This window comes from Molossus molossus, unplaced genomic scaffold (genome assembly GCF_014108415.1).
Source record: "Molossus molossus isolate mMolMol1 unplaced genomic scaffold, mMolMol1.p scaffold_m16_p_22, whole genome shotgun sequence".
Taxonomy (NCBI): Eukaryota; Metazoa; Chordata; class Mammalia; order Chiroptera; family Molossidae; genus Molossus; species Molossus molossus.
The window spans coordinates 23,079,649-23,150,309 of record NW_023425358.1 but is presented as its reverse complement, the minus strand read 5'-3'; the positions used below and the strand labels follow the sequence as shown (position 1 = coordinate 23,150,309).

Genomic DNA, 70,661 nt, shown 5'->3' with positions numbered 1-70,661 from the left:
TCAGCATCAACAGCACCAGCATCACCATCACCGCCACCATCATCATCATCACCATCACACCATCAGCAGCAGCACCATCATCATCATTACCACCATATCTTTACTTTAATCATCACCATTACCACCATCAGCACCACCAGTACTACTATGACCAGCATTATTACAATTATCACCCTCATCACCATTATCATTAACAGCACCAGCACCACCACCATCATCATTGTCATCATTACTATCATCCTCACTATCACCACTTCCACCATCGTCATCAGCACCACTATTAAGCAAAACCTAGTTGTTAGGCCAACACTGATATCTCCGCCCCATAGCCACTGTGCTCCCCCAGGTCACCATCATCTTTATCCCAGAGCACTGGCAGAATCTCTTACCTACCTACCTGACTCCAGTCTCACTCTCTCCAAACCCTTGTTTCTGCTCAAAATCCTCTCATGATGCCCATCACCCATAGAATAAGTCCCAAGCTCTTTCGTATGGCCCTGGGGTCCTTCTGCCTCAGACCCGTTCCCACTTTGTCACCCACACCCCACAGTCTCTGTCACACCAAATGGTTCCCCACTCTCCCAAATACACCATACTTCCCCAGGCCTCCAGGACCATGTGCCCGCTGTTCTCTCCACCCAGAATGCCCTTCCCTGTTCCTTGGCAAACCCCAGTGCCCTCCAGGGCTCAGCTCCAGTGGCTCCTTCTTGACAGAACTCCCGGCGCATTCTGGTGGACAGCACACCCTGTGGAAGACCTGAGCTCCTCTGGGTAAGAGGGCGACGAGCAAGAGCTGGGAGCGGTGCGAGGGACATGTGGGCACACAGGAGGCTTCCTCTGATGTCACGAGAGGAACTGGGAGGAAGCAGCTGTCTCAGTGCGGAATCCAAAACGACACCCCACCATTTAAGACGCACAGAGCCAGCCCTACGCTTTTCAGGGGGGCTGCCTTTTTTATGGCTGAAGTTACATCATGTATCCTTCTCTGAAGCCAGCATTCCTAGTTCAAATCCCAACCCCACCCTTTCCCGTCTGTTTGAAGGACTCTGTTTCCTCAACTATACAATGGTTGGTTGTACTAAGACCTCAGAGAACCCTTCCTTTCCGAAGCAGGGACTGCAGCCTGTGAGTCTGGCAGACCTGTATTCCATCCGGCAGAGCCGCGCACCCTTAAGTTGAGAATAGGAGCTACCCTGCAATTTTGCTGGAAGCTTTGCGTCCGCTCGCTGCGAGTGTGCTTTGAGGCCGTGGAAACAATGGCCTCCCCTTGCACGGGGCTCTGGTGGACCCTGAATGGTGCTTTCTGAACGGAGTCTGGCACAAGGGAAGCCTCCACAAACGCTAGCTGTGCAGGATTGGTGGCTCTCATGCACTCGGCTCCACGAGTCCGGTTGCCTCGGGCAGGAGAGGGGGTTGGAAAAGGATCCCAGGAAGGCTAGCAGCCTGGAGGGGCCACACCTGATGCCCATCAGCTCCTCTGATGCTCCTTTAAAGCTGTAGCCTGCGTGACAGAACACTTGGCTGGAACCTTCAAAAAAATGATTTCAGAGAAAATGCAAATGCCACAAGAAAATGAGCTGCAGATGGTGCCTGACTCCCAAAGAGCGCCGTCCTTGCCCCATGCTGGGTCCTACATCAGCATCTCTCATGTCCCTCCAACCCAGCTGACCCACTGTGTCCCTTAGGAGGGTGTCCCAGAGAAGCCAGCCACGTGAGGAGGGCCCAGCCACTGTCCTAAGCAGAGGAAAGGAGAGGAGGGGCGGAGCCACCTGTCCCCTGCCTGCTGACCCACGACTCTGGGAATGTCATGGAGGGTTTGATCCGATCTCTCTGCCCCAGGAGGGAGGCAGAGTGAGACGGCTCTCCACCCTTTCCTTTCTCCTTCCACTCCAGTCACACTGGCCTCCTTGCTGTTCCTTGAACACATCAAGCTTTTCCTGCCTCAGGGCCTTTGCACATGCCAATTCCTCTGCCCGGAAGGCACTTTCAAATCTCACCTCTTCAAATGAACTTCTCTGATCACCTGATACATAGTAATCTCAACCTACTATTCTTTATTAGAATGCTCAATTCATGTCCTCCAAAACTGTTTTCACAGCTAGTAACAATGTATTGGTTTGTATTTGCTTGTTCATTGGCAGAACCAGTTTAGTTTATTCATCAGTGTTTCTCCAGGACCACGTCTGGAATACAGAAGTTCTCAAATATTGGTGGGGTGGAGAGCTAGAAGGTTGTTTGCTTGGAAGTTTGAAGAACCAAAGAAAGGGCCATTCAATCAGTGTTCTGAAGGATGACTAGGAGTCCCCAAGAGGTAATGGAGGCAGAAAGAACAGGGAGATATGAGCATGTAGGCCTGTAGCATATGGCCTGGGAGTTCAGGGCCCACAAGTGAGATTCAAATGACCTGGACCTAAACTCACTTCCTCCATTCACAATGACTTTGGGGGAGTCACTTTAGTTCTCTGAGCTCAGTTTCCTCATCTCCAAGAGGATAGGGTTGGGGAGAATTTGGCGAGAAGATACACGGGCTTGACATGGTGCTGGACACACTGTCGCCTGGATAAACAAAGCAGCTGGTATGTTAGTACAGAAACTCAGTTGAGGAGCTTGGAGACCCCAGGCTGGGAAAGGGAGGGAGGGAGGGAGGGAGGGAGGGAGGGAGGGAGGGAGGAGAAGGAAGGGAAGGGGAGGGCAGGGGAGAGCAGGGCAGGAGAGGGAAGAGGAAGGAAGGAAGGAAGGAAGGAAGGAAGGAAGGAAGGAAGGAAGGAAGGAAGGAAGGAAGGAAGGAAGGAAGGGAGGGAGGGAGGGAGGGAGGGAGGGAGGGAGGGAGGGAGGGAGGGAGGGAGGGAGGGAGGGAGGGAGGGAGGAAAGAAGAGGAAAAAAAGAAAAGAGGTGAAGAGAAAGAGAACCTGACGTATCTAGGCCACGAGGCAAGACTGTCAAGGACTCCTTCAGCTTTGTGCCAAAAGCCAAGTTCCAAGGAGAAATCTTGGCCGGGGTCCTGGCTCAAGAGTTGACGAGGTGGGGGATGGGATTTGGAGTCACATGACCCCTGCGTATCTCCTCTCAGGCCTCTGGCTCCAATCTCCCTCTGCCTTCCCCTCTTGTCCTCTTGTCCCGAAGGCTGCAGGCTTCGGCAGCGTTCCAGTGAAACCTCGAACCGCTCAGCCTGTGCCCGGCTGTGCCCTCTTCCCGGAATGCCCTTTCTCTAGCTACTGACACTCTCCGCAAATCCGCAGCCTCTCCCCAATGACGCCTCAGCCAGAGGCTGTCACTTCTGTCCCCTCCTCTGGCCACTTATCAAGGGGTGATCAGAGTCATGGCGCCGGGTCTCAGGGGCCATGCATGGATTGGCACTTCCAAGACCGGCATCAGGTTAGTCTTGCCTGGCACAGTGAATAGTCAGCTAGCATTTGTTGAACGAATGAATGAGCAAGTGCTTGAACTGCAGGAGGCAGAGGAGTCATTGGCCTCTGTAAACTCAATTCACTTCCGTTCCCACCATCCCCATGAGGCAATCTGACGGCTTCTGATCCAGTCGTGAGGACGCTGTGGTCCAGGGACGTCCTAGTTTGGCCATCTATGACCTCGTCGGGGACCCCGCCCTCTCTGGGCTTCAGTTTCCCCGTCTGGAGGGGAAGCAGTACCTCTGGTATTTAAATTCCAGAACTTTCCAGCTGTGTGGTCTTGGGCCAATTACTCAACCTCTCTGAGCCTTGTTTCCACATCTTTAGACGATGAACGCCAAAGCAAGTGCACATGGCAAAGTTGCTGTGAGGGTGGTGATGGACACCGGAGGCGCCAGCTTCACGAGCATGTGACGGATTCCGTGCACAGGACCCAACACACACTTGGTTTCACGTCTTGCTGTCACGATCTTAAAATTCTTGATAGTTTCATCTTGGAACTTGGTGTTTTGTAAGTGAAGTCCCATTGGACCATGGAGTATGTATGGAAGCAAATGAGTGTCCACTGCTGTTCTGGGTTTCTGGATGCCTGGTTCCCGGTGGCTTCACAACGCCCCATGAGCACAGAACTCCACGGGTTCGGTGAGATGCAAACCTAGGTAAGCCGTCTGCACCGAAGATGAAGAGGGGGTGCTGTCAGTCCCGAGAGGCGCCCCTTTCCACCCAAACTTACTTCAAATGCACAAAGAAGACACTCTAGGAAACTTGAACAGCCAAGCAACCTTCTGGTATCCTTTCTTCGTTTTTCGATCGTATCCTTTCCGATTTGTGTTCACCGAGGCTGAAATGATGACATGGAAGGGAAGAGAGAACAAGCCATAGCTCCTCTTCCTGTCGGGAAGCGGAAGGTCGAGGGTTGGAAGAATGTATGTTTAACAAGACGTGAAATAGAAACATTTGGGTTTGTGTGGGCAGCGAGTCCACTGTTCTGGTTAAAACAAAATACATGTATGAACTATAAATATAAATCATGGGATTCCGATGATTCCGCACACAAATTAAATGCTCTTATAGTTGTGCTCAAAGCTGGTATTGTGCAACGTGCAGATGGGTGGTGAAATTCATGCTAATAATTTTAAATTGTAATTTTTCTTTACTTAGAGCCACATTAAATAGCAAATAAAGAACACCATTAAGTTGAGGGAAAGACTGCAGAAGAAAGGAAAACGCTTTATATTTTAGTGCCTTTTTTGTGGACATTTTCCTGCTTTGAGAACAAGGAGCCCAGATTTTAATTTTGTACGGGGCCCTGCAAATTGTCTAGCCAGCCTGCCCTGAGTTGGCAAGAAGGCCGGCCGAGCTGATCTGAGCTCATGGCCCACAGCTCTTGGTCCCCATCCCCATCCCCAAATGACCTGGCCACCCCCCGCCTCCCCAGTGCAAGAGGTCAGCAGTCACTGGGACAGGGCAGCTGGAGGGTTGGAGATTCTTTCAACCTGAGATTCCCATCCTGGCCCAGAAGTCAGAATTCGAGACCCCACATCAGGAGGGTCAGGTCAGAGGGTCCGGATGGGGACCTCGGCCTCTGGGGTCTTTTAACTGTCTACCACCCCCACCCCCAAGGGGTGCGGCTACTCATTGAAGGGGAAAACCCTGCCCCACCCCCAGAGAGAAAAGCTATTTTGTCTTAGAGCTTGAGCTGCCAGACGTCCTTCCACATCCTGCAGCTCAGTGATTCAGTCCTTCACCCTCCAACGGGCTCACGGAGCCCATTTCACAGCTGAGGACATTGAGGCCCCAGAGGCAACCTGGCCTGCTTACGGTCACACAGCCGGGAGGAGGTCTGACGCGATGTGACCCCAGGCTTCTCCAACACCTTCTCCAGCCCCAGGTGGACCCGGGCTCTGGGACCACAGACGACACAGGCTCCACAGGCTCCACAGGCTACAGGTGCATTTGCAAGTCACCTCATGGCCCAGGCCTGTCTCCTCCTCTTCAAGCAGGCCGTGACCATAGTGTCCACGCAGAAGCCCACCACTGAACACCCCACATCCATCTGTGACACAACACGGGGCAAAGATTCTAAGAAAACGTGATGTTAGGCATGGATCACACTGGCTTCCTCTTTTGTAAACAGTTTGACGGCACCACAAACCCTTGGGTACACACAGACGCAGGTACAGACATCACCCCACACACCCCAGTGAGAGCCCCATCGGGTTTCCCAAGCCTGAAGCAGTGTCTGGTACTGCTTCAGTAAATACTTGTTGAATGAATGAATGAATGAATGAATGAATGAATGAATGAATGAATGAATTCTATCCATAAAGGATAACATTCTGTTATATGCAGTTTGAAATCCAAAAAGACTCTAAAAGCAGAAAGTTCTTCTCAAACATGTGTGCCTGGAGATCTTTCTTTACCCCACCTAACAAAAATATTCTGATGGTTCCCAACACATGACTGCAGTCTCTTGGGAGCATCACTGAGCACATATAAGCCCTGCCTTACCTACCTTTCTAAAGTCTCCCAAATTCCAGACTTGGAAACACAGCCAGTCCCAGGGGGTTCCATGCACCACGGTGGCCCTAGGATCTATATCAACAATATTCAACCCCATACTCTATGAATATAACAGTTCCAGGCAATAGCCAGCCACTGTGGACTCGCCCTCCCCTGTTCACCCCATCTCACAGATGAGTACATCGAGGCTCCCAGAGGCAAAGGTCCTCTGAGCCGTGCAGGGTTGGTGTGGGAGGAGCAGGATTTGAACCTGGTCCCTGGATGCTCCAGCCTTGTCAACTATTGTCAGTCACTCTGCCCTACACCCTTCTCCTCCCCCTCTGCCTGGCCTTGGGGCCTCAATGAGCCCTTTGTCCTCCGAGGGGCTCAGAACTCCTGAGGGCTCCTCCTTGGGACAAAGGCCGGAGGAGCGAGGGCTGCCTGGGGCAGCTGGAGGGGGCTCCAGGCACCAAGAAGAATGTGCTCTTGCGGGTGAGATTCCCGTGGGGTCAGGCTCCTCCAACCCATGGGGAGGGGCTGTAATGGAGAGGACAAAGGCCGCAGCCACGGCTCACGGTGGCATTGATCCCGGCGGTCCCTGGGCCCCCAGCTTTCATACCACTGGCCAAACATGCCCCAGGAGGGGGGCTGGAGAAACAGGAGTTCCCACCTCCCATCATCCCCCGGCCTCAGAGGGCCGGAGGGGAGGCTGCCAGGAGCCCCTCGGGCCCAGCCCACAGCCAACCGGTGCTGGAAGGCGAGGTGGGTGGGAAAATCGAGGCCTCTCCCACCCCAGCCTCCCTTCCCTGCCTCCTTAGCCAACATCAGCCAGAAGAAGGGGAGAGGTTTGGCTGGGCTCTGCGCAGGGCAGGGGACAGAGTATCTATCCAGCAATGACTGTATGCCAGGCCCAGAACGGAGGAGAGAGAGCAAAAAAGACCTGGTTCCTTGCAACTGGAAGACCCGAATTGGTCCCGTGCTCTGCCCCTGGCAGGCGGTGTGGCCTCGGGTAGATGGCAGTGCCTCTGTGAGCCTCATCTGTGTCACTCGCTGGGAGCTGGCCCAGCTGGGCCTGTGCTTAGCACGATTGCCTCCTCGTGGTCCCAGGAGGGGCGCTGCCCCAGGTGCCCAGGTGATCTTGGCCAAGTGGCTTCACCTGTCTGTCTCAGCGTCCTTCTCTGGAGAACGGGCCTCACGGTAGGGCCTGCCTCCTCTGCCGTTAATATAACTCATCAGCGTCAAGTCCCTGCAAGAATCACACCAGTGTTTCCTATTTAATTATCGTACCTCTGTCTGCACAGGGAGAAACCGAGGTACATAATGGTTCACAGCAGCTGACAGGTACTGAATGTTTGCTCGGAGCAACCCCTGTGCGAAGCCCTCTTACCCCACTGAATCTTCACATCTCTCTGTGGCGGGTGCTAAAGTTGGTCCCATTTTGCAGATGAGGAAACTGAGGCTCGGAGAGCAGCCACCCAGCCTATCTTCTCCCTGGCACCTCCCACATCACAGAATGAGGCTGACATCCCAGCCTCACAACCGAGGGGACACTGCCAGACCCAGGTTCCAGTTCCTCCTAGGTCCCCTCTTTCCAATAAGGTGGCCAGCGCCTTGCTGGAGCTGAAGTGTATCCCTGTTTGCTCAAATCCCTACAACAGGTACAAATAGGAGAAGATGACCGCTGCCAGCCCACATGAGCTCCCCAAGTGAGCATCTGGCCCACAGACTGCATGTCTATGAACTAAGAAGGTCCGGGGCCCTGCCTCCCACTGCCTTCTGAGCACTGGACGTGCAGGGTAAGCATCTGCCCAGCGCTAAGTGATCAGTGACCCTTGGCCACACAGGTTCTGAGAACAGGCGAGGGTGTCCCCCAAACTGACACTGCAGTTCTCTGTCTTCAACCTCCCCCCTTTCCATGTTTCTCTCGGGGAAGCCTTGCTTTGGGAGGTCATTGAGGCAGGTCCTGGTTGAAGCCCATTCTTCATGTGGGAAAACAAAGGCCCAGAGAGAGGCCCCTGGGCCAGCGAGTGGGGAATTTGGCCCGGCTCCCTCACACCACCTGTTCATACCCCACCCTGGGTCCCGCCCTGGTGGCTGCATGGCAACAGGCGGAGTTTGGGATGGAGAGTCAGACAGGCCTGCGTTCAAGTTCTAGAAAATGGGGGGAGGGGCTCCTCTGGTCATGGGCTTAATGAGCGGCAGTCGGTACCATTATTCACAGTCCCCTCCCCACCCCGGAAATCGAACCAGAAACCCCAAACCTTGGCAGGCTGTGTGATTCCATTTTTATGACATCCAAGATGTTGAGAACAAAGGCAAAACTAATCAATGACGATAGAAATACAATCAGTTGTTGCTTTAGGAGTGGGCTGTTAACAGGAAAGGGCAGGAGGGTACTTTCTGGGAGCTTGTCCTGTTGTGTAATTTTGATAAAGGTTTCGGTTACACACGTGTAGACATTAGTGAAAACACATCAAATTATACACTTAAGAGCTGTGCATTCCAGCCCTGGCCAGTGTGGCTCCGCTGGATGGAGCGTCATCCCGTACACCAAAGGGTGGTGGGGTCAGGGCACATCCCCAGGTTGTGGGTTTGATCCCCGGCAGGGGTGCATTCAGGAGGCAGCCGATCGATGTTTCTCTCTCACATTGATGTTTCTCTCTCTCTCTCTCTCTCTCTCTCCCGTCCTCTCTCAAACAAACAAACAAAAAAAGCTGTGCATTTCATTGTATAAGAATTATACCTCCATTTTTAACATGTGGAAAAGGGGGGTGGGGAGCTCCTTCCAGGACATAAAGGGGTGCAGCTGCTGTGGAAAGCGGTTGGCGGGTCCTCAGAAAGTTAAACTCAGAGTCGCCACGCGGCCAGGTGATCCCGCTCCAGGTGTACAGACCCAAGGTCATGGAAAATGCGTGTTCACACAAAAACCTGGACAAAAACGTTCCACGGCAGCATTACGTAGAATAGCCAAGAGGTGGAAACAACCCTAATTTCCATCGACTGGGAGACGGGTAGACAAAAGGTGGTGTGCAGTCATTCCCACAACGGAGTGGGGTCAGCCACCAGGAGGAGCGAGCCTTGGGGGCGTCATGCTAAGTCAAAACAGTCCGACACCAAAGGCCGCGCGTTGCGTGAGTCCGTCCACACGAAATGTCCAGAACAGGCGAAGCCACGGAAAGCCGATTAGTGGTTGCCAGGGGCTAGAAGAAGGAGATAATTGGGATGAACTGAAAATGGGTACAAAGTTTCCTTTCGGGGTGATAACCGTGTTCTAGAACTGGATAGAAATCATGTCTGCATCACCTTGTGACTCTATGAAAAGCCACTGCATTATGCACACTAAAAGCATGAAAATGGACAATGTTGTGTTATTTTATTTTATATCAACAAAAATATTTCCCCAAGGCTCCTGGGCCGGCTCAACAGGACCCGAGTGTAGAACGAGGGTCTGAAGCCCATCCTATCACACTATGTGTAACCGCCGACATTGGTGCTCACCCCCCGACACTCCCAGTTCAGATCAGCCTGGTCTGGAGGCAAAGGTTGGCACCTCCTCCATGCTCTGTCTCCATGACATTCAACTGGGGTGTCCCGGGAAGGGGGGTCCTTCCTGCTGCTCCCCTTGTCAGTTAAGGAAATCCATGTTTCACTCTCATCTTGTGAACATTTCTCATCTTTGTTCAAAGAAAGTGGGATGGGGCATCCTTCTCGCACCTGACCCTAGCTCTCCAAGGGCTGAGGGTCCCCTTGACTCCTCCTCCATCCCCTCGCACGCGACAGCCCCTCAGCTCTCTGGGGTTTTGGTGCCTGAGAAGGAGGCCGCCATTCTGAGGCGGGACGTCTGGCTAAGATGGAGTTTCTCTGTCAACATGGAAAGGCCAACCTGCAAGATGTCCCAGCCTGCTGCTGGAGCCCTGCTCTGGCCCTCCCTTCCCCGTACCAATATCCAGCCCGACGTTACAGCCCCATGTCATGTGGTCCTTTTGGTTCTGGGTCCTCTGGGACATGAATTCATCCACTCACTCATCCATTCATTTCATACCAACCTCAAGTCTCCCAAATGCCCATACCCACTGCTCATCATTCTTCCACTTTTCTTCCCTTCCTTGGGTACTGAACATGATCATATACCACTGTCAGTTTGAGCAGGAGACCTTTAAAGGTTAAAGAGATTTTTAAGCTCCTCCAAATTAAAGTGAATAAAGAGGCCTTGTCCTTAAAACTTTCTATTCTGACAAATATGTCATTGCACATATAAAGGAAACGTTAAAAGCTGAAGGGAAGAAAGACAACAAGATTTCTGCCAAAGTAGTGCCAATTTTTATGCTGGGATGAATAGGATGAACTCCTATTCATCCTTCAAAACCCCAACTGGATATGACCTGCTGAAGGAAGCCTTCCCCAAATCTCCTACATGGGGCCCATGAATCTCTCGGAGTGTCTTCCATCCTTTGTATCATGGGTTATCAGGCATACTCCCCTCACGTTTAGCTTGTCTACCTTTTCCCTCCATTCTCCCCTTTGTAGATAAGGTTCTGCAACGGCCTCAAGTCTAAGGCCGCGGGCGCCAGAGTGCAGCTACTGCCCAAAGGGTGACCCATGGGACAGCCAGAGCTTTTACAGGGCCTGAAACAGGGCTGGTGCTCACAGTAACCTTCAAGCTAGATGTAATTTGCGCCATTTTAGAGACAAGAAAATGGAGTCTGGGTGGAAACCACTTGTCCACGGCGGCCCATGGCTGTAAGCAGAAGAAGCAGCAACAACCCAGGATCAACAGACTCCAAAAGGCTGTCCGCTGCGCCACGCTGTCACGGCGTGACGCTAACAATTCATGTGTGGGGCCCTCCTATGTGCCACGTCCACATAAACTGTACTGTCTCCTATAACAACTCCACAAGTAGACCCATTTCACAGAGAAAAAGGAGGAACTGAGAAGCTGCACAACTTGCAGGAGGATGCAAACTTACTGATTTCTGACACTGAACTCTTAAGACCCCGAAATAACCATCACACAGCACGGCCACCTGGGTCTCCCCTTACTCCTTCCCTCCTGCATCAATCAGGTACCAGTGATTCTCAGGTGCCTCCCAGGGCACACTGCACAATGTTTTGGTTGTCAAAAAAGGGAGGGGTGAGAAGATGAGGTGCGACTAGCATCTCCAGGGCCGGGATGCTGTTCAACATCCTACAGTGCACGGGACAGTCCCCCACCCCAAAGAGTTACCCAGCCAAACGTCAACAGTGCTGAGTGGAGAAATTCTGAGATGAACCAACCTAGACGAGCATCAGAAGATCCATGCACATTCACACACACACACACACACACACACACACACACCCCAGCATCCAGACCCCATGGAATTTGAAGAGAGCTATAGGCAAAGCAAAGGTGTTGGGGAAAAAAAAATAAAGCAAGCCCCGCCCACAAATGTACCACAGTCACCATTAACGTCATATTTATTGTTATTTAGCTGCTCAGGAAAACATATACAGGTATATACAATATGCATGAATACAGAAGACTGCACTTTACATATTTTTTTAAAAAAGAAAGAAAAAAATAACACTCAATTTCATGAGCTATTGTCACAGTCTTCCAACCAAGCATTTCAGAAATGAATTTCTTTTAAGAGTCAAAAAAGATTACAGGATTGCCTAACACACAGCAGAGTTAAGTTTTCATATTTTACATGTGCAATAACGTTTTCATTTTCTTTCCCGAAGAGTTCGCTATGCAGTACCAATTACCAGTGTTTGGAGTCTCGTGGGCTGGGTGTGTTTTTAATTTACTTTTATTCTTTCCATTAAACCAAATTTAATGAAATAACATCCTTTTGCTTAAGGCTATTGTTAAAGCTGTTCCATTCTGGGGTCGTGGGGAGCACAAAAGTTTTCAACTTCAGGGGTTTCCGAGGTTGCTAAGACCATGAGCTGATGGCCAAGGGCTGGTGGACTCAACACAGGGAAAGTCAGACAGAAGTCAAGACGCTTGGCTCCCCGGCCTTAAGCAATTAAGGAGAAATCATTCCAGTTTAAAAAAATAATCATAAAATGATGAAGCTCTCCGACAGCTGTACATTGTGGGATCAGAAGGGGCGAGGGGTTTTGCTCAGACTGGCTGGTGCCCCTGCAGCCTGTGGCGGGCGGACCTCCCTCCACTCTCTCCTCTGGCGGCAGGAACTGGATCAGCTCACACCTTCTGAGAAATCGCACTGCCTGCTCAGCCTGCCCTCTGCGGGCCTGGGGTCAGCCCCTGGTCACGCTGTCCAGGCCAGAACCTCGCACTGCCCAGACTCTGACCCGAGCCAAAAAGGCTGGCAGAGGAAAGAAGGGGGGGGGGGGCTCTGGAGAGAGCGAGATTTTTCTGGGCGCTCTTCTCCCTTGGCTGAAAAGCCCTTTGAAATAAACAATGTGGGTGTTGTACGGTGAGCCCAAAGCCTTCAGGTCACTTGCTAAAAAAAAGCCAGGTCTGCAAATTCTGGGGACCTGGGGGAAGGGGGAGGTGAGGCTCAAAATGGGGAATTTAGTGAGACATGGTTGTTCACAAAATCAAATAAAAGATGGGTCGCTGATTTGGGTGAAGTGGTATCAGTTACTTCCTGTCTGACCCACCCTGGAATCTCAGTGCCCCCCCATAAGTCATTCAAGCCCTCTGTAGGCATCAAGAGCCCCCAAAGGTGCCTGCTCCTGTCACCCCTGAGCCTCTGGTGACCACCGCTCTAGGAGGACCAGGTAACATGCCGTGCTGGGTCCAGGAGCACGGCTTGCCCAGCCGCCCCTCATCACTTCTCAAAGGAGAAGCTATTTCTTCATGAGACACATGGGATGTGGCTCTAATTTTGCAATCGACATAGATTAAATCAAAAGTGGGGGGAGGAATTCCAGGTTCAAAAAACAAGGCCCAGGTATCAAAGTCATGACTTATGTTCCCTTTCTCCTCCCTCTGGCCCTCAGCAGTCTGCAAAGCCCGGCAAAGAAATATTCCCAGGCCTGGAGAGGGGGGCTCCCCAGCTGAGCCTGGGCTCCCTCACCCCTTCCAAGGACGGGGAGTTACCCAGGTTGGAGGTGGTAAAATAGATGGGAGTGGGGACCAACTGGGAGAGATGAGGGGGATACACCCAGGCCCCCCCCTCCTTCCCTAGGGATGCCTGGCTGGGAACAAGAATCGATCCATCCCCCCAACTGCAGCACCCAGGACCCAGCAGCCTGGCTGCAGCAGAGGGGCCTGAAGTACCCCACCCCAGAGAGGATGTAAGCTGGAAGGCCACCATCCCCCACGCAGACCAGGCCTGCTCAGCACGGCGTGAAAATTCAGAGCCTGGGCATTTGTGGAGAGGCCCAGAAAAGGAGAGAAAACACCACTGTCAAACATTCTGACTCCTTCCCACAGAGCAGGCTGGCCACGTCATCACCTCCACTGCAGAGAGGGGCAGCCTCCAGCAGAAGGGAGGACGGAGCTGGAGGCTGAGCGTGTGTCTGCAGGAAATACACTCTCTCTCTGTTTTCTCAGGGAACAGACAAAACAAAATCCCCGGTGGAGTACCTAAGGGGGCATTCATTGTTTGGCCCCTGCCTGACTGATGACAGTTGGATGTCAATATATAATATTGTGATGACAATTTGACTTTCACCCGGCAATATTCCAAAACTACTCTTCTCCAGGATTTCCATTTTAATAAGCAGTGAACAAAGCAAAGAGAAAAAAAAGGGGGGGGGGGTGGAGGTGGGGGGAGAAACAAGAATAAAAGAATAAAAAAGGAAAGCAACTCTTGTCTTATTATGAAATAACAATACTTGGACATACAGCAGCATGGAAATAAAACAAAGAAAGAGGTCATCTAAAAAACGTATGCCAAGATGACAGAAAAATGGGACTTATTCTAGCAGGGAAAAGGCTTAAGCAAAAGTTTGCTAACTGCAGAAGGGTTAACACTGGTAACATACTGTGGCAGACAGAGTTTCTCTTTTAAAAAAAATTTTTGAGGTTTTTTTTTTTCCCCTTTAAATTAACCCTTTCCAGTCCATATGCCACTAAGCAGGTACCAATCTAGAAAATAATTCAACCACTCAGCCATAGTGGCCCTTTCAAATTATCAGGGGGTAGGGGGTCAGGGTGAGGGGAGAAGGGAGAGAGAGGGGGGAGGGAAGGGCCTGGTGGGGGAGGGGGCATTCTTGTCAATTCAAGTTAGGGCGGCCACGAATGTCCCGAATCTGTTGGAAATATCAGAGTGCAGGGACCGCCAGGTGGGCACGGAGGCTCGGGCCTTGGCATCACCCACGTCGTCTGTGCAGTGGACAGACAGGCACTGCAAGTGGCTGCCGGGCTGGGCTGCTGAGGCCTTGTTCGCGGGGAGGTCGTGGGCTGCAGAGAAAGAAGGAAGAGAGGATGTTAGCACTCGGCTCTGCGGGAGGCCCTCGTGGCGGTGTGGAGGGCGCAGGGGGAGAGGCGGGAGAAGAGAGGCGGTGGCCCCGCCCCCTCTGCATGCCGATACACCACGTAGAGACCCGGGGAGGTTTGGTTAACATGACTCTGCTGTGGCCTCTGATCCGCAGTGAGACCTCAGCCAAGGGAAGGCCTCCTCCTACCAGGTCACAATTTTGCATCCTTGGGAAACAGGATTGTCGGACAGGATTAACTCCGGGTTTGAGCATCTCTGATGAACTGGACCTAAACAAAGTTGGGGTGGTTTCCTAGAGGAGGGGCATCTAAACCGGGCATTGAGAGATGTGTAGGAGTTCATCAGATGCAGCGAAAGGGTGGCAGGGAAGATGGTCCAGGCCCAGGCCACAGCCTGTTCTTCGTCACCTTCCAGAAAGACATTTGCTAAGGGTCTACTATGTGCTGGAAACTCTCTTTTTTTTTTTAGGGAAAAACTTCCCCTCAGAGCAACTGTCAGCCACTGCATGGTAATAAATGATACTTTGTATTTGTATCACAATTGTGATTTTTTTTGTTGTTACAGATGTTTCTCCTTTTTTACCCCATTGACACCTTCCTCCCCATCCCCCCCTACCCTATCCCCGGCTTTGCTGTCCATGTCCATTGGTTATACGTACATGCGTATAAGTTCTGTGGTTTATCTCTTCCCCCCACCACCACCCCCTCTTCTGAGGGTTGTCAGTCTGTACCCTACTGCCACGTCTCTGGGTCTACCCTATTCCTCAGACTGTTATGTTCATTATATTCCATGAATAAGTGAGATCATGTGGTATTTGTCTTTTTCTGCTTGGCTTGTTTCACTTAGGTTAATACTTTCCAGGTCCCTCCATGTCGCCTCAAAGGACAAGAGATTTTCTTTCTTACAGCTGCATAGTACTCCATTGTGCATATGTACCACAGCTTTTTTATCCATTCGTCTACTAATGGACACTTGGGCTGTTTCCAGATCTTAGCTATTGTAAATAGTGCTGTTATGAACACGGGGGTACATATATTCTTTCTGATTGGTGTTTCAGGCTTCTTAGGGCATATTCCTAGAAGTGGGATCACTGGATCAAATGGCAGTTCAATTTTTAATTTTTTGAGGTAACACCATATTGTTTTCCATAGTGGCTGCACCAGTCTGCATTCCCACCAGCAGTGCACTAGAGTCCCCTTTCCTCCACACCCTCACCAACACTTGTTTGATGATTTGTGGAAACTTTCTTAACAAGGTGCCAAACTGCTCAGAGCAGTAAAGACTAATGCCCTCTGCCCATCCCCAACTGCTGCATGAAGGAACTCTGGGGGAGGAGGGGGAGGGAGTCTATTTCCCACCTGCCCCCTTAGCAAAAAACCCCTCCAATTCCTTCTCACTCAGTCACACAGCATCAGAAACAACACAGATCATAGTGATGTCTGGGTGAGACACACTTGAGGGGAAAGGTAGTCTGAGAGCCATTCACACTTAAGTATGAATTAGACTCAAAGAGAGTGAGAACTGGGAGTTCTAAGGCAGGGAGGGAATGGAGCATTTGGGAGGACTGCTGACTTACTGCCGCCTGGTAACCGATGCTTCTGTCCTGAGACCTACTAGACATCGACAAATATTCTCGACATTCCCCCTTTCTACAGCCTGACTCTCAAAGAGGAGAGATGACCTGCCCAAGGTCACACAGCCAGCCGGGAAGGGGCACAGCTGGGTTTGAAGATGGGCTGATGGTGAATTTCTGATGGAGCTGGGGGTGGGGGCCCAGTTTGGGCCAAGAGAGTATACCCAGGTACTGAACTCTACAGCTGGCCTGCCCCCCTCACACTGTGCAGGCCCAGCCGGGCCCCGTGCCAGGCAGTGGTCACCTTGGCTCTCTCGCTCTCTGGGATTGAGAGTGGGGCCTCCCTCGGGAGCTGAGAAAATCCTCCAGAAGGGCAGGCCCAGGTAGCCAAGGCCAGGCTGTGACTAACTGGGTCCGCGGCCCCCACCCTGGAGTTCTACAGACACCTCGCTCTGGGTGCTGGGAGGTGCCGGGGCTGAGGAGGGAGGTTCTCGCCTTTGCTCCTTCTTCATTCATTCCACTAATATGTCTACTGCGTCCCTACCATGTGCCAGGTGTGGGGCTAGCCCTGCAGATCCACCAGCAAACAAGGCAGACACTGTCTTCATCCTCCTCCTGCGGCGGCCAGGAGACAGTGTCATAGCACAGTCATTTTGGAGCCACAGACGGGGGCTTGAATCCCAGGCCACCACTGTGTGGCTAGGTGCCTGCCACTCCCTCTCTGGGCCTCAGGTCCTCGTCACTGGAGTGGGGGTGGTGTCATCTCCCTTGGGGCCTTGTTATGGCCTGGTAGACAGAGAGACCCCCAGACAGGGCTACTGGGACTATCATTAGTACCTGGGGAGGTCAGAAAGCGAGGGGTCCGTCAGCCATCTAGAGCCCCCAAGCCTCGTTCCCCTCCTTGGAAATGGCCAGATGGACACATTCCTGTCCGTGAAATTAAAGTCTTTGCCCCATTTCACAGGAGAAGCTCGGGTGGTGAGCCTGAGGCTCCGTAGCTGGTTGGTAGTGGTCAAGCTGGGATGACACTAACGCCACAGCCAAGCTTCCCGGGGAGAAGGTGACGCAGAAGTGAGTGGCGTCGGGTTCAGGGTCCCCTGGCACACAGCAAGCCCGGGGTTCCAGCAGTGCGGACACACGGCCTTCACGCCTCTGCTCCTGAGTCCACGCTTGACTCGTCCCAGTGACCACCCGCTGCTTAGCACCCCCAAAAGGAATTCTGTTCCAAGCACTGACAGATCTGGCTGGGCCAGAGGGGTCGCATCTGCCAAAGAGAGCAATTCTGAAAGAGGTTACGTACTTCGCTTTACACACATTGTCTCCAGGAGCCAACACGGCAGGGTGTGTGCCCATTTTACAGACAGGAAGCCAAGGCCTCTTGCCAGTGTTTGCACTGCTAAAGAGAATAAGACCCAGGCCCAAGCTCCTGCCACCTGGGTCCCTTGCTCTGTGGCTGCAGCACCGGGAGGGTGTAGAGGCATCAGCGTTTCCTGAGCTACAAAGAGACTTAGAGATGCTTTCACGACCTGGGTTTGCTGAGTGATGGTTCCAGACAGATCGAAATGGCCAAATTTCCCACAGATACTCTATTCCCAAGTCACAGATGACTCAGAAGCAAGCGGTGCGCCAACACCTGAGACAGTAGCTCTTCTCACGTCGGGTGGATTGAGTCAGCACACAGCCGAACACTTTCCTGTGTTGTCTAACCATCCCTCAGCAGCCCAGCAGCGGAGGGGCCCTTTGCCCCACTTTAGAAGGGGCCCCAGGCTCGGAGCAGGTGCCTGACGTCACAGAGCACGGCCCAGGATTCCCCAGCCTCTTCCTGGGGCGAGCAAGAGAGTTCGGTAGCCACGGGGAATATTTTTAAGAGAGAATATCATTCTTCAGTTCTTGACAACCCAAGCATGACCAAACTCATCCTCCCGCCGGATTCATTCCAGCTGGGGGGACCCAACACGCCCTAGGACCGCGGCTCCCTCGGGCTGCAAGTGGCTGCGATAAATCAGTCCTGCGGAAGCCGCCTCGAGTCGGGGCCTGCCCCCCGCTCCCGAGAGGCCCCCAGTCCCCGCTCCTGGGGCGGCAGGCATGCAGGGCCCCCCTCGCCAAGCTCCCAGGGCTGGGGGGAGACCCTGGAGTTCCTCGGCGCTGGCACAGGCAGACACCAGGGAACCGATGGGTGTTGTCATGTCTTCCACTTGTTAGCTGTCAGCCTCCCCCATCAGACGGGCTGTGCGGGGGAGGGGCAGGCTTGGTATGTTCAGTTAGCACCCGAACACAGCAGGCACTCAGCTGGGGCCTGTGCCCTGACTGTGAAGTGACCCTTATCCCTAGCTGGTAGATAGATGGGAAGACAGGCTCCAAGGGGCAGGGAGCTGTCCGGGGACCACCTGGGGCCAGGTGGCACCCATGAGACCTGCTCTCTTTCAGCCCAGCATTCCCAGCAGTGGGCCAGGCAAGGTGACTCCTGGATCCCCCATCCTGGGCAGCTGGCCCCTACCAGCAGGGCCTCAGTCTCCTCCTCTGTCACAGGGTGGTGGCTCCTGGCTGGCCCTGTGCAGCTCAGCTCGAGGAGACCATCAAGAGCTGCTGATGCCATGAGGTGTGTGTATGGGAGGGGTCAGTCCCAGAGGGAGACAGGGGTGTCACCAACCCAAAATGCATCACCCCAGCGGTGCCTCACCCCGTGCAGGCAGTACAGGGGCCCAGGCGAGGGGCTCTGGTGAGCAGGATGGAACACCCGCCCAGCAAGGAAGGACATGGGGCAGCTTTAAGGACACCCTCCTATTGGCCAGAGGGGCCACATCAGTGGCCACACGGGGCAGAACTGGAGCCCGGATGCCCCGCTCTCGCTCCCCACACAGGCCCTCTGCACTCCCCCACGTGCACGAGTCCTCCTGACCCATCCAGCCCCTTCCCGGCACCCAACCCTCGCTGGTCACCACAGTTCTTTTCTCGGTCACTTTTGCCACCGACTTTGTGTCCCTCTGTGGAGGTCCCAGCCACCTCCTGCTCACCGCCCTGCAGTCCCAAGACCCGCCTGGGATCTCGCCCTCCGCGCTTCTCCACCCACCGGGGACAGTAACCTCCACGAAGGGAGCGCGGGAATGAGGAAGCGGTTCCGTTGCTCGGACCGGGGTCAGCAGGGTGGCACCTGCCATGTGTGGAGCCCAGGACTCTGCTCACGTCATCTGGGCTCTCAGAACGTCAGTCTGAGAAATGGGGACATAACGGGACTGGCCGGCATGGAGGCAGTTAGGAGGATTCGGTGAAATGATCCAAGGAAAAGCTTTCTGCCTGGCACAGAACGCGCTCCTGCCCGTGCTGGGGCTGGTACTGCCCTGCGCTGTGGTGACCAGCCTGCAGGCCCAAGTGGGGACCCGCAGGGCCGGCTCAGTGACCCCTTTGCTGGCCACGACTGGGGTGAAGGGAGAAGGGGAAAGACACCCATTTGTTTACCTAGGGACATCTCGTTGTTAAATTCAGTTCTGGAGATGTCACCCACCCAGGGAGCCAAGTTTTCTTCCTTTCTTTCTTTTTTCAAGTCAGCCAAACAGGCCCTGTCAGCACCTTGCTCCTCACTCAGTATTCCTGGGACCGGGTTCCAGTGTGGGCGAGCCACGTGCTCAGGCGAGGGAAGCTCGTGGGGGGCAGCTGCTGCCCCCCCGGTGAAGTGTTGCGGCCACTGCTCTGTCCTCACCCCTCATAATTCCAGCCTGGCCTCCCCTGCCCCCCACCACCAGAGGGAAGGGTGGAGGTGGTGGGAGTCAAAAGTGGGCTCCAGCCAGCACCCAGGTCAAGGACCCCCTGGGTGCTAATCCGGGGGGCGGGGGCGGCCTGGGCAAGGTGTCATCCTGGGCTGTAATTGGGGACCGACTCCACGGGCTGTTGGAGGGTTAAGCGAGATAATGTGGATGAAGACGAGCACACGATGAGCCCTCAGAAAAGGTTTGCTGCTCTTGGGATTGACGCTCACGATTCTGTGACAGCCCGGGGCTCTGGAAGCAGCCAGAGCTAGTGTGCCAGCCCTGCGCTACGGGCAGTTCTTTGTCTCCGTGGGTGCCAGGGCCTGCCCCACCCCCTGCCCTCCGAGACTGCGGGTTGGGGGCCAGGGTGCAATCCCAGGCAGAGCAGGCGAATTAGAATTCCATGTGTATTTTTAACTCCCAGCTTATGTAAGGAGCAGTGTGGGCCCCAGAGCACAATAGCGATGACTCGCCCCGCTCACCCTCGCCGGGTTCCGACAAAGGGAAATGTATTCTGGTTTTTCCTTTATTTGGACCTGACCGGGGGAGACGCTGGTATCTGTGACAGCTGCCACTCAGCTGGGGGCTGGGCCGCTGGACCTAGAAGCAGAGGCAGGCCTGGAGCCACAGGGCCGGGCCACATGCTCCAGCTCCTCTGTCTGCAGCCCTGCAGCCCCTTGGGTCTCCCAGACACATCCATGTCCCCAGACCTCGTCGCTCCTGCTCCCCATCTCCAAGAAAGGCTAGGCACTGCGCCCAGGCAAGCCCTGGGCACTGAGTGTCACCCTTCACTCTTCCCGATGCCCCAGAGTCCCAGCACCAGGGAGGGAAGAGGCTGCCTCCAAAATCCACCCACTTCTCTCCTGGTCTGTTGTCCCCGCCCTGGTGCAGGCCCCACTGCCTCATGCCTGCGACAGTGGCCTTGCCACTGTCCCTGCTTCCACGCTGGCCCCCAAGCCCATTTTCCCCCGGGAGCCAGGTGAGCTTCCTGAAGCACCAACCAGAACAAACCTTCTCCCCTTAACCCTTCCATGGCTCCCCAGTGCCCCCAGGATGAAGTCCCTGGCTGCGCACGACCTGGCCTGTTTCCCTCTCAGGCCTCCAGCGTCATCTCTCGGGGCCCCAGCTACAGGGTCCCCCATGGCAGCCCTGATCCTCCCCACCTCCTCACCTCTGGTCCTGACGTTTCTTCGGCCTAGAACACCCTCCCCTCCTCATCCCTGCTGACTGCTCCGTCCTACCTGGCTGTCAGCCCTGTGTCAATGTTTCTCCAGTGCCCCTGCTCTGAGGTACATACATGACCCCTCCCTGCTCTCAGGGGCATCCCCACCCCACCCTGTCTCGTTGGCTGTAGGAATGTGCCGACACACCTCACCCTGGCAGAGGGGTGTCCTGAGTTCTGGGCCCCTAGGCCACAGGCTGCGAAAGATGGAAAACATCATGGGAGGACCTTGGAGTAGGACGGCCAAGGTGTATCTGGGTCCCTAGGACGTTTTCCCAGCAGGTGACCTTGGGCAAGTCACAGTCCCTCTCTGAGCCTCAGCTTCCTTCTCCACAAAATGGGATAAGGGTGGACCCAGCTCCTGGCTGAGTCACCTGTTTCTAGCATACGAGGTAATGTCACCAGCTATCAGAGCAGAGCAGAGTCCTGCCCAGTGGCGAGCAAAGTCACAAGGCTTTTTCACACAGCACTGAGGCCTGGCTCCAATAACCCTCTGCCGGGGGTCTGGGGGAACCGGCCCCCACACCCACTGGAATCCTTCAGGGCTGCACCAGCCCGAGGAGGACCCCGCCCCAACTGCCTGCCCCGGCTCTGTCCTTGGGCCACATGGTACATGGGACTGGCTGACCCGAGGCTGAGGAGCAGGAACAGAAAATCCAAGTTAGATGTCAGGCAGCACAAAGAGGGTCTGCACAGCCACCAACCAAGCAGAAACAGCAAACCCAAACCCCACTCAACTCCTCCCCCACACTCAGAGCTTTGGGGGAGCCCCGACTCTGCATTCAGAAGCCTAAATTCAAATCCCACCGCCATCTGCATTTCAACGCTACCCTTCACCAGCTCCGGGACCTTGGGCAAGTTCAACCTGTTGAACCTCAGTCTCCCCACCTGTAGAAGTGGATGACACACCCTCCCGGGAAGATCAGAGAAGCCGGCCAGGATGCCCAGGTGGCTCCCAGCTGGCTCTCTGGTCCCTGACACATGGTAGGCACCTGGTACAGATTTGCTACATGTTTTAATAAATGAGACCTTTCCATCTCAGCTCTTCACCTGCTAGCTGTGTGACCTCATGCAAGTCACTGCCCCTCTCTGGGCCTATTTAGTCTTCCCCAACATGACTGGTGGTGAGTGGATGTACAACCGCCCTGACTCTTTCTATCCCTCAGGGGCAATGAGATTTTACGTTCAGTGGAGACAGGAGGTTGAGGCCCTCCCAAAGCAAGGGACACCAAGATGCCTTAACCTAAGCTCCAAGAACCAGCACCCAAATCTCTAGGACAGGGACTGAGGGCTGGCAGCCTGAGTGACACCCCATCCGGGCATTTCATAGGGGCCAGGGGACTGGCCCCTCCTCGGCCCAGCTTTCTGTCTGCATCCCCGAATCCTTCTCTGCCTTTCCATCAGCTTCTAGCAACGGTGACACTGTGACAACTGGGAAATGGAAAAAGGAAGCTGACCACATCTCTACGCCTGTCAGTTCCAAAGATGTCACTGACCTTGGGCTCCCTACCGGCCAGGCTTCATTGACTCTCATCAGATCACCCCAACACCCAGGGAGAGGGCCCCCAACACTCCAGCTCCTTTTACGGGACGGTAAACCGAGGTGCAGGGAGGGAGCATCACTGGTCCAGGCGCACAACTGGCCAGGGCCAGAGCCAGGGTTCCTCCCAGGTCAGTCTGATGCCAAAATGTGTGGTTTTATCAAAGTCACATGAAGAAGTAAAACGTCATGGGCCCAAGCGGGAGGTCTTACCTCCCCCTGCTCTCTCTCCATCTCTGTCTGGTCCCCAACCCCATCCTTTCTCAGTCTCTCTCTGTGTCTCTTGTCCCCTCCCTTCCTCTCCTCCCCACTCTTTCTCTGAGATGAACGCTCTAACTTTTTGGAAAAGGCCTGATGCTCACCAATGAGACAATAACGAGCCGGCGACAGAGTAACCAAAGACAAACCCGAGGCCCGTCAAGTGCTTTCGCCGTGGATGCTGCATGAATGTCCACGTCAGCCCCATCTGACGGGGCACAACACACGGCCTGTGCGAGGGGTCCGGGGGCGCAGGGAGGGCCCCCATCAATGATCCAACAGGGTCCCACGAGACCGCCACCGTCCCGGGGCCCCACCAGGTGAAGAAGAAGACTCGCACCAGCCGCGAGGGCAGCTCAGTCTGGGGGAGGCTCAGCCAGGCCCCGGGAAGCCCTGGGAAATTAATTGAAGCTGACTTGGCTGAGGGCAGCTGTCATCTAGATTGAGAACTGGCCGAGGCTCCACTGAGGCGGAGCAGCAAGGGCATCTTTGGAACCAGGCGGCCAGGAGCTGGGGGCGGGGCCTGGGCTGCGGTGGGGGCTGAATTCCCAGCCCTTCCCCAGCCCCGGAGGAGGAGCACGCAGGGTGGTGTGTGCGGACAGAGTCCACAGGACGGGCGGGCCAGGCCCCTCACCCCAGCCTCAGCATGAGTGGACTCCTTCTCCCGGCCCCTCCAGCCACGTGGCCAGTGACCTGTGACAGATGCAGCCCTGCGCACCCCCGGGCCACTCCCGGCCTGCCTGCTGCTGAGATGTGACAGGCTGGGGGCTGCGGACAGACCCCTCAGCCTGCACCTTCCTCTGATGGTGTCCACAGTGGTGCCTGTGCAGAGGGGGCATTGCACAGCGAGTCCAGAGCACCAGCTTTCAGCCTCAGCTCTGGGGACGTTAACTTCCCGAGCCTCGGTTTTCTCATCCATGTAATGGGTATGAAGACAGTATATTTCTCACAGGGCCATTGGGAAGGTCCAGCGATAATGTAAACAAAGCCCTTACCACCCTTCCAAGCACCAAGGGCACCCCAGGAAATATACTAATACGGTACTTATATTTGAGATTCTCTCCACCCGTTTCTCGTATAGCCCCTCCCACTCCGTGTTTTTTCACCTCTCACCCCCAATTCACCTCCTTGGCCTTGGACCCAATGCTGGGTGGCCCCAGGAAGAGCACTGTCCCTCTCTGATCCCCAGTGTCCTCACCTGTACACCAGGGACAACCTAACACCAAGGCCAATACCCCCTGAGCTCCCAGCCCTCTGCCTGGCATGCAGTAAGCCACTCAACAACTATGTTTATAAAGTAAGACAAATATACACACACGTTTCTGTAGAATTGAAACCAGTGCTTTCGGCCCATTGGAGAAATGACCAGACTCTGTGACAAGTCTGAATTTTAAAAAATAAGTTTTTGAAGTTTTGGGTGGAGGTTCTTGGGGACATCTGCCCTGCTCCGTCACTCCTGCCTTGCAAGGGGGGGATGGAATGCCTGGTACCCAGGTGATGCTCAGTATCCTGTTCCCATAATTACTCCCCACACTGGGCCTGGGGCGGCCCCTAAGGAGGCAATGGGCTAAGACATTACACCCGAATGTGTGTCCTTGGCCGTGCGCTGGGCTCTGGGCTCAGAGAGGCGACCCTAACTCAGAGCTCCCAGCCCAGGGGAGAAATATTCTGGTGAACACATAACTGCAGAACACAGCATCACTGCCTTGGAGCACAAGGCTTCCCTGTGGCACAGGACCCAGGGGACAGGCGGGGACCGGGGAGATCTGCGGAGTACAGGACGTGCCAGGCGGGGACTGACGGACGAGTCCACAGCTCTGCAGTGAGAGAAGCCAGGCGGGCGCCCTCCAAGCCAGTGCGACTATTTTGGAAGAAGAGTAAGAGGCCAGCCCAGGGACCCTGATTTGGGGCCTGAGGGGACACGGAGGGAGAGGAGACAGCAAAGCTCAAATGGCGTCAGTCCTGGAGGACTGAGGCCCCAGGAAGGAATTTGGCTTTGCTCCTCCAAGCAAAGGGGTGCCAGGGAAGGCCTCTGAGCAGAGGAGGTACCTCGAGAATCTGTCAAAATGAATAAGAGATTTGCTCCTTATCCATTCTGGCTTTGGTGCAGGACACCTGACTTAGAAACACACTCCCTCGCCTGGCCAGTGTGGCTCAGTGGTTGAGTGCCATGCACCAAGAGGTGGCCGGTTCGATTCCCGGCCAGGGCACATGCCCAGGTTGTGGGCCCGATCCCCAGTGGGGGGCAAGCAGGAGGCAGCCAATCAATGTTCTCTCTCATAGATGTTTCTATCTCTCTCTCCCTCTCTGTTCCTCTCCCTCTAACATCAATAAAAAGAAAAGAATTTTAAAAAGAAGAAAAAAACAAACACACTCCCTTATTGGACAAGGTCCCTTGTGCTCTCCAAGCAAGTAGAGGGTCAGAGATCCACCCCTACGGGTACAGTACTCTGGGCTCCTGTCTAACTGGGCCAGCCATTCCTCCCTGGCAGCTTCCAAGTCAGATGCCCACAACTCAGGTCCCCAAGAAAACAGTGTCTGATGCCTATAGCTCGGGTCCTACTCCCAGCCCTGCGAGCTGGTAGCCCCTGCAAAGGCCTCCACCTCTCTGTGCCTCCACATCCCTGCCCCCCAACCCCTGCACAATGGACATCATCATCGGACCCTGTGCATTAACATCAACGAGTCCTCTCTGAGGCTACAGGTGGGGAAACTGAGGCACAAGGAGGTACAGAGATGTGTCCCAGGTCATCCAACAGTGCACAGAAGGGTGGAGGGCAAGTCACTTAATCTCTGCAACTCAGTTTCCCCATCTGTGAAATGAGACCGGACACCTACTGGGAAGGGTTGCTCGGACAATGACATATGACAGCATTAACAGTAACAGATAACAGAGTTCATTCCTATCACGTGTTCATTCTTTTAAACCCACTAATTCCTCACAAGAACCATGGCAGAAAGCGTCTATCCTCTTAGCCTCATTTCACAGAACAAGGCTCTGCCAGGTTCAGCAAACTTCTGACCAAGGGTCCAATCTGGCCCACCACCTATTTTTATAAATAAAGTTTTATTGGAACACAGCCATGCTTACAAGTTCACATTTTATCTATGGCTATTTTTGCACTACAGTGGCAGAATTGAGTAGCCCCAAAACCTAAAATATTTCCTATCAAGCCCGTTATAATTTGCCTAAACCTGAGGCTTAGAAAGGTGACATCACTTGTCCAAGTTCACACAGGTAGGAAGGAGCAGCCAGAAACCCAGGAGGCACTCAATACACATGCTCCCTAGAAATGTGTTTAGGTACAAACCACACTGCACAATGGACATCATCATCGGACCCTGTGCATTAACATCAACGAATCCTCTCTGAGGCTACAGGTGGGGAAACTGAGACACAAAGAGGAACACAGGTGTGTCCCAGGTCATCCAACAGTGCACAGAAGGGTGGAGGGCAAGTCACTTGATCTCTGCATCTCGGTTTCCCCATCTGTGAAATGAGACCGGACACCTACTGGGAAGGGTTGTCTATGAACATTCGCACTGTGACCCTTAGGAATCGGAACTGTCCTCCCCGGTCACTGTGGCCCTGGTCCTCCTTCTCCAAATACAGAAGAAACCTCCCCTCTTTCTACTTAAAAATCATTAAAACATTGATTGGGGAGTGCAAGGGTTGGTGTGCATATATATATCAGTCCAGCATGTGTCCACAGATGTAGCTAAAGAGGGAAAAGGTGAGCTTCCCAGGGAAGAACAAGTTGGCTACGTGAGAACAGAGGAGCTGGAGCCCCCAGAGTTCACTCCTTGCATGGCCTCCATCCCCCTGACTCAGGGAAGGACAGAGTGACGGGCAAAGTGGGCGGTGACAGGCGGGGCAAGCCCTGGAGCTGCCCCAGGGTCTCCTCACTGGCTGACCTCCTTTATCCCCGCAACAGCCCTATGCGGGCCAAGGTCACATGACTAGTAAGTGGAGAGCCAGGATTCGAACCAGGTCTGTGTGAATCCAGAGCCTCTACCTTCTTATCCACCAGGTAGTGTCTGCCTGGCCTCAGGGAAAGATGTGAGTGGGGCAGAGGGAGGCAGTCCGGGCCTGGAAGAAGCTACCCGGCACTCCCTTCGAACAGCAGAGAATGAAGCCCCGGGCTGCCCCCACATCCCAGGGTGCGGCAGGTGCAGCCTTGGTTTTTGGCGGAGAGGTGTGTCTGCCGCAAACGACGCCCAGCTTGCTTTCCTCCTCTACTCCGGGAAACTGAGGCCCAGCTCTGCCGGCAGCTGGCTGTGTGACTTCAGGTGCATTGCCTGCCCTCTCTGGGCTGCCACCCCCTCCACAAGCAGCAGCAGTCCCCGCTGCCAGGCCTATGACTCTGACCGAAAGAGGCCACCCAGGTTGGTGTTCGCCACCCCAAATGATGCTGTAAACTAACTGGAAATATTGGCTAATGTCTACCGTGTGGGTAGGAGAGGGGACTGGTTCATCCCTAAACGTTCCCGCTGGGCCTGCAACTGCCCAGAGTACATCTCTCGGGTTCACCTGGGAAGGTGGGGTTGGGGGTAAATGACTAAATCGACCCTGGCCTCACCTGTCAAATTTTCCCCGAGGTATGGGACATGTCACATTTTGCAACACCTACCCGCCCCCCCCCCCGCCCCCCCGCGCCCCGCAGAAGGACTTCGCAGATTTGGCCTACGCTTCGGGTATGGAGCAGCAGCATTGAGACCCACTGCCTCTCCTCCCAGCAGGTTCGACAGTGACGTCCACAGTACGCTGTCACCACACTGCCGAACCACGACTGTTACTTGCTTCACCCAGCCGACTCCTCCACAGCCCCCTTCCCTAGGTCGGGCTCTCCAGACCCCTCGACGCTGTAACGCCTGGCGCGTACCCTGACTTCCCACACTTGTCCTGCTCTCTGCCGTAGCCACGGAATGTGAGATCCGTGAAGTCAGGGGCCTTGTCTCTCCTGTTCACCCCCGTGGTGCTGGCACCGGGAAACAGGAGGCCCTCCACCGATCTCTACGGACTGCATCAATTCCTGGGGGCGGGAGCCAACCCTAAAAAACCACTAACATAAGGAGGACTCAAAGCACATCCCCGGGGCCTCCGACAACCTGAACGGGGGTCCTCAGGGCTTGCTGGGCGGAGAGCATGACTTCATAGGGGGGCTTGCTCACCGCCCCTCCTCACGATTTCCTGACAAGGGCACACCTCTCACAGACCACCCAGAAACCGAAGAATCATATCTACCGACTCTCTACAACCCTGACTCGACCAACGGACTCTGTTCAAAGTCCTGCGTGCCCGTTTTGGTTAATCCTTACCAAAGAATATTTATTCATTGATTTATTTTTTTTTTTAAGAGAGTGGAAGGGATGGAGTGAGAGAGAGCAGGGAGCATCGATGGGAGAGAGATACATCCATTGGTGGCCTCCCACACCACCCTGACTGGGGCCAGGGAGTGAGCCTGCAATCCAGGTGTGCACCTTGATGGGGAATCAAACCCGAGACCCTTCAGTCCACAGACTGCTGAGCCAAACTGGCAGGGCTTGTGCAAAGTGTTGAGGTTAGCACTCTCCCGGGGTATTTAGACCCTGCCACCATGTGAAGAATCTCCAAGAAGCAAGTGTCTAATAGAAAAATTCGAGGAGTCAGTTGACAAATGCCAGCGATTTCCTCCTACCCAAGGATGATGACCCAGGGAGCTCCTCCCCCATCCAGTACCCCACCCCTAGTGACCCTGAGCCTGGACCCACTGGGATGAGTTTTAAGTTGACACCAGGCATGGCAATCAGTTAAATTACCCTCCATCGCTCTGACAGGGGAGGGAACCGCGTCCCAGACATCTAAACATCTTATGTGTACCCTGGATCAGGGCCTCCTGCTAACCTTCAAGGGCAGGGGCCATTATTCCTTTTTTGTTTTCCTTAAGTGTTTGTTGTAGCATTTTGTTTGGCTGGTTGCGTGTGCACATGTTATTCCTTTTTAAAGGCTGCAGAAACAGGTTCAGAGAGGCAGGGTGACCTACCTAACACCACCCAGCTAGTGAGCGACCCAGGCAAGATGAAGCCGAGTCAGTTTCCAAAAACCCTTCTCCTTCTGCACATCAGGCGGGGAGGGAGGGGGGGAATCGGGGAAAGAGAGAAAAGGAAGGAAGGAAAGACTAAAACATGACCCTCCCCTCCCCAAGACTGTCACTCTGTCGCCTCCTCTCCCAGCCCTGCATCTGGAAACACCGGCCTTTTTCCTAGGGCGCCCGGGTGAGGAGGAGCGGGCTATGTGTCCTCGACCGGGGTCATCTGATTCAGGGCAGGCCTGCCCACTGCGGGGTGTGAGCCCGGGGGGCCCTGGCGAGGTGAGCAGTGCAGTCGGGAAAAGCATTCATCTGCCCGTGCAGAGCTCACCTGCCCGAGAAGAGACGGTCCCAGCTGTCTGGGGGCACGACGGAGAGGTGGCCTCGCCCTGGCCGTGTGGCTCAGCTGCTTGGAGCATGCACGAGTACACCGGAAGGTCTCGGGTTCAATTCCCGGTCAGAGCACATACCTAGGTTTCGGGTTCGATGCCTGGTCAGGGTGAATGTGGGAGGCAACCCGCAACCGATGGATGTTTCTCTCTCACATCAATATTTCTCCCCCGCCCACTTCCTCTCTCTCTCTCAAATCAGTAAGAGCATATCCTCGGATGAGGTTAAAAAAAGAAATACAATTCAAAGAGGAATGCCTCGTGTCTGTTGTTAAGCAACAGGCTTCCCCTCGACAGCCCACCCGGACCCGTAGCACGCTTGGGTGTAACAAGCTGATGACCGCAGGGGTCCCCTGAGCTCAGGTTCTGTGAATCTGGAACTGGGCTGTCCAGCAGGGCAGCCACTAGTCACGCGTGGCTTTTCAAGTTTAAATTTTAAATGAAATGAAATTTAAAAATCAATTCCTCCCTCACAACTAACCACATTTCAAGTGTTCAACAGCCGTCTGTGGCCAATGGTTACTGTGCAGATACAGGATATCATCACAGAAAGTTCTATTAGACAATTCTAGAATTAGACTCTCCAAAGTGTCTCCAAATCTGCCACGACTCCTTGTTTTCTTGCAAAAGGCACGCCCCACCGTTTAAATAAGAAGGTTCCATAGATGGAGGGAAATTTTGGTCTGGAGGAGCCACAGGGATCATCTTTGTTAGGATTATCAACCACCTGGGACTCCCACCAAAACCTACTTCCTCTTGAACCCCCGGCAGACATGGCTTATCAACTGCAGCACTTCCTCCCACGGAACCCAGACACAGCCTCAAGTCTCAACACAAAGCTCCAGGCAACACGGATCAATCCAGATTAGCACTTGACAGTGAATCTGTAAATCTGACCTCGTCCAATCACAGAGGGGAGGCCCCGTGAAGTAAAGTGACTTGCCCAAGGTCAGATGACGAGGCCAGGCCAGGATTAAAACCCGTCTCCTGCCTCCTGTTCTCCCATCGAATCTCATCCACTAAGCCTCCGGACAGCCAAAGTTCACGAGCTCAAAAGAGAGCCCTGGAAATGCCGTGACTGAAGACTATGGAGAACAACGATGATAACGGCAATAATAATAACGACCGTGCCTATTTATTGATCACCTGCTACGTGGCCAGCCCCAAGTCTCAGTTTTCACCAGTATCTCCCTTTATTCTCATGACAACCTACAACATACGCGTTAGTATTGCCGTTTTCCTGATAATGAATAAAAGGAAATTCGAAGACCCAAGGGGACCCACCCAAAGTCCCATAATCACTCAGTGGCGATCCTAATCTGACCCTGACAACCGGCGCCCACAGCACTCGGTGCTGACCACTCAGAGTTTCACAGTCCTCACCCCAACCCAGGGAACACAAGCCCTAGCTGCAACCTACAAGAGCCCCCCAAGTTTTCTCCGGCCAGCACAGGAGACAGATCCCACCATCCTTTGCCACAAGGTGGGGAAAACGTTGTTGGGTGTAACCTGGATTTCAAAAGCACTAAGAGGAGGAGGGGAGAGACCCTCACCACCCACCACTCAGTCAGTACTCAGAGTCAGAGCCTTCAGCAGACAGTCAGTGGTTCAAAGGGCAGCGATTTCCAGGTGGAGAAACTGAGGCTTAGGGAAGAGAGCACTCTGGCTCCAGACAGCAAGCTCTCCAGTACCCTGGGGCCCCCCAGAGGGAGAACCACATCGGTTCTGGCCCCACCTTCGCCTGTTCCCAGCTGTGTTATCCTCAGTCTCCCTGCAATGAGGGTAACAGGTCCTGCCTTGGACAAAAACTACATACCAAAAAAAAAATTTTAAAAAAAACAGGAAAGATGCTGTATAACCGTAAAAAAAGAATGATTATCATCATCACCCGAACTGCACAGTACAAATATTTAAGAATATTTAACTTATTCTTTAATATACTGATAAAAGGTATTTCGAGTCCAGGAAATAATCACAGCATCTGTTCCATTTACTGAGCAGTTTCCCTGTGCTGAGCACTGTGCTGAGCACTTTCCATGTATGAGCTGGAGGGCTGGCAAACTACACACCGCCTACCACGTGATTTTGGGTTCGGGAGTTTTTCTGCAGGCTTGTGAGCTAAGAATTTTTGTTTTTACATTTTTAATGGTTGATAAAAATCAAAAGACTACTTCGTGACAAGTGAAAATATGAAATCCAAATACCAGGGTCTATGAAGTTTTATCAGTACCTACCCATTCATTTACACATTGTAGAAGCTTTCCCATGACAAAGGCAGAGGTGAATAAATGTGGCAGAGACTTGATGGCCTGAAAAACCCAAAATATGTGTCCTCTGATCCTCGACAGAAAAAGTTTGCCAATCCCAGCGTTAACTCACTGGATGGCCAACGTTATCCCCATTTTACAGATGAGAAACACTGAGGCTCAGATCTCCCAGCTGGGAAATGATGTTGCTGAGGCTTGAACCATGTGGAGAAAACAGTAAGCCTTGGACTCCATTTCTGGTCCACTGTTGAGATACTCCAGAGAGGTTGTGGGACAAGACATGTGTCAGGCCACCTGAGGGAAAAGCCAAGCCCAGTACTGTAGCTGGGGTCCCTCAGATGTAACAAGGGCAGTGGAGAGGGTCTGTGTGCGAGATCTCGCCTTGGGGAGAGATCGCTGCTGTGGGCTACGTTCTGGTGGGACCATATTCCTGGGGCAGCTCATACCCCGCTGCCCACAGGCCCAGTACCAGGCCCAGTGAGCACCAACTCAGCCCACTCACCCTACTGCTTTGCTGCCTCTCGACAGAGAAATTGCCCAAGACTAATTGCAAGTAATGTTTAATTTTATCAGGGATAATTATATGAAATTAATTCAGCTTCTACCTGGAAGCACTTTATTACCACTGGCGTGCTGAGGGAGTTGGGGTGAAAACCGAGGCACTCAGAAACAACCGGGGATGGGGATGGGGGGGCCGGAGAGGGCACTGAGATTTGGACTAAACAGGCCACAGGCGACACGGTGATCAAGTAATGATGGCGGCTAGCGCTTAAGTGAGCACCAACTGTATGCCTGTTCAAACTGCTCCATGGCATGACGTAAGCTAACCTCAAATAACCCTGCAGGTGGGCACGGTAGACCCCCCACCCCCATTTGCAGAAGAGGCCACTGGGTCTCAAAGAATCAAGGGCAGACATTTGTGCACCATTAGGGACAGAACTGGGCCCTGCTGACCACTTCCGAGCCGTGTGATCTTAGACAAGCCAGTTCACTTCTTGGGCCTCAATTTCTTCATCTGTCAAATGGGAGTAAGAGGAGTAAAGGGCCCCAGTGGTTTTCAGGAGTCAACAGATAGCACCGCGGACGTGCTCGCACAGTGTCTGGCACTCAGCAAGTGCTCACTGGCGGCCGCTACCACTCCATCATCACCGTTGTCATCATCACCAACACTGTCGTCGTCGTCAAACAATGCTACTTGAGCTGGGGCCTCCTGCCGCCCCCAGGCCCCGTCTGAGGCTGGGGTGGGGAAGGACAAGGAGAAGAACTGGGGGAAGGCCGAGCTTTCTCGCCGCCCTGAGGAGGCCCCACACACAAAACCTCCGAGCCAAGAAGTACAAGTGAGGCCTTGAACAGGCCAGGAAACCCAGGCCGCCCTGCCCGGACCCCAGCCCCCACCCAGCCCTCCAAGAGCTTCACTTGGGCACACAGGCTCCCTGGGCCCCGAGGAGGAAAGGGGCCCATCTCCCACCTCCCAAGGCCCGAGGGGGGTCTGGAGCTGCTCTGAAAGCCCTCCGGGCGCCCGGGGTTCATTCAGCTGTTTTCGGATGGCTCCAGTGAGTTCATTTTACTGCGGCAGAATATTAAACAGCTCCTAGGGAAGCAGATGCCGGGCTTCGGTTTCAGAAGGAGGGAGAAAGGGAGGCCACAGGCCGGCAAAGGGAGAATTCAAGTTCCGCTTCACGCGGCTCCAAAGACCTTTCCAAGCTCAGCTCAACCTGAGTCATTGTCGTAGTGACAGGTGACCAGTGGCCACAGGCATGGCATCATCCTGTAGGGGGCCAGGCTGGCACCCTGAATACCTCACTTCGCTTAGTCCAAACAGCCACCCTATACAAGATAGGAAGTCCACTGTACCCATTTTAGAGACGAGGAAACTGAGGGGCAGAGTAGCAACGTGACTTCCTCAAGGCCACACAATAAAAGAGAGCACCAAAACTAAAAGCCAGAACCCAAAATATCATCGTGGTCCTTGAAGCTACATCGCCACCCCCACGGTGCCCTCTCCAGGGCGGAGGCCGAACAAACGGACCCCTGGACAGACCTGGGGCTCCAGGTGCCGTGCCTGCCTGCGCTCAGATTTCCCTCCGCTCGGCAGGGAAACGATCCTACTCTCTATTATTCTAATAATAATCCCTGACATCGGAGAAGCTTTCTTGGAGGCTGAAAAACACGTCTGGGTGCTTGGCTTCCTCTAAGCTTCACCGCAGCTTCCCCACGCCAGATGGGGAAACCGAGGCCCAGGCAGCAGGGCGGATCCCAAAGCCACTGCCCAATGAAGGGGCAAGGGCAGGACACAAACCCTCCTCTACGCCCCCGGCAGACTCCAAGTCCAGACTCATCCCTCTTCCAACCAAGGAACCTGGCATGTCCTCGACTCCGCCGGAGCACAGAGAGGTGAGGTGACCTGCCCAGAGTCACACAGCCCTGTTCCCAAGGTCAACCCCTCCCAGACATCTCTGACTCCTGCCGAAAACCTTCACACTCCTAGAAATCAGGGGGGGCACCAAGCATAGCCTGGAGCTTTTCCCCTTTGGGACTTCATTGGGGCTTACATTCTTTTCCTCCATGATTAGGAATACATAATAATAATAATAACATCAGCAACAGTCCGTGTGCACTGATGCTTACCAGGGGTGGGTCACTGATCCTAACCCACAGGGTGACGCTGCCCTCGTCCTCTTCACAGAAGAGGAAACTGAGGCCTGGAGATAACAGCTGTGATCACTGCCACGGAGCCCCGTGTCCTGGGGCAGCTCAGCCAGGCGCTGACCTAAGCCACTGGCAGACCAGGCCCCATGCCAGCCTGACAAACCCGACCCCCTGCACATGGTCCTGAGTCCCATTTCACAGACGGTCCATCTGGCCATTGCCCTGGGGTAACCCCACGGGTGAAGGAGACCAGGTGGCCACGCGCTCTGACCTGCTTCTCCTGTTTCCACGGACTAGAGGCACCCCAGGTGGACAGGCAGCTGGACCAGTGGGCAGAAAGATGGGGGCAGGTCCAGTTTTCCCTCCCGCCACCAGCCGCACCCACAGTCAGGTCCTTTCCCTCTCTGCACCTCACCCACCTCATCTGTAAAATGGGTCAACAGAAGCAGCTGCGTCACAGGGGGTGAGGATGCCCCTGCTGAGTTAGGCTCGGCTCTCAAACCGGCCCCCGCCCCTTCGATGGCTGCGGAGTGGTGTAAGGAGTCCGGACTCCTTCCTCACGTCAGGCTCCCCTCGTGCTGGGGGGAGGGGGGGATCTGGCACTCAGGAACCGAGGGTGGGGAACAGGAAGGCCCGGGCCCAACCCCACCCCTACCTGCTGTGGACTGGGACTCCGCGTCACTGCACGCCTGGGCCTCGGCTCCCCCATCCGCGAACCGGAGGGTCCCCTGGGATGCTGACAGTGGCCTGGCCAGATGGCTGGCACCTGAGCTGCGTCCCGTCCCCCGCAGGCCCTAGGTGCTCGCACATGCTGCTAAGGGAGGCGGCTGGGACTGCCCCACCCCATCCCCCCCACACACACACGTGGTTTTTAACCTAAAACCCCAGCAGGAGAGTCCAGGCGACAGAGCCCCTGACTGGTGAAGGGAGCAGAAGCGCTGAACCACAGGCAGGGGCTGGGCTCCAAGGGGTTAAGCTCGGCTCCGATTTCTCCAGAAAGGCAGAGACAGCAGCTGAGCCCCCACCCCCGCTCCCTGCTGCCTGAAGCCTGACCCCTGACATTTCCACTCCCAGCCGCACTTGCATTTAAAAAAGGGAAGGAAAAAAATCTAACCATCCACACGGACAAACAGGTTGGGTAGAAGGGGGTTGTGGCAAAGAAGGGGGGGGTACATATTTCCTTCAGCAGAGTTCAGTTCACTCCCCCCACAGGAAAAAAAAAAAAACAACTTTTTTTTAAAGAAAGACCTAGAAGGGAGGGGGAGGGGGACCAGGAGAATGAAAAGGTGGCAGACACGTTCTCCAGAACCGCTGGGCACCGCTACGTTTTCTGATTAATTAACCCTGAAAGGGGCCTCTCTCCCAGCCCTTCCTGGGGGAGGTTCTGGCTGGCGGCGCCCCGTTTGCTCAGAGGGGTGGCCTCTCTGGGGGAACTCACTTAGAGGGCCCACGGGAGCCCCGTCTCCCCCTCGGGCCTCGCTGTCGTTAAAGCCAGGAATGATAAGGAATTTATCAAATGAGATTTACACAGGGAAACCCTAATTAAGAGGTTAGTCTCCAGTTTAATTGCCTTCAAACCTAGGCAGGCCAGCCCAGGCAGATGGATTTTCAGTCTGACCTCATTAAAAAATAATAATAACCAAATAGAATACAGAGTAGAATCCCAAATCCACACGATGTGGCTAACAAGTTGGAGGGGGCGGGGGAGGGCCAGGGCCCGAGCTGACCAAGGATCCTCGAGGGCCCCTGGCCTGGGACCCCTGAGCTTGCGGTCCTGCCCTCACCCTCTCCCCTCCCGTGAAATCCGGTGGTCCTGGGCTCCCTGCTCCTCGGGCCTCCCGCCTCCCCGGCTCCCCTGGAAGCTGGCATGCCGGAATATAAATTGGAAGCATGCATGCCCCCCACCCCACCCCAGGCGGACGCCACATACCAGACAAAACGACTGCAGGCCTGGTCATGGGGGTTAAGAATGGTTTTTGGTTTGGGCCGGGAATGTGGAGGGGCCCAAAGGAACTGGTCGGGACAATTGTTCCAGCTATGAAAGGGAGGGAGGGAAAAGAGGAGGGGACAGCGGTGGGGGGGGGGGAGATGGAGCAACACCTGGAGGACCACAGCGGGAGATGTTTTTCTGTCCCCTAGACACCGGCCAGCAGAGTTGGTGGGCCGGGGTGGGTGCCTGAAACTCCAGGGGCGAGGGTATAGCCTGGTCTAGGCAGAGGTGGGGTTCCGCTCCCTGCAGCCTCTTCGCCAGTGCACCTTTGTTTGATTACACTGCAAACGAATGCTGGAAGGTGGGGAATCAGAAGAGATTTCTTTCCGAAAGCAAAAGCGAGGAGTCTCCAGCAAACATGCTCACACCCCGTCACGTGGATTTGGGGAGGACAGACGCAAGAAGAAAAGTCCTACAGGGGCTGTCTTTCCTGTCCCAGGAGGGTGACCCGGGCCCGTGACAAAGTAGCAGGTAATAGTTACTGGTGCCTCCTACCAGCCAGACACAGTTTTTAAGGGCTACACCTGGTTTGTCTTGTAACTGCCCGCGGACCCGTGGAGAACACGTCACCATCTACATACAGAATAATAGTGACTAATACTCTTTTCCGTGTGATTAGCATTGTTGCCGTGATTTTTAGAAAAGTTTCCTAAAACTAGCAAGGGACTGATTTCCCAAACCCTCTACAAACAGAGAGTTGAAGAAATGGCGGACGGGGCCAGGGAGCTGGAAACTCTAAGGGGCTCCAGAAAACGCAGTTTTAAAAATCTCAAACCCATTTTCTCGCTGACTTACATCCTAAAACACCTGGGGCCCGGGAATCTCTGCCAACAGCAAGGGCCGCAATCTCTGCCCACGGCACCGAAATTCAGCCGCCAGACCTCCACTGCCCGCTGGGGCAGGCGGCTCCGTGAAGGGGCCCCGCTGCCCGTTTGCGCCCCGTTTCCGCGGCACACCGTCACCCCCCAGGTGCCATCCTCCTGCCCAGGAAGCAGGAAGCATCTGCGCCAGGTCGAGGTGCAGCGACCGCTAGGATGGGCCAGACGGGGCTGAGTGCTTGTCATCTTCTCCCGCGATCCTCACCATGACCCTGTTTAACCCAAAAAACAGATGAGGAGCCCTGGCCGGTTTGGCTCAGCGGTTAGAGCGTCGGCCTGTGGTCCCGAGAGACCCGGGTTCGGTTCCAGCTAAGGGCACGTACCTCGGTTGCGGTTTGTCCCCAGCCCTGGTTGGGTCGTGTGGTGGCGACCACTCCATGTGTCCGTTTCACGTCGATGTTTCTCTCTCTCTCTCTCTCTCTCTCTCTCTCCTTCCCACTCTGTCTGAACAACAACAACAAAAAAAACAGATGAGGAAACTGAGGCCCGGGGTGGTGAAGGGTCAGTCCGGGGGAGGCGGAGCTGTTACGGCAGAGGCCCCGGCCTCCCGGGCTGTCTTCCTCCCTGAGGTCTGGGATGAAACAGCTCCAACGGCCAGCAGTCGGGTGACTAATAGAGGGAATTCTGGCATCCTCTTAGAGCCCACCCTGACGTCTGCGGGCGCTTTGGCTGGGACAGTGGCTGTGTCCAGGGTCACTAGGTCGCGGGCAAGCACAGCCCAGAGAAGGGAGGAGCTGGCAGGGACCAGTGTTAGGATAGAGAAAGGAGAAAAGTGGGTCTGGGATGAGGAAACCCCATGCTGGGACCCCTCCTTTCCCTACTCACCCCTGCAGAAATGGGGGCAGGGACCCTGGACCACCCCCACACCGCCCTCTGGAAGGGACACCCATCGCCCCTCCTGCGTCTCCAGGGTTTGGGGGGGCCAGGCTGCATGCTTTCTCTGGTCAGGGCACTCACTCCCCAGCCCTGGAGCCCGGCAGGTGTGCACCCCTGCAGCTGACAGAGCCCTTTTCTTCATTCATTCGACCGTCGGGCACCTACTAGCTGTTGAGCCAGGGCCAGGTGCTGGGTGTAGCTGCCACTCTGTCTTCAGTTTGGTCTCCACGCATACGTCAGAGCCACCTGGCCAACAGGCCAGCCCCCGACCCTCTCTCCTTATGCTGGCCAATTTCCTGCAGAATATTAATGCAATTGTTCTTTATCTATATGTTTTAAGGATAATTCCCTCCCCCAGCAGGCATGATGTGTTTTGTTCACAGATATGGTTCTGGCATGGTGCAGGGCACCCCAAAAGGTAACTGATACTCCCTGTTCACAGGGATCCTAGAAGAGACTAAACTGACCCCTTTGACAGACAAGCAGACGGAGGCTCAGCGAGGTTGCAGGGCCTTGCCCCAGTCACACCACGCCACCTCCCAGCCCCGAGGCCCGGGGCTCTGGCTGCGGTCCCTTCACCTGGGGGAAACAGGTGGTGAAGATTTGCATCGTCAAAGGCACGGCTGGCAGTTGCCAGGAGGGGGCGAGACTGCGCGTCAGTTTTTATTTCTAGCATCTGCTGGTAAGAAATGAGCTTCCCTTCCGGTCCTTAGTGGTTCTGAGCACGGGCGCCCGAGTCGGGCCCAGGTGTGAATCTACACTCTGCCTCCCAGCTGGGAGACCTTGAACAAATCACTTTGCCTCTCTGAGCCTCAGTTTTCTCATCTATAAATAGGGTTGGACATGATCGGCCCTCAGTGACCACAAACTGTTGTGATTCTTCTGCAACTAAGAGTCAGGGAGGAAAGCAGAAAAAAAAAAAAAAAGCTTCCAGAGGTGGACGCCAGCCCGGGTCACCCAGAGATCGGCCCCCTGCTCCTCCTCAGGCTGGCCCAGCAGGGCCTGCACCTTCCTGTCCGGGTGACCTCTGTCAGGCCTGGAGAACAATGCCTGGGAAAAGGAGGAAGCAGAGTCTCCCCGGGCTGGGACATAAATCGTGGCCTGCCCGGATCAGGGAGAGGACAGACATCCCCCAAATCCCCAACCCGTGGGAGGCTGAGCCCCACCTTGGGGCCTGAACACCCTGTCCTGGGAGGGGGAGCACACCCCCTACCCTAACCTGTGGCCCAGGTGCCACCAAACGATTGGAAAAGTTTCTGCCTCCTCAGGAGGGGCTAGGCATGAGGAAAAAGAAGGAAACAAACATGTTCTCATATTCTCTCCTATCTTGGAACTCAGATTCAACCAGCATTAACTGCACATCTACTATGTGCCACCAGGTCCCATCCCGCCTGGATCATCGCTACCCCTGCACCTGGCCCTCCCTGCGTCTGGAACCTGCCGCTCAGTCTTGCCTCAGGAATCCTATCCGTGCTGTCCCCTTGCCCGGAACACCCTTCCTGCAAGCTTGACAGGGCGGACTCCGGCTGCGGGAACCTATTGTTAAATATCCAGGAATTCTGCAAGCGGGTTGACAGCCAACATTACATTGGGAGCTTGACACTGGCCATGGTGGGGGTATTTACACCAGGGGGATCAGCAAACCCTTCAAGCATAACATCTTCTCTCCTCCCGCAGTGAGCCAGTTGTTGATCAGATGCCAACGCACCACTGGCTGGCTCCTCATCCTTCAGGGCTCAGCTTACTGTCACCACGTCACAGAGACCTCCCTGATGGCCCCGTCTAGAAACTCACGCACATCCCTCCTAATTCTGTTCCCAGCCCTGCTTGCTCTGTGACATTATCTCGTTTGCTGTTTGTCTAGCTCTGGCCCCTCTGCTAAAATGTAAACTCTGTGAGGGGAGGGGTTTTTCCTCTCTGGTTCCCTACTGCATCCCAGCACCTGGAACAGTACTGCCACGTGGTAAGCGCTTGGTATGCACTTGTTGAATGAATAAAGATGCCAAACGCTTTCAGTTCAGACTTTACTCCCGTGTTTTGAGTATCAGTTTGAACCTAACTTCAATCCTTCGTCGTAGTTCAGGGTTTCTCAACCTCGGCACTTTTGACATTTGGGGCCGGATAATTCAGTCGGGGAGGGGGCTTCCTGTGCGTGGCAGGATGTTTAGCAGCATGCCTGGCCTGTACCTCGCAGGTGCCAGTAGAACCCTCCCTCCTTTGCAGTTCTGACAACCAAACACATCTCCAGACACTGCCAAGTATCCCCAGAGTAAGAACCACAGCCAGCGCCCTCAGGAAGGTGTTACTCTCCCCAGTGTGCAGCAAGGGCACTGAGGCTCAGAGAGGTGCTGTGACTCGGCCGAGAGGTGCTGTGACTAAGTGGGAGCAGAGAATGACTCCCCGACAGCTGATTCCAAAGCCCTTGCTGTCACCAACCTATCCTGCTGCTCACGGCGTCTCGGGCACAGGCTCATCAACCCCACGGCCGCCCTCTGAGAGGGCACAGGAATTACACCTGTGTTACAGGTGAGGCCACCCGAGCTCAGAGAGGTGAACCACCCGCCCAAGGTCACACAGCACACAAGTAGCAGAACTGGGATTCAAACCCGGGCCGGCCTGCCTCCTACACCCTCCCACCCTCACCGGGGGCAGGGATGCTCACACACCCTCAAGTTCGCGCTCTCTCTGTTCAGCCCACCAGGTTTCCCAAGGCCCCACCTAAAGCACCAGATACGAGGGTGTAAATATCCTACTGCCAGCTCCCAGATGGTTTATGGTTGGCGCGGGCTCCTGGCAAAGTGCTCAGAGGCTGGGGACCGGCTCATCTCATGAATTCCCTCAACGAGAAGGCTGACCATTACTCACACACAGCAGGGAACTGTTCCTTCCGTGCACAGGGAGAACTTTCGAGAGGAAGATAAATACCTAAATACCGCGGCGCTGCCCTCTGCCGCCGGCCACCCGTGCCTGACCACAGCCGGCCAGGCTGGGACCAGCCCACCAAGGTCCGCACAGGGTCTGACTGCCCCAAACAAGGAGACAACCCAGCAGGGAGGCCCGAGATTGTTGCTGCAGCAGCAGCGGGTTCAGCCCAGCCCTGCTCTATGGCCTGATGACATTTACTGGGCAAGTCCCTGGTGCCGGGCCCTCTGCTAACTGCCTGGCATGGTTCCCCTCGAGCCTCGACCACTCGACACCGAAGGACAAGCCACTTCGCCTCTCTCAATTCGTTTCCTCATCCCCGAGATGGGACAAACAATAGCCGCTATGCCATCAGAGACTTCGAAGAGCCCTATGATACCCCACATGAAACATCTGGCCTACGGTAGGTGTTCAATAAAGCTGGTGATGGCAGAGCAGCCTTCTGAGTACCTACTCACGTATACATTAACCCACTGAGTCCTCCTGGCCCCGCGAGGGAGGAACCAGTATTGTCCTCGTTCACCAGTGAGGAAATGGAGGCACAGAGAGGTTAAGCAACCTACCCAAGGTCACACAGCTAGCAAGTAGACTTGCTAGGGTTTGAACCCAGGTAACATGGCTCCAGAGACTACGCTCGTAACCACATCATTATGATCATCCTATGCAGTCTTACTTAGCTAAAGTCATCCTATTTAGTCCTCACAATGCTTCTATGAGGTAAGAATTGTCCCCCCCTTTTATAAATGTTATCAGTGAGGAATCCAAGCTGGGAGCACAGAAGTAACTAAGGTCTCACCGCTCGGAAGAGTAAAGGGCCAAGCCTGAAACCTAGACCACTCCTCTGGCAGGATCCGGTGCGACTGTGGTTTCTACGAGGTCAAGAATTGTCTGCTACACAATGTCCACCTCCTAAGAGGAAGGGGAACAAGTGCTGCTGTCATGGGGAATGTATGTCATGGTGCTTTCCGCAAAAGGTTTGGACACTTCTGGTTTCAGAAGACTCCGGCCCGGGTCTGCACCAGGCTTAGCCAAGCAAAAGCAGATCCTAGCTCCCAGGTAAGGGGTCAAGAGGCAGTAAGGGAAGGCCAAGGCTGAGGGTCAGCGACCGCCCAATCCTCCTTCAGCAGCTGTACTGTGTGACCTCGGCCCAGGCGCTCACCCTCTCTGGGCCTTGAATCTCTCAGCCGGAAAATGTTGTGGAGAAGGGGGCACAGAAACGGGAGAAGTTCCTTCCCATCCTGAGAGCTGACCTACACTCTCCCCTTAGTGCTGTTTCAGTAGTGAGGGCTGTAAGCATGTGTTTCGGGTGGTGATCTGCTACACCACGGCAGCTCCGACTGCTGTCGCGTCTGGACATCTAAGTGCCAACACGGGTCTCCCGGTATCTCCACATACACACACCCAGGCAGGAAAACTGGGTCAGCAGACTCGGCCCAAGGCAGCCAGCACAATACACTCGCGAAGACTTCCCACAGCGAGGCTGCCGCCAGCCTCCGCCGGAATGCACGCAGCCGTCTTCTGAGGAGTTCTGAATTTCCACTCCCCCCAAACGGCCACACGGGCCCTGGCACAGAGCCGCCCCTCCGAGGGTGCTCAGGGGCTAAAGCGTCTTCTTTCACAGTTGTCACGTAATGGGAAGCAGGCACCGGGCAGGGGTCTTCCCTGAAGTCGTGAAAGAGCCAGGGAGCGAGGAATGCACCTAGAGGATGGTGGGCGACTCCCTGGGACAAGGGGGTGAGCCTCCGGCTCCGGGCAGGTGAGGGGTGGGCGCGCCAAGCACAAAGAGCTCGAATTTCAACACCATTTTGTCTTTTTGTGGAAACCACCAAACACCCCCCCCCCCAAATCCACCCCAGGGAGAAAGGAAAAACAAAACGTGGGCAAACCCAGCTCCTCTCCCTGTTCCCAGCCTTAACGTGCACAGTGAAGCGACAGAGCCCCCCATCCTGTGCACGAGCTAACTTCGAAGGTCTTGGGTGCAGAATGGGGAGGGAAGGGACACCAGTTTTTGCAGGCTTAAAAACAGATCAATTTTACTCCAAAGTTTCAAATGAAACATGCTCCTGTTTGGGAAAAGAATTTCATTAGGAGGAAAATATAATATAAAAATACCCATTTAGAAAGAATGTGCTATTAATTCTTAGCACTCTATGCAGAGGAGAAAATTGCATTTTTATCTAAATGGTTTTTCTGCATAAGCCATTTACAATATTCTTTGCCTCTCTATAATCGGCCCTGCTACCATTAGTACTGGGGCGACCGGGCTAAGGGTTGAAATCGCCCTCAAACACATTTAATACATAACCCCAGAAAATCGATTCCAACAGGGACCTCAGCACACAGGCCCGGCATGCCTTTTTTAAGAAAGAAAGAAATCTTGCTGAGGGAGGTGGGGGTAGGGGTGTTGGGAGTGGTCTGGGAGAGGAAGGGACAAGATGGTTTAAGTTAAAAGCAAATGCCCTGGATCCCTTTAGCCAGCTGTGAAATTGCAGCCGATCTGGGAGTGCACGCTGCAGCCTTTGCCTGCCTGCTCGTGTAGAGATGGTGTGCTGCTCCCACCACACACACACGCGCACACACACACACACACGTTTCCATCAAACAAGCAAACAAGAAAAGATGAAATTCGGGATATGAAAACAAACTATTTTTAAACACTAAAGCAAACACACCAAGATAGTAATGCTGCTATTTTCCCATTAAACTAAGTTTCTCTCAATTGGAAAAGCGAGAGTAATCTAAACAATACTTCCAAACACACTGCCGGGAGTTAGGGGTGTTTCGGCCTCTGCTGTTCCTAACAGGAAAAAAAAAAAAAATCCCCTCAGAAGAGAAGCAAAAACATGCAGGAAGGGGGCCAGGCTGCTGTGCCACGTCTCGCCACGTCCCACCAAACGTGGCCTCCCCCACGACAGCACTCGCCTGGACACCCGGTCAACTCAAACCTTGAAATGCAACACTTTTTCTTTTCTCCAAAAAGTTTTTCTTTTCAAACCTCCAGTTCTTTCTCTCTTGGATTCCCAAAATAACTACTTAATACCCGATGTTGGGGAGCTAAATTAATGCATTTAGGAGTCGCAGAGGCTGTGATGGGCACTGAGCGTGGGGGTCCCTGTGATTTCGCTGCCATGAGCCAGAACGCCTCGGGCCACTCTCTTCCGGCACAGCTCGGTCCCTAAATTCTTCCTTTCAAACCAGGAGTCCAGAAATGTCATAATTATAGCAGGTACAGGTAACAGGTGTGCCCCTCGGCCCCTCCCACCCCTGCTGCCGAGGACTTCCAGACAAGCTTCTGGAAGATTTAGTGGTCTAGCCTGGGTTGTCATAATCACCGGAAACGACTCTGGCTTTAAGGGTTAAATGAAGACCCTCTCCAAATGTAAGGCCAGGCACCACTGCCCATTAGACTTTAATGGGCCCACATAAAAAAAGAAATTGTATCTTCATCTCTCCCTATGCCTGTTTCCTCGATGCCTCAGATTCATCGCAGGCTGGCTAGCGCCAAAATACTCTGTCCGGCCCTCACTCTGCATTTTCGGTAGAAAATGTGTGCAAGGCATTAAACAAATGGGGGATAGGGGTACTTAGGAAACCATTTGCTCTAAAACTGTTAAGGCCAAAACCTGTGTTTTAAAAAATAATCATAATAGAAGTGGGATTTTAGCCCATCACCTGGAAACAGAGAGCCAGGAAGGCTGTGGGGAGCGCAGGGAGGGAGAAGGGGTACCCAGAGACCCCCGTCTGAGGGGCCCGCACCATCAAAATGACACGCGCTCCCCTTTAGAGACCGAGTGTTCGGAAAGGCCAGCGCTGTGGGCTGTTTTGCTTTGTTTTTCGTTATCCCAGCTTTCAAGCGAGCAGCATGCATACTTTTTCTTCCTTCTTTGGAAGTCAAACCGTGCGTTTCTCTAAAAGTTTCGCGCACACACACCCCCAGCACCACACTGGTCCAGCCACAGCAGGGAAGGTGCTCCGACGTGGTTTCAGATTCCAAACTCTTCTCCGTATCGGTGCTCAGCTCCCAGGCTATTAAGAATTAATGCTCAGAAACTTCCCAGGGACCAGGACCCCAGGAGGAAGCCCATGTTCTCTGGTTGTCGCCAAGTCTCTGAGAGGCTAGGTTTGCCGGCCCATTGGGCTTTTTCTCCCTCCTCCCCAACAAGTGATGGTTGAAGGGGCCACCCGCCTCTCCTCCTGGGGAGGTGGTGGAACCAAGACTGGGGGCCTTTATTCCCTGATGGGCCAGCAGCTCCATCAGTGTCCACACTCACCCTTGTACAAACACACACACACACACACACACACACACACTTCCAATCCCAGCAACATGCTTCACACGCACGGAGCACAAAATAAATGCTTATTAACTAAACTGACCCAAAATAGTGAAACATACAAGTAAATTAATCATGCCTCTCCCGGAGGCCTAACAGGATTACAAATTCGGCAAAAATTGACCACAATGAAATCAATAAGCTTCTACTTAAAACAGAATGGGGCCAAAACTTGGGATAAGCTTCTTCTTAGAGAGGGGGAAAAAAAACATTCAATTTTTTCATTTCTTATGAAGACTCCTCAGGCGTGTGTGTGTGTGTGTGTGTGTGCGTGCGTGTGGGTGGGTGTGTGCATGCGTGCCTGCATAAGAGCCGAAACCAGCAAAAGGCATCCAAAGCTTTATGCCCAGACAATTTAGAAATAGTCACGGCATAAGGATCGTGAAATTGCTCCTGTTTAAAAAAGCCAACTTTTGGTCCACAGCCTCTCTCCCCTCAAATACTAAACCACCACTAAAAGTTACATCGCAGGGGATGAAAATGCTCAATTTGTTTTGAGCCAATTAAGCCTCACTACACAGGCATTAAGGGCTGCTGATGGCTGGACGGTGGGTCCCTCTGAAGGGGGGCAAGAGGAGACCCTAATTTCTCCGGCTCCTTTCCACACTTAGCTTATCTCAAGTCGGGGGAATCTTTCCTTGCTGATTCGTCACTTACTTTCGTTCTCTCAGCCTTCCATTCAGAAAAATGAAAAGATGTATATTGTGTAGGAGGGCACTGCCTGCGCTTCAAGGCGGTGGGACCTGCCTGCCAGGCCCATGAAGGGCGAGATTACCCCCGAGGAGGCTCAGGGCTGGCAGGGAACCCTCGGTGGTCACTTCCACCAGGGGAGAATCACTCCTTGTCTCATCCCTTTCGTCCCTCGTTTATGGAAGAGTCTGGGTGCATCTGAGAAACGTGATGTCTGCAGCAAGCCTGTGGGGCTGGCTCATCTGAAGGCTAAGTCAGCCCCAGGCACGTCACCAGGGCTCAGCCCACTCAGGGCCCATCTGGGCCTTCATCCCCCCTGCTCCGTGGGTCTGCCTCGGCCACTAACCAAACAGAAACGGGCCCTGATTGCTAACAGACCCGCGATGCGGTCAGCAGTCCCAGACTGGGTCTTTCACATCTATTTCCCCCCAAAACATCTGTGGTCACGTGGAAGCCCCAGGCCCAGCAGGGAGAGCTCGGCCAAGAACTTTCTGTCCTTTGCAATGGCCGACATCGGCCCCTCAACAATTCGCTCACCCCCAGCCTCGCCCCCGGAGGTGCTATATAAATGACTTTCACATTTATAAATTATTTTCCATTCCTGACCCTCATATGGACACACTCCTCCCCCCCTTTGTTGTCGCCCCCCTCAAAAAAATAAACTACGCCCCAATCTCCATCCAGTCTTCCTAACCGGGGTGTTTCTGGCTCATAGAAAAGGAGGCTGGAGTGTCCATGTCAGGACTTGGGCCCTAACCTTTTCAAGAACTTTTTCAACAGACCCCGCAGACAGGCTAGAACCCACGTACTTCTCAAGGAATTCTCAACCAACCCTCACTTTCTCTGCAAGGCTGGGCCCTGGCGGATTCAAAGCAGGCTATGTTTTCTGCAAACTCCCCCACCCCCGCTCCAGTCATAAGATGGTCCCTCAGAAGTATTTTATTCCCGGTGGTCGTTGCCAATCATTCGACAATGCTTGCGTTCCAAGATCCAAGGGCGGCTGAAAATACTGCTTCACGGTAACTGAAAAGGGTCATATCTTTTTGACATCTCATCCTACCCTGGATGACTGGATAAACAGGGAGTGTGTGTGTGTGTGTGTGTGTGTGTGTGTGTCTGCATGCATGTGTGTGCAAGTGTGTGTGTGGAGGGGTTCACTCATGAACTGTCACTCATTAACTGTTCACTAGCTAACATTCCAGGAGCTCCCAAATATGGCCAGGAACACCACACTGGGGCCCTCAGCTTGGGGCAGACAACTTCCCCAGACACATCATGCAAAGCCAGCTGCATCAGAAGGGCCTGAGACCGTGTCACTCCAGCAAAATTTTTGACCCAAGTTTTAAGATCAAATGAAATCTCTGTACCCCGACACTCTTTAAATGTATCAGCAATGAGAAGGGAACACTGATTTTAAACTCTGAGAAACGAACGCATCTCTGAGCCACGTAGTTCTCACAAGACAGGCCATTGGAACCGGAGCAGGGGAACGGCCGAGAAATGCCTCAGCACCCCAGTGAGTCCCCATTTCTCCCGAAAGCTGTCTATTTCTGAGCAACCTCGGAAACAGTTTTTGAGACATGCAGGATAAAAGCAAGAGCTGCACACACACACACACACACCCAGCGTCTTCAAAGTACTCAACTTTCCAAAGACAATCCACGGCAATGAACCCCAAATATGCCTTTGACACACAGGGTCTCCCTGCTTCTGTAAACCACCATCCAACACACCTCATTTCACCCAAACCGGACACTAGTACAAGTAAGTCAGACGGCAACCCAGAAACCTGAGCTCACTCGAAGGGCTGGAATCGCAGAGTCAAACATGTCCTAGGGAACTAAGACCTTCCACAGAGAGATCGAAGATGGGAAGGAAGACGGAGGCTTGGAGTCGCACAGCGGGTCCTACCAGCCCAGGGGGTGTGGAGCAAGCTGATGTCGCTGGACCCCTTGGCTTTAAAGATCAGAACATAAAAACCTGCTCTCCCCCCACAACGTGAGTTAGTGTTGGGATGCTGATTGCGAGTTTTCCCCCTCTTCTGAACAAGTCTGTTCCATGTATGATGTTCCTTCCGGGACACTCAGAAAGAGCCAATTTGTTATCGTCAACGCACTCAGACCCCCAAATTGTTCAATTCAATTGCCTTTATGTTTAAAGGGCATTTGGGCGCATACAATGATGTATAAAATCATGAAAGGACACGAGCACAATCACTATAAACTTCTCTCTCAGACCCAGCTTCTCAAGGAAGCAGGGATTATGAAAACCTACCGGCTTTCGCAGCCAAGAGAGAGAATGAGAGTTTGGGAGGCTGTGGCTATGACGGACCCCCTACTTAGTAGGTACCAGGGGTGCCGATCCAACACGGACTTGAACGGCCAAAATCTGAAGCTATCAGGAACAGGTTAGAAACAGCCCCTTGGATTTCAAAATGCGAAGAAACCTGTGGCATTTTCTCCACCGCCCCCCACCTCCTGTCCCTTCTGGGCCAGCACGGTGTTGGGAGCAGACCCTCCATTAGCTTCCCAAACCTCAGAGGCCGCTGATTAAAATGCAGGCCAGAGAACAAAGCGAGCCTGTGATGGTTACACCCCGTGAGAATGATGTCTCTCAAACGTCCCTCCTTGCTCAAGTGAATTAAACTTAACTCTGCTTTTCAACCGGGTCACAAAGTAAGGATGGCGTTGCAGCCCCCCGAGGTGCACACCGACAGGCACCTTCTCTCTCGCGCCCTAAAGGGACTACCAGGGGTGGAGTTGCGTGTTGGATTCGCACTGTCGCGTGCTCGGAAGATGGCAGAAAATAATCGGGGCCACCTCTGTGCTGGGCGACCCACTGGACAAAACGTGCCATGTCGCTGGTACCAAAAGATTACAGTAAAGGAGAGGAACTGCTCTTAGTGAGAAGCAGCATCCATTTCCCACAGCTGAGGGGGGAGGGGCTGGGAGGGTGGGCACTGATTCAATGAGTCCTCTCCCCGCCAAAGAGGAGGGTGAGCTGAACTCAGCCAGAGAGACACCTCTGTGCACGTTCACGCACAAACCCCGTGAGGGGCGATGCGTGTCAGCTACCGAAATACTCCAGGGCAGAGGCTCCCACAGCCCGGGAGGGCTGGGAGGCCCAGATTTCATAATTAGGATCTTCAGATTCCTCCCTCTATTTATAGGACTTGCACTCATTCAGTCCCTTGCAGCATCAGAACCCGCCAGTTCAGGCCATTGAGACTGACGGTTTAGCTCTTGCCCCCTCGCTCGTCTTCAGAAAGTAGATTAAGGGCAAAGTGGAGGAGTACCGGATGATTTTATGGAAATCCCTCGGCCATGCATATGTATACGCGTGTAGGCTGGGTGGGGCGAGGGAGGGGCCCTGCTCTCACTGTGGAGGGCAGACCCAGGCCCAACACCCGCCGCAGCCACACTTTCAAGTCGGCCCCCAGACCACTTCGTTTGGCTGCAGCGTGTGCGAGAAGATGAGGAAACTTGAAAATTTTCCCCCAAATGTCTCTCTTCTCAATCACGCACTCATGTATATATCAACATCTCAGCCACTAGCAATCAAAACCCACACTCAAATCTGTCCGCCCAAGACGTGCCTAAAAATAGACACCGTCCTAAAACAAACACATCGCTGGGCAAGCCAAAATCCTGACTGGAGGCAAAGTGATGAAATGAGGCTATTCCTGCCCCTCCAGACTGAAGACTTGGGGGGAATAGGCATGGGGGCAGCAAGCAAAGGCTCTCACGTGTGCCTGCTGGTTACAGGGGCCCCCAATAAACCCTGGCCCCCTCTGGCAGGAGAGGGTTTGGTGTTCTTATATCATAATGTGTTTGGGAGGCCTAACTGTCCTCACACACTCCCAAAACATTTGATCCTATTACATGAAGCTATCGCATTTTAATCTATAAAATTAACAAAACAGAAGTAAATACAGTATTCCTTTACTAGGAGTATTTAGCTTCTAAATATTTTGGGCAAAGGAGATCACTCCCAGGGAAAAGAACACGACCCGAAGTTACTGTCACTCACGTGGAGAGAAAGGTGATTTTGCTAAGTCTTCCAGGCTGCAGTGGGGTGGGGAGAGCCCGTGCAATCCCAAGAATCTACACTCAGGTTTGTCCTTCCAGAGTGGGAAGAATTTTTCTCCTCTAATTCTACCTGGTCCTCCCAGAATATTTATTAAAGATGTAGATTTAATATCAGCACGGAGTATCAAGTAACTTCTTGGCAAGGGCAGGCCTATTTTCAGGACCTATTAAGATTCTTTGTGGAAATTTAAATACCTCTGTCAGGCAAACAAAATCATATCAGGAACCATAGAATTTCATTGCTAGAAAGAGAAATTAGATTAACCAAGCCTCACTCCTTTCCTAGAAACCTCAATAAAATAGAAGTACATTTCAACAGTCTCTTACTTCCGGTCTGAAGGGGCCTCACAACAAACCTAAATGAATTTATATTAAAGAAACCTATCCTTGAGGAAAACCCTTCATCTACAAAAATTGTATATATTTATATAGAGGAGAATACGTAAGTATATATTACATATTAGAAGGCCGTGGTTATTTAAAATCAAAACAGCCAGAAAAATCCAGTGGTAGAAACCATGACAAGTTCAACACCGATAAGCTTCAGCCCCTTAAAACACCCTTGTCCTTTATTAATATTTAGTAGAAATGCGTAATTGCAGATGTGTGCTAGGTTGGGGTTTTATGTTGGGAGGCGGGCAAAGAAGACAGGTTTATTACAGCCATGAAATATTAAACAAGCACCAAGAACAGTAGTAGTATGTCCCGGACTAGCCAGGGAGCAGGCAGGTCCTAACGTCAGCTGCACAAAGGGGGCTCCTGTTTACATTACCCCTGATTAACACCTGCGAAGTTTTGGGTTACATCTTCCGGAGGCTGCAAAAGTCACACGAAGGCATGCAACCCTGGCTGGACGATCTCACAGGGAAACAGGAATGCAAGGCTCCTTCCTTCCCCAGACAAGTTGGAGTGAAGCCCTAGAATGCTCTCCAAGGTGTGGGGAGTGGGGGAAACAATTCCGAAAAACAGCACTAGGAGACCCCTCCGTCCGCCAGCCTGCCCCATGTCTGAGAGAATTCGGTGTTCATATCCTGCCTGCCTAGTATTTCTCAGCACCGCTTACTGTGTTCCGACTGAACACTGCGGGAAGCGTGAAATTTCAAAAATGTCTCCCGCGTCACTGTAAGTGTCATACTTGCAAAAGGGGCAGACTGCACGCAGCACAAATACAGAGACCTCTCCCGCTTCAACGCGTGTGGGAGAGCTTTTACAGACTGCTGCAGAGTTTACGATCAGGAGCAACCAACAGAATGGAAGTTTGGCAAGGATCAACTTGTAACAAAACATGGTTAATTCAAGTTCTGGAAGGGGCAAGAGCCGGGAGAAACCTACTTTTTCTACAATCTATCATTATTTTTCCTTCTCTCTCCTCTGTTTTGCCATCCCTCCATATCCACACACCTATGACAAAGAAAGGTGGACAATTTTGCAAACTAACTTCAAATTTACGTCATCTTCGCCGATTTAATAAATGTCCGATTAGGCCCAAACGCAGGCTGTATTTTTTTTTTCCCTTTGCACAACCTCACCCTTCCCCCACCCCCAACTTTGTGCAAAAAGAACCTCACGATGAGATGTGGAGTTTCATTATATAAAAGTTGTTTGGTGGGTTGATTAAGAAGTCAGGGGAAGCAGGAATTGGACAGGCTCACTTTCCTGGTTAAAAATCATAATCACATGTCATGCTGGCCTAGACTTTTCCAGAACTACAACTTGCTCGTCAAGTTTCCTCCCCTCTGAAGGACATCTAAACCCCATAAGACAATCTGGGCACGTCCCTGTGGCTGCACGGCGTGTGCTGTTCTGAAGACTTACTCGCTCTCTCCAACCAGAGCACGGATCATTTTGTTAAATACCGACTAGTATTTTGTCATCGGAGCGGAGAATTTCAGAAACGGTGTTAATATTTAATCACATTAGTACTGGTGTGTTTTACGGCGTGACAAAATAAAATATCATTACAAAAATGAGCTTTGCCTGAAACGGAGGTGGGTGAAAGAAAGTGCTTGCTGGGGCTGGAACTAGGAGGTATTCTTCAAAGCTGCTGGGCCCCACTGGTTCATGGCTGATGGGACCATGCAGGCAAGTGTTTAAAGAAAAGCAGAACATTTTACTTTAGTGTGTGTGTGTGTGTGTTTAACTCTATTTCAAAGTGGCACACTTCACTCTGATTTCCAGCCAGGGGACTCGGGGGCCTGTTGAAGGCTCTGTGTACCTATTTATACAACATGTGCAGATGGAACTGTAGGGTGTTATCATAATGAAAAGTTTAATCATCCTTATTTACTACCAGTAAGGGAGCAGCAATCAGATGCAAATACCTTATAAAGCCTTAACTAGCAGCCCCAAGGCTGCAGAAGCTGCAAGTGACCTCAATTCAGGGCTTTATCTAGGAAACTGTCCTTCCCACATCACAGAGTGGAAAACAAAGGAGGTCAAGTGGGTGTAAGGAAGTTCCTGTCCTCCTGGGTGCCACGGAGGGCTGCGTTGGCTCTACTGGGCAAATCAACCCGAAAGTGATTAGCATCTGTTTCCAAAAAAGCATTTTCCCTCTTCTGACTGTGATAATGAAACAAGCAAAATAAAACATTTCTTTAATGACATTTCTTCATTCACAGCCTGCATCTTTTCATTTATGTTTTTCTGTAAAGGAAGAGTCGTTGGATGGACTGGGAAGGGAGTGGTGGGACAGCTTTAAAAATAACTCACTAAACCCACTCCATTCCTCTCCACCTAAGATCTTTCAAAAGCCTCACAGGCAAAGTGCTACTGGTTTTTCTTTACGAATTCACTAAATCGGGTTTTCTTTTTTAACTTTTCTCACCCCATTTTAGCCAATGTGTTCTTAATTACTGGGGAGACGAGAGAGGGGGAGGGGGAGGGGCAGCCAGGCCGAGCCAGGTAGAAGTGACAGGGGCTGGGATTTGTGCTAACCAGCTATCGATCGGTGGGGATCGAGATGTTGTGTACAAGAAAATAAAAGAGAGGGGGGGTCGAGCGAGCAGAATGCTGTGTCTAACTCCATTTTTAAAAGGAGTGGGGGAAGCAAAGGGGAGAAGAAGCGGAGGGTCCCAAACTAACCAATTTACGGCCTTGGCTGGGAGAAGCCTGAGAATGCAGATGCTGGCCCAGTGTCTGCCGTGCATGCTAAACACGGGCTTCAAATGAGAGAGCGGCATCCCGGGCTGGGCAGTAGGCGAACAAAGAGAAAGGCAGCAAGGCCGCATTCATGAATCAGAAAACCTACGCGGGAAAGCTCCCGGCGCCCCAAAGCCCCGAGTTCTGAACCACCCAACTCCTGTCATACTTCTCCGCCCCCTCCTGCCCATCCCACACTCCTAACACCTACCCACACCTAATCCCAGGGTCCAGAGATGGCAAGGTGTGGGGAGGACTAGGAAAACCAAGGTGGAGGAAAAGCCCTCTAAGAGAGGGCAAGAATCAAGAGATGCATTTTTTAAAGACACGGTTTAAATCACCAGTCCCTGGCTTCATAATAATATTTCGCCTGCTGCAACCAAGGGGATTCAACTAGGGCTTAAAAGAAAAGGTAGGTACAGAAAAAGAAGAGGAAGGAGAAGGAGAAGGAAGAAGAAGAGCAAGAACAAGAAGAACAAGAAGAAATGATGTTACCTAACTTTAAGAAGCCATTATCTATGAAAAAGGGTCCCATTAAAATAAAATTGATATCTACAGCAACCCAGTGTTCTTTAGGTTAAAAACTGTTACTTTAACTGCAATGGTGGTTCACTGACTAGCCCCCACCCCACCCACCTTAAAAGCCTCCAGGCCTGATGGGGAGGGAGTGTTTTGAATGCAAAGGAGAGCTGGGACCGGACATCTGTCACCAAAGCCAGGGAGATATTGACAAACGCAGGTCCTTTGTGTCTTAAGCATATATATCCATTTCTCCACACACAAATGATGCCCTGCTTGAGTGGTCTGGCCTCTGCCAAGCAGACCCCACCCCAGCCCCACCAAATGTCAAGGAGATGCAGCTGGAAAAGGCTGCCTGCCTCCCACAACCTCTACAGGTATCCAGTTTTTCAATGAAACTCTAATAGTTAAGAAGAGACGAAACATCTAATCATTAGGAACAAATGTCAAGTTAGGCGTTACCTCTGAGTGATGCTGTGACACCAGAGCTGGGAACTTTTTTTTTCTCTAAAGATGCTGGCACTGGGAAGGGAGCTGGAGCTAGAGGTTGGCTGACTAGGAAAAGGTGGGGAGGTATTAACATAATCTCCCAGGTGTCCTACCAGGAAGAGGGCACACAATCCCTAAAAAGTGGAGCCATCCTGAAGGCTGAGGGTGATGAGGGGTCTTAGTATGAAAGGAAAGGGGTTTAGACCTCTGAGCATCCAGCAACACAGCTAAAACTTTAAGAGGGCGGAGACTCTACAATAGTCCCCAAAGGGCTGCCCCTTAAGTTCTTACCACCCAGTGGAACTAGAATATACCTGGCAGCACCTAAGGGGGGAGGGAAAGCGGGCTCACAGGGCCCTTGGTGTAAGTAGAAGGAAAGGTATCCAGCCAGTTCTGAGCTGAGCATTAAGAAGGCCCTGTGGTCTCCTGATCCCAAAGGACTCTCTCTCCCTGTCATGGAGCCGGCAAGGCATCACAGGCTAAGACCTGCAGTGGGGGTGGGGCGAGTCTCTAGGAGGTAAGAAGGGGACCAGAACAAGTGCATATACCTTCTTTGCTGTTGGGGTTCTGGGGTTTGGCCTTCTCCCAGGGCGCCAGCGTCTTGTCGTCGTCTGTGCCGTCCACCAAGGTCTTGTCAGCCGGCATGTACCAGGTGGCGCTGTGCTCTGCCATCAGGGAGTCCAGGTCGATGGTGCTCATGGCGCTCTTGACAGCCTCGGAGCAGCAGCTGCCCAGCTCGCCGTCTCCATTCTGCGCGCTTGAGACCCCCACAGCACACTCACCCTTCTTGCCTCCCTTGATCCCCAGGGGCTGGTCTTCCGAGATGCTGAACTGCTGCCTCTGCAGCTGGATCTGGGCCTGGAGGATCTCCAGGGGGTGAATCTCGTCGGGTGGGGGTGCGCCGCTGCTGCTCGTAGGGGTCCGGACCTGCTCCAGGCCAGGCGTGCCCGGATGGCCAGCGCCCCCGCCGCTGCCGTAGCTGTCAGGGGTCGAGGTAGAGGTAGACATGATGCCTAGGCCAAGGGGGGGCGGGGGCGCCTTCGGTCCGTGTTCCCCTGCGCCCACCCCCCGGGGAGGGAGTTTGGGCGAGCCTGTCACCATGGGGCTCCTACTCGCTTTGGCCAGGGCAGGGGGGTTGTCAGAGCTGGATGACACCTCGTCCTCATTGGCGTAGCTTGTGCTCACCTCATCTGAGGCGAACTCGCCCACGTGTGGGGAACTACCGTCCGACTTGGCTCCGCCATCCAGGGACGCCATGAGGTCCGGCTGGTCCCCCAGAAGCAACTCGGCGCCCTTCCCCCACGACGGTGAGGTTAGCGCTTTCTCGTGAGGCGTGGGTGCCCCGCGTGCCTCACCCGTAGAGCTTCCCCCGACGGCTGCGCCCGGTGCTTGTGGCTGCCCTGGGCTTACCCCGGGCGCGCCCCCGCTGTCCGGCGCTGCGGAGTACTTGTCGAAGAAGGTCCCGGGGCTCACGTGACCACTGTCCCTTTTTCTGCGACCCCGTCCCCGGCCACCGCCCCCGGGGACCGGCTTGCCGTCGTTCCCCGACGTTGATTCCAGGGTGTAGTTGGGGGAGAGGCTGGTGCCGTCCCCCTGGGCGGGAGGGTTGGGAGGCCCCGAGGTTTTGGAGCCACTGCTACTGGTCCCCGACGGGCCTCCGGGCCCTGGGGCCCCAGGAGCAGTTCCTCCGGGGAAGTAATCCGAGCCCGGGTTGCCCGCGACGGCCGCGCCATCGGTCTCGTTCTGGCTCAGTTTCCTCTTCCCCTCAGGCGGGTTCTTCTTGTTGAAGGTCACGTTGAGGTTGGGGGCCCCGAGGCTGGCTATCATGTTCTGGCAGGCGGTGGAGAGCGCAGCCAGGCAGCTCTGGCCGAACAGGTTGTCCTTGGAGCTGGGCTTGTTGAAGGAGCCCAGCGAGAGCGCGCCCAGTTTACTGGCCGAGGTGCGCTGGCTGGACTGGAAATCAGGCTGCGGCGGGTATGCGCCCCCGCCGCCGCCGCCGCCCGTGCTGCCGCCGCCCCCGCCTGCGCTCGGGGGCGAGTTCACGCCTGGGCCGCTGTGCGGCGTGGCCTGCCGGTTTGCTGCGCCAAACGGGAAGCCAGGCTGGCCCCCGAGCGCGGGCGCCGTGAAATCCGGAGGCGGGGGCCGACGCTCCGAGGGAGCGCTAGGCAGCCCCACTCCAGCCCCTGGTGACTGCAATTGGCCCAGGCCGGCCAGGCTACCCCCGAATTGCAGGCCAGGGGAGGGCAGCGCGGGCACGTGGCCCTCTCCGGGCATCCTCAGCGGCTCCTGCAGAGGGCCCCGGAACAGCACCCCTGAGCCACCGGGCGGAGGAGGTGGCGCCAGCCCGGGGTCGTGCGGGCCGCAGTCAGTGGGCAGGCCCGAGCCGCCCATCCTGCGGGGCAGCAGGTCACCCGGTGGCGGGTGAGGACTTGGGAACCAGGCACTCTCTTGCGCCAAGTGCGGCGCCTGCTGCTCGAAGGTGCCCAGGCGCCCCGCGCCCGTGCTGCCGCTTTCGCGCTCGAAGTTCGGCTGGGCCAAACCGCCCACCGGGCCGCCGTGCACCAGGCCACCCTGGCCCACGTCCCCGGGGTGGCCTAGCTGGGCCAGGTTGGGTTGGCGCAGCCGCTGCTGCTGATTCCGCGACGCCATCTGTTTAATCATGAGGGCCGCGTTTTGACGCTGCTGCTGCTGCTGCTGTTGCTGCTGCTGCTGCTGCTGCTGCTGCAGGGACTGGTGGTCCGGGGCGGGATGCTGCAGAGGTGGCCCTGAGGGGAAGCTGTCAGGCACCGGCGGCGTGAACTCGCCGGGTAGGCCCGAATAGGCGGAGGGCGAGAGGTGGTTGTCCAGAGAGCCGTTGTGCATGCTGCCGTTCCACGAAGCGCAGCGGTCCACTCCCGCGCTGCCCGGGAAGTCAAAGCGCGGCCTCTTGGCCACATTCATGTAGGGGGGTGCGTCGAAATGCTGCAGCCGCTGGTTGGGCGCCTGCTGCGGAGGGGGATGCTGCATGTTGAACACAGGCTCAGAATAAGGGTGCATGCTCCGGTTCTCCAGCCTGTGGATGGGGTACTCGAACTGCGCGTGTTGACTGGGCAGCATGGGGCCCCCATCCTGCAGGCTGCCGCTGGGCGTGCCCGCCTCGCCCTGCTGGGGCCGCGGGAGCGCAGGAGGACACGAATTTTGTCGGACCAGAAGCCCGGGCGGCGGAGGCTGCTGCTGCTGCGGCTGCTGAGGTTGCTGAGTCTGCGGCGGGGGCTGCGGCTGAGGGGGCGGCGGGGCCTGCTGGGGAGGCTGCATTAATGGATGCCTTGAGCCTACTCCGGGCTCCAAGCCCACGGGCATCTTACGGGCCCCACCGAACCTCTCGAAGAACACGCCGTGCTGCTGCTGTTGCTGCTGTTGCTGCTGTTGCTGCTGCTGCTGCTGCTGCTGCTGCTGGGCGTGCATTTTGGACAAGCCCACCATGCCTGCAGCTCTGGGCATGGCCGAGGCACCCGGGAAAGAGCCCCCGGGAACCTGGCGACCCGCTGCATAATGAGGCAGCTGCCCCTCAGAATCGGAGGGCGAAAACAAGTCGAAATGTCCCGAGGGCGCCTCGCCCGGGTAATTGTATTCCAGCGAGTCGACGGCTCCTTGGTTCGTCACCCTCCGGTTCTCCAGACTGTGGGAATCAGAGCCGCTGGAGGCAGGCAGGCCGTGAAAGGAGGCGGCTCGGTTAGGGCTCTGGTCCAGCGGCAAGCACGGCGCAGGCACGGCGTGGCCCGAGGCGCCTGAACTGTGAAAGTCCGGGAGGTTCCCGGGTCGTTGCGGACCGAAGCTCTCAGGCCCCTGGCTCTCCGCCATGTGATCATAACCCTCGGCGAAGGGCGGCTGACTGCCCAGGCCGCCGCCGGCGCCGCCGTAGCCGAGCAGGCGACCCCCGTGCAGGCACGAGGCCCCCGGGTCCGGGCCACCAAAGTTGCCCCCAAAGTGAGGGTGATGTTGGTGGGGGTGGTGACCTCCCGGGTGGCCGTGGTGAGGCTGCTGGCCTCCAAAGAACCCGTGCACCGGCTGTGCCTGCAGCCCCCCCGCGTGCAATTCCGAGTGGCCGCGCGCGTGGAAGCCGTAAGGCTCCATGTTCATGCCCAAGATCGGGGGCTCGCCCAGCGCGCTCATTGCAGGGTCCACGGGGCCAGGGGGTCCCCCGGCATGGAAAGCCGGGGCCTTAAAGTGGGTGTTCATGCTTAGTCCGGCCTCGTTAAAGTTCCTCTCGCCCTGGCCAGCGTTCCTGCTGTTGATCTGGGGCTCGAATTGGTCCAGCCCAAACATACTTGGCAGGGGGTGGGGGAATCAATAGGGCATGTCAGCCTGCTCTCCGCGGCGCGTCTCGGGCCAGCTACTCGTTCCGGCCCCGGGTTGGGCGCTCCGGGACGTTCAGCACCGCGGGGGTGCAGCGCACACCGCCACCACTCCTGGCCTGAGGAGGCTGGGGGCTATCAGCTCCTCTCCCGAAGCTTTGGCTCTGCCCCACTCGGGCCTCTCACATCTTGCGGCGCCGCGGGGCCTCCAGGAGCCGTGTTGGAGGGCCCATGCCCCAGGCGGTTGGCACAGCCGCGGGTGGGTTTTCGAGGAGGGAACAGAGCTGCAGGCGAGTGAAGACAAAAAGTTAAGTGGGGGTAAGGAGGCGGGAAGGAAGCAGGGAAAGCAGAGCGATCACCTTCTTAAGTCCGATTGGGTCGGGTGGGGAGCCCCGGGACGCCGCCCGAAGCTTCTCGGAGTCCGTAGCGGAGCTGCTAAGGGGCCCGGCAGGGAGACCCTTTAAAGCCGTGGCTGGAGCCGGGGCACGGACACAGCGGTCCCTCCCCCCTCCCCCGGAGTCCCCGCTCTCAGTAGCTCGAGCCTCCGTCAGGCACGATCCGCTCGCACAATCCCCGTCGGCCCCGAGCAATCGGCTACTGTTTCTTCAGCGGGTCGGAGGACTGGAGACTCCGCTCGACATCACCAGTGCTGGCCCCCGAGCCGAGGGCGCAGTGGGGCTGGGGAGGCGGCGATCACCCGGGGTTGGAGCCGAGGGTTGGGGGCAGACACGGTTCCCCTGCTCCGCGGCCGGTGCGCTGCACCCCGGCGCGCCGCACCCCCGCGCGCCGCTTCGCGGCCAGGTCCGCCGCCTGCCGCTTGGGTCCTCCGCTGTTCGGTCTCTGAGTTCGCTGGGGTCTCCGCGCCCAGTTCCAGGCGTGGACAAGCAGCAAAACGAGGGGTTGGATCTCTCCAAGGCTCGGGTTCCCTGCCTCCGCGCCGAGGTGCTTCGCAAGTCCCCCTCGGACCCGGGGAGGGGGGCGTACGCGGGTTGGGGGACCACGCTGGGCGAGCCGGCTAAGGCGTTCCCACTGAGCTCTCGGAGCCCGGAATGGGGGGGCGGGGGCAGCTCTGGGGGGTCCGCGCACCGCTCTCCTGGCTAACGGGGGGGCCTCTACGTGGGGCGTTCCGAGGGTCTCAGCTCCCCTCTCTGTGTCTGCCTCTCGCGCAGCGCCGAGAGAAGCAGCAACAAGTTTTGCATTTCAGCAATCAATTTCAGCCATTACATTTGCACCAATCAGCGCAGCCCAAGCTCCGGGTCCGGGGCGGGGCTCGCTCTTAAGGTGGTCCTGGGTTCTGGCTGTTGAGGCCCCGCCACGAACCCGCTCCTCATCAACTCCAGGGTCCCCCGCGCCGGTCTTGCTTGGGGGTCCGGCGCCAGTGAGCTAGGGGCGCGCCCTGGCCTCCTGGCGCATGGAGGTGGAGAGGGCGCAGGCTTAGAATGGCCGGAGCTTGGCTTTGTTCACCCCCTTTCCTACTCACAGTTACCAACTCCCCACCCCCAACTGAAGCGAGACCTGCGGGGTGAGCAGGGGGCGGGGAGGTGGGCGGTAAGCGGTGCGGGACGCTCAGACAATGGGGTCGCCAGGCAATGCTCCTGGACTCGCCACGTAAAGTCGCTAAGTATCGACTGTGCCTAGGGCGAACCCTTGGCTCTCAACCGCTGTCTGCTCACTAGTGGCGCCCACTTTAACTGGCCCTCGGATTTTTCTGGAGGTGAAAGCAAACTGGGAATCCCGACTTTAGGGTTCTCCTCCAGAGAGCCCGGCTTTTGCTCGATCCTCCCTTACTAGGTCATGCACAATTGTTTCCTGATCCCACTGTCTAGGGTTCCCAGTTCTCAGTCGCTGGCTTACGCCGGGAAGAGCCATGGCCACTGGGTCACTTTATGGGAGACACTTCGGCTAAGTCCAGCGCAGAGCAGCGAAGCAGCGAGAAGCCCAGGGAGGATCTGCGCGCAGAGGACGCACCATCCGGCCGGAGCATCCTACTGCTGGCGCCCTGACCACGGCCCAGGCCCTCGGTGGGCGCGAGGTTGGCCTCCTTAAGAGATCAATTAAACTGAAGAGGCCAAGGAACGGAATTGGGTTGTGATACTAAAATCAATAGGAGTAATTTAATATCTGCCCTGCTCTTTATGAAATATTTATCCCAATAATCTTAGTTAAAATGTTTAGATCTTCCTGATCCCCACTGAGGCTGAAATCTATCTTGCAACTGGAAGTTGAAAGTTAGAGGTGATGGAGGGTAGAAGAGGTGTTTATTCTGTGTGCCTGCCTGTGTGTATTTTCCTCCCTAAAGTGTGTATAGGGAAGGAAGGGGGAGAGGACTTTCATTTTCCTTGCTATAAAATAGCACGAGGCAATTTTGTGAGCCAACCAGCCTTCTTAGGAGAGGGGAGAAAAAAAAAAAATTCTTTGAAGTGCCCCTGATATCGCTATTAAGTCTAAATAAAATTAAGCATGGTGTATAAAAATGCCTTCCCCCCCACACACAAAAGAAAGTGTTTATCGCTTAAGTCTGTCTAGCGTTTGCTAAATTACGCATGAAATCTGAAATGAAATAAACGTTATAATAAAACCAACCCCTGAGCCCTTTTTATTTAAAAACCTCAGATTAAGCACTCCACAAACGCAGGAGGGAGTTAAAAAGTTACCACCTCGTGCAGGCGGATTCATTGCTCCCCGGAGTTGCTGCTGGGAAGACAGATGCTGGATTTTCAGAAATGCTGGGGAAAGGGCTCAACTTAGTGTGAGAGTTTGCAGGAAACGGCATCTCAAGGAGCTCCAGTAGAAAATGACCCCCACCCCCCAAAGAAGAATAAAAATGAAAAACAAACAATAAAAACCTGCAACTTTAAAACTCAGAGAGTTGAAGCAAGCTCAGCTCCAAGGTCCTTCTTGGGACCTCCTTGTTGTGGATGTCGACAGATATTTTTTCCTTTTGAAATTAAAAATGAAAATTACCCTTACCAAACATGGGGTCCATAAATAAGCATCGAGAAGAAGTATTTGTACAGGGTGGTGGAGTTTTAAAAGGATTTTTCTGCAGGATCAGGTTGTTGGTCTGTGATTAAATATTGATTTTGTGTAATTAGTTTTCATGTGAACTATCCTCTTGCTGATAGCTTAGAGGTTTCAGAACTAGAAAAGAAATGGAATTGGACATGGAAATTATTACTTAGCAAAGTGACAGGGAAGTGAGAGACTGAGAAAAGAGTGAGGCTTGGCTGATTTAGGCACAAAGAAATAAGGGCCTGGGTAGGCCTCCAGTGACACCTTCCTGCCCACGGGCCCCAGGCCAGAACCTGGGAGACACTAAGCCTCTTGGGCTGGAAGGGGACCAGTAGGGGAACTGATTGCCTGTGTGGGCAAAGGCCTGTGCAAAGCCCATGACGCCTGGTCACATACCTGGTCCAGAGTGGTTGGTTCTGGGTTATGAGTATCTTAAGGGGCACCTATGTGAACAGTCTTATGTCCCGTGTGTGTCTGGAGGGAATCGGGAAAGTTGGGCCTGTCCAGGGCCCTGGATGGGCCAGGGCGGTGGGAAGAATGGCCCACAGATCATTCTGGGGAGACCCCTGTCGGGATGTGCTCTGGGCTGAGGCATGACTTCACAGGGCTCTGGGTGGGGGTCCCCTGAACACCTGGGCAGGTTTCCTGTGGAATAATTCTGTGCACTCCAGGGATGGGTGTGTGGGAGTTTTTTCTGGGGCTGCTTCCAAGCGTTCAGTCTACAAGGTGTGTGAGTGTCTGAAAGGATGGTGTGTATGGTGGGGCCTGGCTGTTCCTGTTCAGGCTGTGTGTCTGGGTCACCTCTCCTTAGCACTACAAATGTTGTGTGAGTATGTGGCTTGTGCCTGCATTTGTGTCTGCGTCTGTGTGGGGGTAGCAGGACATGTGCATATGTTTATGTACATGCCTGTGTGTGTGTGTGCATTCCTCTGTCTCTGGGTCTCTCTGTGAGTGTCCCTGAGGGTGGAGCACTGCCTGTTCCCCAACCCCGGGCTTCTGTGTGTATGTCTGTGTTTGTCCCTGTGTGTGCAGCTGCCTCATACCTTGTGCACCTGCATCTCTGTTCGTGTGTCTGTTTTCTGTGTGTGTGTGAGAGCCAGTGCCGCTGCTCGTGCCCATCTGTGCCCTGGGCAGGCTGGTGTGTGTGCCTCTGTGGTGTGGGCGCTCCTGAGTGTGCCTGTGTGTGCGCTCCTCCAGCAAGGGCCCAGTTTCTTTGAAACAGACACATTGCCCCCTAGCGCTCAGATGAATTCCAAGTCCCCGCCTGCCGGCACAGAGCCCGGAGCAGCAGGAGCCCCAGGGCCTTTCTCCTTTCTCTTCCCCTGCACCAGTCAGAGGGGGCCTCCTGGGCAGGGCAGGAGGAGACACAGCTGGACTAGGGCCCAAGAACGGAAGAGGGATGCTCCCAGCTTCCTGGGATGTCCCCCAGGGGGTTACCTGGGGCTGAGAGCCTGTCATACCTGGACGAGCCCAGCAGCTCCAGTCCAGAAGGGGATCCCCACTAGTGAGCCCCCACTCATCAAAAACACCAAACAAACAACACTCACCAGACACTCACCTTCATCCTGGCCCACCAGGCCCCTCCTCCAGCACACACGCCCACAGTGGCTGAGTCTGCACACTGGCTATTGGGTATTGAAGGCTGCCTCTGTGTTGGGTTCAGTGTTTTACATCAGGGTCCCATTTTCCCATTTCATCCTCACAGCAACCCCATGAGGTCAGGGCTCTGAACCCATTTTACAGATGAGGGCATGGAGGCTCAGAATGGTCAAGTGACTTTTCCAAAGTCAAAGCGTGGCCGAGCTGGGACTCCAAACCAACCCGCCCGACACTGGGGCCTGGCTCCTAACCACAGCCTGCTCCGCCTGCGTGTGATAGTTCAGATAACGAGCTTAATTCCATGCTATGCCAGGAAAGGGTAGCTACCTTTATCGCTACTGCCATTGTTCTCATTATTAATATTAATGTGATTATTGGTATTGATCTCTGTGTGTCCCTTTACCACACAAACATGAGAGACTAGCACATGCACACACACACACACACACACACACACACACAGCTTCAGCCTTCCCCCCGCTAACCCTAGGCCCTGTAGAGCTTAGACACTCAAAGAATCACAACAGACCAAGCCTCTCTTGCAGGCAGAGTCCCCTAGGAGGCCTGGAGAGGAACCTACTTCCCCTGATGCCTGGGGTAGAGTGTCCCCAGAATGACTCCCTCTCGTGAATTCGTGGTGGAAAAGATATAAAGTTTGGCATGACATACCCAGACTCAAATCTTATCTTCACCACTTATGATCTGGTTTGGCTTTGGATGAAATCCTTTCTCCCGAGCCTCCGTTTCCCGTTGGACAGGAGAATGTGGAGTAGGAGGATTGGAAACAATGTATAAAAGTGGCACAGAGCGCGGCAGAGAGCAGGCATTCACTAAATGGTAGCCTCTCTTATTACCATTACTATCATTATTATTTCTTCTGAGTTTGGATGCAGGAAGTAAAGAGCAGAAACATGATCCCAGAGAAATCAGGTTTGCTTAGCAAATCAGCCCGGCTTGCCTCTCCAGCCTCCCTTTCAGAGACGGGATGCCTCTGAGGTGGGCATCTCCACCCCTCCCGCCCCACCCTGTGCTGGTATAAATAGGTGTAGGCTGGCATTTGTCCAGGGAGCACCCAGGGCTGCAGCCTTCAGGGAAGGCCCAGCTGTTGCTGGGGCAGAAGACAGTAGCCGCCTAGAGTGTTAGAAAGGATGAGACCCTCATATAGCTGCCAGTTGCTAGGCAATGGCATCCAGCCTCACTCTCTGTGCATGATGCCTGGTTATCTTTTGGGGTCTCTCTTGCGTTTTTCCATTGAATAAATACACACTGAGTGCCTACTGCCTGCCGGGGCTCAGGCTGGGAACTCTGAAAAAAAGTGGAAGATCCAACCCCAGCCCTCAATCTGGGAAACATAGTATTTTATTATACACTATAGGGACTACATTATGCACTATAGGGATAAAATAACTGTGCTAGGAGGGAGGAATAGGGAAGTGTTTCTAGAGGTGGGTTTTGTAGGTAGAATAGGAGTTTAAAAACCAGAGCAGGGTCAAAGGACTTCCCAAGCAGAGGAATCGGGTTAAATGAGATATGGGAAGGTTCCAGCAGCAGCCTTTTTAGAGTTAAGACAAGGGAGGGGCAGAGTCTGAAGCTTAAGAGGTCAGCAGGAGGACCACAAAGGCAGGTGAGAAAGTTTGGACATTTTTCTAGAGAGCCATGAAACGGTTTTAAGCGAAGCCAAGTGACATAGTCAGAAGTTTAAAAAGATCCTTGGAGACCTGAGGATCTTCTCTCTTTGCCTTTCAAGGTGGCCCCAGAAGCCATCTTCACTGGCTTTTCTGGAACTAGGAACTGGGAGCTCAAGTCCTGTCCCCAAGCAGCCAGCACGGAGCAAGGCAGTGCCCGCTGGCTCTCCCACGAGGGCTGTTATCACGGACACACCCTCCTGCCTCAGTGCATACAGATGCTACCCCCGCTGGGCAGGACTTCTCAGCTGTCCCTCAGCTGGGTGAGGCCATCGGGTGTTTACGAGAGAGCTAGATGTCTCAGATTCTAAGCCCAGTTCCTCCCTTGCCTGGCCACATATCATGAGCAAGACCTAGACTGGAGCTTTGATTTCTGGACCTATAACAACACCTGTCTCCAGTGGTGTCAGGGAGGCTGCACGTGTGGGAAAGCACTCTGCCCACATTCTATAATATGTACAACATATCATTATCACATTATGTTAATTACGTTCTGTTATTATTATTACTATTATTATTATTACTATATTATATTGCTCCCCTGTGAGGTGTCTGGTTGTTGTCTCTCTCTCTCTCTCTCTCTCTCTCTCTCTCTCTCATTTTATAAAGGAGAAAACAAGCACAGAGAGGTAAAAGATTTGCCCAAGATCATCCAGCAAGCGGGAGACAGAAGCGGACCCCCATCAGGCCTGGCTGGACCCCACCATCGGCCCGCATACCGGCCCGCGGTCTGTGCAGCTGGGGCCTGGGTCTGAGCCCCAGAGAGGGAGTTTGGAGGGGTGTGGGCAGATCCTGACACACACCCCTGAAGACTCCCACTCTGGGGAGGGACCCTTTCTTCCTCTGCTCCTTCTGCAGGCCCCTGCCCACCCCCAGACGCCTCCAGGGCCTGACCATAGGGTTTCAGTTCAGGAAGCCATTGAAGTCCCCTTGACCGGTACCTGGAACAGGAAGTTAACTATTTCCCATCTCACCTGGCCAGGCCAGGCTACCTGCACAGGAAGAGCTCTGACCAGCAGGTGTTTCCGTTTCCCCGGGGCCCAGACACACAGGGGCCGGGGCTCCAAAACACACCTCCGGCGTCAAGCTCCCCTTTGACCCGGCCTTCCCCTGGGCACCCACATGCTTAGCTGTGACCTGGGGGTGAGGGACTGGCCACTGCTGGGAAGTGTCAATGCAGCACTGGTAACAGCTGCCCCCTGGCTGAGGCAGAAACACCCCAGACCTCCTTGGATCTTGAAAACCATCCTGGGAGGTTGGCCTTCTTTACCCTTAGGAACTTGCTGGAGGCCACACAGCTTGTACATGGCAGGGCCCCGTCTCAGACTCGGGTCTGTAGGATCCTGAAGCCATCCAGCCACCCACCCCATCTACAAGGATTTCTCTTCCCCAGACACATCCAGCTATGAGCTCCTATTTTCCATTTTCTAAGTGGAGTGCGCTGAACCCAGGCCCCGGTCCCAAAATAACTCAAACCAGCGCCACGGCTGGAACGGGCGACTCCAGGGCCCAGTCCAGCCTCCACTTGAAAAAGTTCCCATTCGGCAACAAAAAACAGGCATCGCACAGAAAGTGTCATGCGCCGCACAATTAGTCAGAAAATGCGAAAGTTCAGCAGGGTTCATAATTATTCAACCAACCTATTTAGCATGATCCCCACCCCCACCCCCACCCCTTCCCTTTTCTCTCCCTGAAGCAATCAGCAATGTAGGCTCATTACCATCGAGAATCTGGCTGGAAAACCAGCCTCATAAACAGAACTAAACAAGCATATATGATGGGAAAACTCCGGACCAGCCTGTCATTAGCCAGAGCTTTTCAAATCCATCCTCCGTTGTTCCCCCATCCCCACCCCCTCCCGGGGAAGGCTGTGGTAAGACGGTTGGAGGGGGCACCGGGGTTGGAGGGGGCACTGGGAGAATCGCCCCAAAGCAAGGGGAAAGTCGCCCAGACTTGGCCCCTCAGTGCCCGGAGCCGAGGACTTGTCTCCCACGAAGGAACCCCACGCGCAGCTGGAATCCAAAGCCACTCTGCGGGTACGAGAAGCAGCGACCTCTGCGGGGGTTGCCAGGGACTTTGGGGTTTGCTCAGAACTGTCCTGTTCCCCTTCACTGTGCACCACAGAGGTTCAGGCCCCAGCGGCTCAAAGCGTCGCTCGGGTCTAAGATCTCTGACCCTGAACAAGGCGTTGTCCCTCTGTGCCTCAGTTTCCTCCTTTGTGAAAGCAGTACCTACACCAACAAGCGTCTGTGAGGAAAGAGTGAAATGGTGTCCGTGACGTGTCACAGTCCCGCACCCTCCCCAGGAGGTGAACGGAGGCGTTAGGAGGAAGCAGGCTTCCTCCAGCAGCCTGAGGCCCGCAGGAACGCCGGCGGGAGGGGCTGCAGTAGGAGGGAGGTGGTCTGCAGCTCTGAGCCCTCCCCGGGCGCCAGCCTCTACGCTGAGTCCTCCCCGGAGAGTATTCCCGCACCAACCATACAGCGGGATTGTGCATGTGCCCATTTTACAGACGGAAACGAAGAGGAAGGCGCGCCACTTTAGGAAAGAGCTTGGGGAGAGCTCCTTTGAGATAAGAGCCTGTGCTTTCGCCCAAAGGACCCAGCAGGAAATAAGCAGAACTCCCCAGGGAAGGCTCAGTGGGACCCCATCTGACTCTGCCTCTCAGGCTGGGAAGTGTCCCGCGGGCTGGGGGCCGTCCGTGCCCTTCCCACCCCAGGAGGACACCGAGCCCAGAGAGAGTAAGCATTGTGCTCGTCTGAGCCGGCTCCTTGGAACAGCTCATCAGCGATCAATCACTGTTTGGCCCGTGACGGTCCCAGCAGCTCTGCCTCCGACTTCGTCTTCCGTGTAACCGGAAGACCAGCACAGTCTAGAGGTGAATCGGGTCAGCCTCAACTCGGACGCTCCTAGTCGTCGCTTTAACCTTTCCCAGCCTCAGTTTCCCCATCTGCCAAATGGGGAGAATAATAGTTCCCAGGGTTGTCAGGTGGGTGAGCTGGGCACTGAGCACTTAGCACATAGTTAACACTCAATAAATGGCAGCGCTACTACATGGAGCGAGGCCCCTGCAGGCGGGCCAGGCTCCCACAGGGCAGCCCTGAGAATTGATGAGGTGCCTGTATCACACGTTTGCTCCCTCTCAGACCCTGGCTGTGCGGTCCCAGGCTCCCAGCTTGCGTCCAGAGACCTTGCAACACCAACACACTGCCAGGTCTGAAGAGCACAGACGTCCCCACCAGGGTTCCCTGGGCCGGGCCCAGCTGCGCCGGGCCCACCCCCCCAGCTGAGGCCCAGCCTCTGACATTTGCCACTGGGCCACCTGGTGCGCTCCGGGCAGGCTCCAGGCGCCAGCTGCCCCCACCTCTGGCTCAGATGAGCTCATCTGGGTTTGGTAACTTCCAAAGCAGCCAGGAACGTTTGCTCAAATGTTCCAGGCACAGGGAGCAGAAAGCGCAAGCGGATGCCCTCCGCCTTCTCGCACATGCAGAAAGCAATCTGCTATAACTCAGACGGGCTGGCTTCAGCGGGCCGAGGAGATGGATGTGGCGTTTGGGGATCTATATCACCCCAAAGGAAAATGCCTCCTAAATCACAGGGAGCTAGGAGAGAGCAGGGGCAGGAGGTACAGGGACCTGATGATGCTTCAAAGGCAGGGCCATCGAGGGGGACCACCCCAGGCACTGGACCTCCCCTTGCCATCGGTGTCATGGCTTCTTCAGAGAAAGCCTCAAGTAGCAGAAGGAGTTGGAGGTGTTTGTCTGACTTAGACACTCCCTGGGGTGTTTGCGTGCACGCACACGCGCGCACACACACACTCACACTCATATGCACACGCGTGCACACACTAGTCCTGTCCTTCCCCAGGTCCTGTTGAAATCTCTCCCAGCTCCATCCCTCCCCTGGTCTGGTCACCACCCTCCCCACCTGGACAGCAGCCAGGATCTAAATCTGATCAAATCAAGTCATACATGTCCCTCCTCCAGCCCAGCCCACCCCAACCCCAGCCTTAAAGCAGGTCAATGGATTGCATCATTTGGGGATAAAGATCAAATTGCTCGCCACCTCCTGAGAGGCCCTCCACGCCCGCCCCTGGAGACCTCACTATGCCCACCGCCTCCTCTCCAGCCAAGCCACACAAGCCCTCACTGGGCCCTCTGGCCGTTTTCACAGGGCTTTGCAGGTGCTGCACCAATGGTGAAGGGCTCCTTCCTGCCCATGCCCCCTGGCTCGGGTAAGGCATGCGTATCCCTCACTGCAACTGCACATCCTTAGAGCAGTCCTCCTCAGTGCTCCTGCCGCCGCGGGATGCGGTCCTGGTCCGCTGTGGGATGCTGTCCTGGTCCGCCGCGGGATGCTGTCCTGGTCCGCCGTGGGATGCTGTCCTAGTCCGCCGTGGGATGCTCTCCTGGTCCGCCGTGGGATGCTGTCCTAGTCCGCCGTGGGATGCGGTCCTGGTCCGCCGTGGGATGCTGTCCTGGTCCGCCGCGGGATGCTCTCCTGGTCCGCCGTGGGATGCTGTCCTGGTCCGCCGCGGGATGCTCTCCTGGTCCGCCGTGGGATGCTGTCCTGGTCCTCTGTGGGATGCTGTCCTAGTCCGCTGTGGGATGCTGTCCTAGTCCGCTGTGGGATGCTGTCCTGGTCCGCCGTGGGATGCTGTCCTGGTCCTCTGTGGGATGCTCTCCTGGTCCGCCGTGGGATGCTCTCCTGGTCCGCCGTGGGATGCTCTCCTGGTCCTCTGTGGGATGCTCTCCTGGTCCGCCGTGGGATGCTCTCCTGGTCCGCCGTGGGATGCTCTCCTGGTCCTCTGTGGGATGCTCTCCTGGTCCGCCGTGGGATGCTCTCCTGGTCCGCTGTGGGATGCTCTCCTGGTCCGCTGTGGGATGCTCTCCTGGTCCTCTGTGGGATGCTCTCCTGGTCCTCTGTGGGATGCTCTCCTGGTCCTCTGTGGGATGCTGTCCTGGTCCGCCGTGGGATGCTCTCCTGGTCCGCCGTGGGATGCTCTCCTAGTCCGCTGTGGGATGCTGTCCTAGTCCGCCGTGGGATGCTGTCCTAGTCCGCCGTGGGATGCTGTCCTAGTCCGCCGTGGGATGCTCTCCTAGTCCGAGGACTGGGCATTATCTCGTGGGATCCTTTCATGGATCGCTGTCCACCCCACCCATTCGTGAGCACCAGATAGTCAGGGGCTCTGCCTGTTTCTAGGTTCCTGCAGTTTGCTGTCACCATGTAAGTGCTCAATATACATTGAAGGGAGGGAGGGAGGGAGGGAGGGAGGGAGGGAGGGAGGGAGGGAGGGAAGGCATTTTGCCAGCCAGAGCGTATGGCAAGGCTGAGGTCCAGAGCAGCATTTCTAAACCTATCAGATCAAGCCCAACCCTTTCGCCAGCCAGCAAGGGTCCTTGGAGTCTCCCCTCCAGAGCCTCTCTCTGTGGTCTCACTGTTACCGGCCCTTCCAGCGCGATAAACTCCAGTTCACCCAGCAAGGCCCCGCTTAGTGCTTTTCAAACTGCAGGTTGTGACCAGTTAACACGTTAGAATCCATTTATGGAGTGTGGTCTATCCGTACAATGGACTATAAGTCAGCCACAAAGAGGAATGCAAGTCTGACAGGTGTTACAACATAGATACACCTTGAAAACACCAGGCCAAGCGAAATAAGCCGGACACTAAAGGACAGATGTTGTATGATTCCACTTACATGGGGTACAAAATATCCAAAGTCGTAGACAGAAGGCAGGATAGAGGAAGGGGCGGTGGGGAGTTAGTGTCAATGGGAACAGAGTTTCTGTTGGGGATGGAAAAAGTTCTGGAGGTGGGCAGTAGTGATGGTTGTACAATATGGAGTGTGTGCTTAATGCACTGAACTCACACTTAAAAATGGTTAAAATGGTACAATTTATGTTATGTATATTTTACCACAATAGAAAAAAAAAAAAAAAAAACACCCTTAAGCTATTAGAGTAAGAATCCGGATCATGGATCCTCCGAAGCCTGCGCTGCACATGGGCAGAGGGATGTCCTCCCTCCCTCGGTTCCCAGGCCCCTTTGTGCCAACCTCAGCCCTCAGCAAGTTTCCCTTGTGGTCTGACCTCA

At 54.5% G+C, this 70,661-nt stretch overlaps 1 protein-coding gene across 1 annotated transcript; it reads right to left on the bottom strand.

The window, feature by feature from the left end:
• Window positions 1-14,087: 14,087 nt before the first annotated feature.
• Window positions 14,088-58,635, bottom strand: MN1 (MN1 proto-oncogene, transcriptional regulator). The gene is made up of 2 exons (XM_036276856.1): window positions 54,490-58,635; window positions 14,088-14,271 (listed from the first exon to the last, which is right to left on the bottom strand). Exons 1-2 carry the CDS (start codon window positions 58,244-58,246, stop codon window positions 14,090-14,092), a joined length of 3,939 nt encoding a protein of 1,312 aa, XP_036132749.1. The 5' UTR covers window positions 58,247-58,635; the 3' UTR covers window positions 14,088-14,089.
• Between the last annotated feature and the right edge of the window lie 12,026 nt (window positions 58,636-70,661).

What these genes read in the sequence shown, in the direction of transcription:
- MN1 (XM_036276856.1), bottom strand. Translation starts at nt 58,246, where the DNA reads ATGTTTGGGCTGGACCAATTCGAGCCCCAGATCAACAGCAGGAACGCT. An exon ending in GAACCCCAACAGCAAAGAAG is followed by an intron (nt 14,272 to 54,489) that starts GTATATGCACTT and finishes CTTTCTCTGCAG; the next exon opens with CCCACGACCTCCCCGCGAAC.